The sequence below is a fragment of the Nicotiana sylvestris genome, chromosome 9 (assembly GCF_000393655.2).
Source record: "Nicotiana sylvestris chromosome 9, ASM39365v2, whole genome shotgun sequence".
In the NCBI taxonomy this organism is placed as follows: Eukaryota; Viridiplantae; Streptophyta; class Magnoliopsida; order Solanales; family Solanaceae; genus Nicotiana; species Nicotiana sylvestris.
Genome location: NC_091065.1, coordinates 172,610,869 through 172,682,957, shown reverse-complemented (window position 1 = coordinate 172,682,957; position 72,089 = coordinate 172,610,869). Strand labels below are relative to the sequence as shown.

The following is a 72,089-nucleotide window of genomic DNA, read 5'->3' as shown; positions in this document are numbered from 1 at the left end:
CGGCATACCCTCCGGTCAAGCAAAAGCTAAGGAAATTTAAAACAGAGATGAGTGTGAAGATCAAAGAAGAGGTGGTTAAGCAGCTGCAGGCGAAGGTCATTCGGGTCACTCGATATCCCGAGTGGTTGGCCAATGTGGTACCAATGCCGAAGAAGGACAGAAAAATCAGGGTATGCGTCGACTACTGCAATCTCAACAAAGCAAGTCCTAAGGATAATTTTCCATTGCCCAACATCCATATCCTGATCGATAATTGCGCTGGGCGCGAGATCGGATCCTTTGTGGACTGCTATGCAGGATATCATCAGATCTTAATGGACGAAGAAGATGCGGAAAAGACAGCTTTCATCACACCATGGGGGACTTACTGCTATCAGGTCATGCCGTTCGGACTGAAGAATGCTGGGGCAACGTACATGCAAGCAATGACTACTGTGTTTCACGACATGATACACAAAGAAATTGAAGTGTACGTAGATGATGTGATCATAAAGTCTTGGCGTCAGGAAGACCATGTAGCAGACCTAAGGAGATTTTTTCAAAGACTTCGAAGGTATGATATTAAGCTCAACCCGGCCAAATTCGCCTTTGGAGTTCCACCAGGAAAGCTGTTAGGATTCATCGTCAGTCGACGGGGTATTGAATTGGATCCATCCAAGATTAAATCCATCCAAGATTTACCACCGCCAAAGAACAAAACAGAGGTAATGAGTCTGTTGGGGAGACAAAATTACATCAATAGGTTCATCGCTCAACTCACGGCGACTTGTGAACCCATATTTCGGCTGTTGAAGAAAGACGCTGTGGTAGACTGGACGGCGGAGTGTCAAGAGGATTTCGACCAGATTAAAGGGTATCTGTCCAATCCACCTGTGTTGGTTCCACCTGAGCCAGGGAGGCCATTAATTCTTTATCTGACAGTCTTGGAGAATTCGTTTGGTTGCGTGTTGGGGCAACACGACATCACAGGAAGGAAAGAGCAAGCCATCTATTATCTCAGCAAGAAGTTTACAGTCTATAAGAATAAGTACACTCAACTTGAGAAAACATGTTGTGCTCTAACTTGGGTAGCACAGAAGTTTAAGCATTATCTGTCGTCACATACTACTTACCTTATTTCACGCCTGGATCCTTTGAAGTATATTTTCTAGAATCCTATGCCCACGGTAAGATTGGCAAAATGGAAGATATTACTCATAGAGTTCGACATTGTCTATGTGACGAGGACGGCCATGAAAGCCCAAGCATTGGCCGATCACTTGGCTGAGAATCCTATTGATGAAGCATACGAGCCTTTGATGACGTATTTTCCAGATGAAGAAGTGATGCATATAGAGGAGTTAGAACTGAAAGAGGAACCAGGGTGGAAGCTTTTCTTCGATGGGGCTGCAAATGCAAAAGGAGTTGGAATAAGAGCAGTACTTATTTTGGAAACAGGACATCACTATCCTGTTACAGCTCAGCTACATTTCTATTGTACCAACAACATGGCTGGATATGAGGCATGCATTTTGGGACTATGATTGGCTGCAGACATGGATGTTCAGGACGTCTTGATCTTGGGAGACTCGGACCTCCTAGTACATCAGATCCAGGGTGAATGGGAAACACGAGATTTAAAGCTTATACCATATTGACAATGTTTGCATGATCTGAGCAAGCGATTTCGATCAGTGGAGTTCAGACACATCCCGAGAGTTCACAATGAGGTTGCCGATGCCTTGGCCACTTTAGCATCGATGTTGCACCATCCAGACAAAATTCATGTCGACCCATTGCACATTCAGGTTTGTGATCAACATGCTTATTGCAACGCGGTAGAGGAGGAAGTAGATGGCGAGCCATGGTTTTACGACATAAAGGAGTACCTCAGGATGGGGATATATCCGTAGCAGGCAACCGGAGATCAAAAGAGAGCCATTCGACGACTGACAAATGGATTTTTCCTTAGTGGAGGAATGTTGTACAAAAGAACCCCAGATCTGGGATTGCTGAGATGTATTGATGTGGGTCAAACCACGATAGTGATGACAGAAGTACATGCTAGAGTCTGTGGGCCCCATATGAACGGATATGTATTGCCAAAGAAGATTCTACGAACGGGATATTACTGGCTCACTATGGAGCATGATTGTATCAGTTCCGTACGAAAATGCCATCAGTGTCAGATACACGGAGATCTAATTCATTCTCCACCAACGGAATTACACACAATGTCAGCACCATGGCCATTTGTGGCATGGGGCATGGATGTCATTAGGCCTATTGAGCTGGCAGCTTCGAACGGTCACAGGTTCATTCTAGTAGCCATCAATTATTTCACTAAGTGGGTTGAAGCCAAAACGTTCAAGTCAGTAACCAAGAAGGCAGTGGTGGATTTTGTCCATTCCCATATCATCTGTAGATTTGGGATCCCGAAAGTGATAATCATGGACAATAAAGCTAATCTTAACAGCAACTTGATGAGAGAAGTATGTGAACAGTTTAAGATTACACACCGTAATTCCACTCCATATCGTCCCAAGGCGAATGGAGCAGTTGAAGCAGCTAATAAGAACATCAAGAAGATACTGCAGAAGATGGTGGAAGGATCTAGACAATGGCACGAGAAATTACCCTTTGCTTTGTTGGGTTATCGCACTACAGTCCGGACTTCCATAGGTGCAACTCCTTATTTGTTGGTATACGGAACTGAGGCAGTAATACCAGCGGAGGTCGAAATTCCGTCCCTCAGGATTGTCGCTGAAGCCGAGATTGATGATGATGAATGGGTCAAAGCTCGACTGGAGCAGTTGAGCTTGATAGACGAAAAACGATTGGCAGCAGTGTGTCATGGTCAGTTGTATCAGAAAAGAATGGCAAGAGCATACAATAAGAAGGTGCACCCCAGAAAATTTGAAGTAGGGCAGCAAGTATTGAAATGGATCCTCCCGCATCAGGTCGAAGCAAAAGGCAAGTTCGCCCCAAATTGGCAAGGGCCTTATATCATGACCAGAGTGTTGTCCAACGGTGCTTTGTGTCTAACAGATATCGAGGGAAGATGTGTCGACATGGCTATCAATTCTGATGCAGTCAAAAGATATTATGCGTAATTTCTTTGATTATGGTAGTTATTGGTTCGTTTGTTTGTATTTGGTACTTATTGGATAATGAAATGACGGAGGCAAATCTTTCTTCTATCCAAACACTTTTAACCCTTGCTTCCCCCTTTTGAGCCTTAAGTTATTCTTTCATACCCTTCTTTTGGAATCACTAATGGGAAAAAGATATGAAAAAGAAAAAAAGAAGAAGAGAAATTAAAAAAAAAAAAAGATAAAGATCACAAGAAAAACAAAACCGTGGGAACTACGTTTGACCTGATTCCTCAAAGAGGATACGTAGGCGCCTCACGGCTCGGTCGCAGTGTGCATAGTTCAACATAGTGTAACAAAAAAATAAAATCCCCCAAGCAAAGAAAGCTGGGGCAGAAGTTAGGTTTTAAAGTTTCAAAAAAGGTTTGATTCCAAGAGTTGTAGTAGTTCACCCATCAAACTTATTTTGAATTTTTGATAGCCTTTCTTTTAGCCCCACGCCGAAACCAACATCGATGTCCAAAAAAGACCTCCCGATCAATATCCGAGAGGTGGCCAGTCAGGCAAATGAAAGCCGAGGATAATGCGCTGATCCCCAGCAAGAAGAGGATCATAAACTGGAAATGAATTGATAGCCGAAAAGAATCTCCAGAAGAGAGAGTCATATCGGCAACACTCCAATTCCCCGCTGAAAAATAAAATGAGAGAGTCTTATCGGTGAAAACCTTCACAGGCACCATAAGGCGACAAAGGATGAGAGAAATGAAACGAGAGAGTCTTATCGGTGAAAACCTTCATAGGCACAATAAGGTGACGGGAGCTGAGGGAAAGGAGAGAGTCTTATTAGTGAAAATCCCTCGAAGGGCAATATAAGGCAACAAGATGGATTGGCAAAAAGAATCTGGATTTGCGAAGAGGTGAGCACCTATTTATCCCCAGCAAGTGAGGCCATCAGGAAGATTGATTGATGCAAATAGACTGGGTTGATTAATCCGTAATGCATGACATGATCGTTGAGACCAGTCATACCATCCAGATAAGTTCTTTCCGTTTCTTCTCCCCCAGCGTTTGCTCAGAAAGATTTTTCTCTTTTTCTATCTTTTCATTTTCTTTGTCTAAAAAGATTTTTTTCCAGAAATTTGTTTCGAGAAGGATTTTTCAGAGTTTACTACCAGGGGCCGAAAGGGTGCAAAGCAAAAATACGAAGGGGACAGGCCAAAGTCAAGACAATAAGACAAAAGGCATTTGTTGTAAAACCAAATGACAAACTGGCCTGGAAAGTTAAGGGGAACATGAAGAAAAACGGGAATCAGAGGTTTAAAGACCTGTGAACCAAGTTCCAAAAAGATCCCCGACAGAATTTCGATAGATCACTGACCAAGGTCCAAGGGGGTCAGACAAAATAGAAAGGGGGAAAGAGGGAGAGAGAATTAATCCGCAGCAAGATAACCCTAACAGTCTTATCCTCAATAACGTTATCCCCAGATGATAACATTCTATGCCCTGCAGTGCTGGGAGAAAATAAACTTTTAAGGGAGTAGTTTTGGAGTTGAAGAGAACTCCCCCAGCATGTTTTGAAACAAAAAAGCGGGAAAGAGATAAATGGAAAATCATCCCCAGCAAGCAACTTTATCCCCAACCAGTTTTGGGAGCACAGAGCAAGGGAAAGGAAAAATCATCCCTCAGCAGGAGTGACACCATCACTCACCATGTTAAAACTAACAAAGTTTTCTTTGATTTTTACAGGAAAATAAAGGTTGATGATGGCAGAAAAACACGCCACAAAGAAGGTCACCAAAACCGGGGCAGAAAATTTTCTGCCATTGTTAAAAAATTTCTCGGAGGAACGAGGAAACAAATCCAAGTACATTTTTTTTTATTTCTATGTTATAGGTCGCCCACCAGTATAATGAGGGTATACAATTCTGTCTTTACATTTCATGTCCTAGGTCGCCCACCAATATAATGAGGGTATGCATTTTTTCATTTCCTGTCCTAGGTCGCCCACCAGTATAATGAGAGTATGCATTTTTTCATTTCCTGTCCTAGGTCGCCCACCAGTATAATGAGGGTATGCATTTTTCATTTCCATGTCCTAGGTTGCCCACCAGTATAATGAGGGTATGCATTTTTTCATTTCCTGTCCTAGGTCCCCCACCAGTATAATGAGGGTATGCATTTTTCATTTCCTGTCCTAGGTCGTCCACCAGTATAATGAGGGTATGCATTTTTTCATTTCATGTCATAGGTCGCCCACCAGTATAATGAGGGTATGCATTTTTCATTTCCTGTCCTAGGTCGCCCACCAGTATAATGAGGGTATGCATTTTTCATTTCCTATCCTAGGTCGCCCACCAGTATAATGAGGGTATACAATTCTGTCTTTACATTCCATGTCCTAGGTCGCCCACCAGTATAATGAGGGTATACATTTCAGTCTTTACATTTCGTGTTCTAGGTCGCCCACCAGTATAATGAGGGTATACTTTTCTATTTCATTTCACGTATCAAGCGCCCACCTGTATAACGAGAGAAATACTTTTCAGTCTTTACATTTTATGTATCAGGCGCCCACCTGTATAACGAGAGGAATACTTTTCAGTCTTTACATTTCATGTATCAGGCACCCACCTGTATAACGAGAGGAATTCTTTTCAGTCTTTACATTTCATGTATCAGGCGCCCACCTGTATAACAAGAGGAATACTTTTCAGTCTTTACATTTCATGTTTCAGGCGCCCACCTGTATAACGAGAGGAATACTTTTCAGTCTTATACTTCATGTCTTGAAATCAGTAACCCCTCCGAAAGGCAGAAGATTACAACAGGAACCCCCAGCAGGAAAACAATAAAAATCCCCAGCACCGGGAAGCAGAAGGTTGCAACAAGAGGTCCCAGCATAAGTCCAAATTCAAAAATCAGAAAGAAGGCAGAATGTTACAACGAGGAGTCCAACACAAATTCAAGCGCGTGAGTCAAAGGGAAAATAAGACAAATCTCAAAAGAAGCGGCCTCTGAACCTCAATTGGTCCCAGCATAACAAATCTGATGAAGAAAAGTCGTATCCCCAGAGAAACCTTTGAATGTTTAGGGGAGGAAGCCATATCCCAGCGGACCGAACAAGATAGTGAGAACTGGGATTCAGAAAAGCAAAAGGCCAGTTCCATCCCCAAGTTTTCAGAAGAAAGAAGCGGCGGAAGAAACACAAGCCAACAAGAAAGCAAGGCAGCAAAAGCAAGTTGAAGATAGATAAGATCCTGTGATCCGTAGGCTAGCCTGGCTTCTTATTTTCTTGCTTTTTTTATACGGTGTAATAAGGAGATCAGTAAGGCAGTGGTAACAGTATACAACAGCAGTAACAGCAGAACCACAGTTCCCCGGTAGTCCCAGCTACTAAGACTTTCCGAACTACACGTGGCCTGATTCCTTTATAACCAAGGATATGTAGGCAGCACAGATACCAGGGCTCGGTCACATTCCCTTCCTTTCCTTAGTGTACTCCCTCCAAATAATGGTCGGGTCAAAAAACATGTCTAGTCGTTCTTTGTCGGAAAACTCTTCGTGTTTCCAGTCAAAGAGGGGCAGCTGTAGACGTGTGATTTTTGACCCTCCCAAAGAATTTTCACATTTTTTGCGCGAATTTTTCATTTAGGTCTAATATAGCTATTTTAGCTAATTTTGACTATTTTACTTTATTTCGTCGCAAAAGGAAAAATTACAAAAAATATATAATATAAACATTTTAGTTTATGTATTTCTCATAAACTTGAAAAATATAAAAAATAGTACCTTATTTTTATACTTTATATAATTTCGAAAAATTACAAAAAATATAGTTTTATTAATGTTTTGTAGTCATTTTAATCTTTTAAAAATACAAAAAAGTACTTTTATCTTCATATAATTTCAAAAATTACAAAAACAATAGTTTCGTTAACGTTTTATAGTCATTTAATCTTTAGAAAACACAAAAAAAACAATACTTTATATTTTATCTTTATATAAAAACGAAAATTACAAAAATAGTTTTATTAATGTTTTGGAGCTATTTTAATCTTGGAAAAAAATATTAAAAAATAGTTTTGTTTTAAATGACAGTCTTATTTTGGTAGTTATTTTGCTTACATAGGATTAGTTGAACAACGTCGTGTTCTTATTCTCGGGTCCGGGCAAAAGAATAATATTTGGGTTCAAACTACCCGTTTTTAGGCCTAATTTTCGGACCTAGCCCATAATAATCTGAGCCCACCACACATGGGGGACACGCGTGGGGAACACGGACGGAACACCACACACGGGGAACCCCACCACGCATGGGGGACACAAGTCTTGGACCCCTACACACGTGAGGTCCATTTCTTGGAATAGTGTAACAAAGAACAGACAGAAGGGGATGGGGGATTTTTTAAAAAAAGAAAAAGACGGACAAAAAAAAAAGCTAACGTGAGAAGGCAAAAGGGATTTGAAATTTTGAAATCAAGATTTGGGAAAAAGAAAACGGACAGAACGTGAAAAGGGAGGAGGAGCGAACGTAAGAACTGGAAAATTTTTTGAGCTGGTTGTTCATCTCCTTCATTGAAGACGAAGAAGCTAAAATGAAGAAACCCTACGACCCCTAGCCCGAGGTTCCTCTATCCTCACCCAACGACCACTGCTTCGTCCTCCATAGCCATAACCAGTCCAAACAACCAGTTTCATCCACGCCCAAACAACCAACGTCACCACCCCTCGTCGTCGAAACCCTAACCCTTAGGTTGCTGTTTTCCTCCTCACGTCGTAAGCCACGCACGAGCACCCTACCAGTCGACTACCCCACTGCCCGCGACGCCATCTGCAGCGGCCATGTCCAGCTGCTGCCGCTGCTGCTCCTCACCACCACCTCCAGCTGCTCGAACAAACCCCACTGCCCCCCCGTCGACCAACCCGCTGCTGCTCCTCACGTCGACCATGGCAGCAGCGAACCCAGTTGCTGCCGCTGCTGCTCCTCGATGCCTCACGACCACCCTCGTCCCTCCATGCTAATCCACCACAGTCCAAACGACCAGCTTCTGCTTCGTCCTTTTTCAACGCTCACAAACAGTCCGTTCGACCTCCAATAGTTCAAATCTGAGTTTCGACTTGGGTTCGTTCAAGTTTCAGATTTTTCTTTCAAGATTATTTAGTTCATTTTGATCTATTTTTCTGTTTTGGGTTTTAGTTTTAAGTGTTGTTTGTAATCTTGTTTTGTTCATTCTCTTTTTCGGATTATTGATTCTTTGTTTAAAGTGTTATTTTGTAATTTTGTCTTGTTCATTAGCTCTCCTTCTTCTTCAAGACCTTTTTATTTGGTCAAGGTTTTTCTTTTGTTTGTTTGAGTGTGCGTTATAAGCTACATTCGATTTGAACAACTTCGTCGAATAGTTAGTTTATGACTGCTTTGTTTGGACGAGTACAACCCGAATCTTTTCGTTGGTCTGTTTTGATGCTTGAATCATTTGTGTGAATTTGATTTAAGGATTGGTTGTAGCTGTGTAGTGATTTGGTGTAGTTGTAAATCAGAGAGGTTTAAATACAGATTGTTAAGATTGAGGGCAAGGCAATAATAATAGGGGGTTTTCAGGGGTATTTTTGGGTGTTAAAAGATTTAAAATGGTTAGTGTTAGTAGTCTGCCAGTTGAATATTCAGTGTACAATTAAATTAATGAATTATTTAATGAAAGGGAATTAGTAGTGCAGAATACACCCTGTCTGGTATCTTTAAGGGTGGGAAATCAGAAAATAAGCATGAGATTAATGATAAAAGTGTATAGATGCAGATGGGAGGTAATATACAGGCTGAAAGTGAAAAACTTTGAATAAATAATGTTTAGTTCTAGCCTATAAATAGGAGGAGTTGATATAGAGATTGGGATGGAAAAAAATTAGAGAAGAAAAATTTTCAGAACTTAAAAGGGAGAAATAGGCTAATTTTTCAGAACTGAAAATCAGTCCTTGAGAGCTAAAAACTGAAAGTGAGGTCCTTTTCTTTACCACTGAAATCAGAACTTTGTTACTGCTTCTGTGGATTGCGTTTAGTGCTACTGATTTTCAGTCAGGCTTTCCGGGGTTTTCAGTTTGGTTCTGACCATTGTTACACTGGTTATTGCTAGTTTTTGTATCTGTTATCTGCTGTGGGATTCTGTTGTTGTGCTACTGCTGTACATTGTTGCTCCTGACCTCTTTTCTCTCTATTTGTAATTCGAATTCCATGTACACATTCGAATTTTGTAGTGATAAAGCTTTGAAGTTGAAATGCAACAATAAAATTCAACCGTTTCAATAAAGTAGATAGTAGACAATTTGGCCTATTTAGTTTTTCTCTGTGAACTGTTTTAATTTTTTTTGTATAATTGGACTGAAAAGAGAAGGAATTGTATAAATGGTCATGCGCTGATATAACATGAACCTTTCAATTTTGTTAGATTAATGGGGTAAATCATGATAAGTAGTATATCTCTAGTTAGTTGTTTGTTTTCATGCATATATTCAAGTAGTCCACAAACGAGATAGAGTAATTAGTCAAAACCCGATTAGTATTTCGTTTAGATGGTTAAAACTAATTTCCATTAATCCTCTTAAGTGATTATACTCTCATACGTATTGGCATTAATTCATGTTACAAATAATCTCACATAAATAGATTGTGGACTTGATAAAAAAATGTAAATGTAAGGTGGTTAGGTAGTGTCAACATTATAGTTCCAATAATAATAATAAAATAAATAAATAAATAAATTAAAGGCCGTAGTCGATAATTTTATGTATTAATAATTAAGTATACTTACACTAATGTAGAGTAGTTTCAATAAGCATTTAGTATAGTTGAATTGCGAATCCATTAGGGTTAATGAATTAGTCTATAGCTTTGATCATTTAGTTAACCTCACCACAGTTAAAAATGGCTAATTGTAGTAACGTTAGTCAATCTTGTACGTTTTTATATACATAATTCAATTTTTAGCAATATTAGCTTATGGAATAAGGCGCGAAACAATTTTCCATTTTTACAAGTTCAAGTACAATTTTCGTTAGCATCTGTTGTAATCTATTAATTAAATAAGTTACGATTTTTTAGCATGTAATTAACCAGGATTTTTCTTTATTTAGAGACAAATAAAAATAGAAATGTAGTTACTTTCTTCTTTTTTTTTTTCAAATAAATAAATAAATAAATGAGACAAGCTTCGTCAAATAAAAAAAATAATAATAATAAAATAAATTGCAGGACCCTCAGTAAAGGTTTAAGAAATTTTTTAGAAGTCGGGAAGGGCCGTTTAGCAAATTTCACGGCCCTCCCAAAAGATAATAACGCGCTAGAATCTTTAGGCGCGGCTTTAGTAAATTACATTCCTAAATATGGGTGGGCATTTTATGCGGCCTGAATCCAAATCCTAAAACGTTGAATAGAGTGTGCCTAAGATTGCGGGTTCATCTGATGCGGCGCAATCCGAAAACATACTTTAAACGGCGTTCACTCTCTCGAATAAATATGTATATGTAAAAGCAGTAAAATTTAGAATCAGCACATAGGTTATTCATGTAAAAATAAGATAATAGCTAAATGCAACAGCTGAGCGACCGTGCTAGAACCACGGAATTCGGGAATACCTAACACCTTCTCCCGGGTTAACAGAATTCCTTATCCGGATTTCTTGTTCGCGGACTGTTAAACAGAGTCATTCTTTTCCTCGATTTGGGATTAAATTGGTTACTTGGGACACCCTAAATCTCCCAAGTGGCGACTCTGAAATAAATAAACAAATCCCGTTTCGATTGTCCTTTAATTGGAAAAACTCCTTCACCCCTCGCGGGGGCGGAAAAAGGAGGTGTGACAGGCACCACTTCCTTTCCCCACCAAATTAACACCCCTTGACCACCACAACCCCCTATTCCCTAATCCATGGCCAGTTTCCTTCGAATGTGGCCCAATCTTCTCGAATATCAGATCAAAGGGGAGCCCTAAAATTCAAGTTGGCCGAATTCGAGATTTCTTTGAAATTTTAGGTTCACTCTGATGTTAGTCGGGTGTTTTTGACAAAAAAAAAAACACACACATGCGATTAGTCTTAGATTTGAGCCGAAAATATGAGGACTTGAAAGATTCATCACTTGCTTTTATGGTCTGAGGCTTATTAGGTACATTCTTTTTCTCTTAATTCAGTTTTTTTACTCATTTATCGACATATCATCTGTTTCTTTTTCTTATTTCTTGTTAGTTTCTTAAGGGTCATTTTGTTAAGCATGTTAATTTGAATCTCTTAGTCCATTCATGCTTTAATTAGGTTGGTTTCAATTTGCTAAATTCGTTAATTCTAGTTCATTAATGGGATTTGTGAAATGGGTCAGAAAATTGGTTCTGGTGGTATTTGGGCTTGGGATTCATGCCTTAGGATCAGGCTCATGATTTGGGTTGGTTTTTGAGTTAATTAAACCCAGGGTCAACTTGACCCATACCTGTTTGGGCTATCTGGTTAATTAACAGGGGTTCAGGGGTAGTTTGGGTAATCTAGGATAGGGAATATTGTTGTAACAGAAAATAGAAGCTTCTCAGAAATTGGCTGAGGGACTGAAGTGAAATTAGGTCTTTTGAATTGGGCATTTTTGAGAAAAACACAAAATTGGCTAAGGTTTTTTAAGCTAAAATGAGAAATAGAAAAGGGGCAAGGTATAAAATCTGAACCTTGAGTACTGCCCTACTTTCCTTTCCTATAAAGGCATTCTTACTTGGGAAGGAAGGGAAAAATTAATAGAAAAACAATCAGAAAATCAGACGGCGGAAAAACTGGAGAAAGGACTGTTTCATTGAAATTTTTGCTCAGAACTTTGAAGTTTTTTCATTGCTGAACAATAACTGATTCTATTTGAGGTTGAAAATGGTTTGAACTTGGGTAGTAAAAGATCTATTTTAAGTTGGTTGATTGGTTTCTTTCTTCTGGATTGATTTCATTGCTGGTTTTGGTTGAATCTGGGTGGATTTATGTTACTACTGACTGCTGATTTTCCATCTCTATTGTCCCTCTTTTATCTCCAGGTATCTCTTTAGTCCAGAAACACTGACTGAATGTTGATTATGTAAATCAAGTGAGAATCCGATGGAATACAAGTTGTGTTTGCCTTAGTTTTTCTCTGTTTTCTCACTGTTTAATACCATGTAGTAGATCTGTAATGGTAGGTGTCAAATGAGTTGTTACTGGTATATTATAAAACTGGATTTGTGTTTGGCGCTAAAGGTTTGGTTTCAATATTATATAGCATGTTTGGAAGGTGTATGAATAGATTTTGTAGATGTTTTTTTTATGACAGGTGACAATGGACTTTAATTACTCAGCTTCATGTTTGATTTTGTATTCTGGGTCACAATTTTTGTTAGTTTTCTGCTGAAACTCAGCGGGTTTTAGTCTTGATGTTTTGAAGTTCTAGATGTTGGCTTGTATATGTATTGATTCATGCAAATGCTATTTTGTAAGCATGATTATTACGGGTTTAAAGTTTAAGATTCATGTTTGCTCAATAGGACACTTCACAGATTTCCATCTACTATCTCGTCTAGATTAAACCAAATTTCAAGTAAAATGATTGTTTTTGTGAAGTTAATTAAAGATTGATTTCATTCATGACGAACCCATGTTTGATCTGGGAGCATTTGATCGAATTATTTATCTATCATTCCCTGTTAAGATAATTACAAATGTGAAGTCAAACGGGAGTTTATGCATAAGTGTTTGGGCTCAGATTAAAAATGGGTTTTGCTTCATGTTAGCTTACTCCAAATGTGTTAATTTCGCTGCCTCTTCTTCTTGCTTTCACATTAAATTGATTTGGGATGATAGAGCATGTTTGGCGTAATGCAGAGTTCCGTATTTGGGCCCGATTCTCGTTAGCCCAACTTAGTCCTTGAGGCTTTCCTGTGGGGATCTGACTTTGGGTTGTCCCTCTAGTCCAATCTTTTTTTAAAGAGATCTTGGTTTCAAAGTCAAGGTCAAGGCTGAAACCATTTCCCCAAGCCCATTAGTAAATAAGGCATCACGTATATATGGATTAGAACAATGCAAATGGAATGTCACTTGGGGGGAAAGTTCATTTTGCATTTAAATGGATCATGACCGTAGTTTAATTGAGGCGAGCCATGATAGGTGAACGATTAGTTTATGGCCCTCACGAGTTAGCATCAAAACCCTTTAATTAGAATAATTCGAGGTGTGCCATGCCAAACAAAAATGATAATTGCATGGCCCTCGCTTAATTAATTTTGACTTAATCCTTAGAATACGAGGTGTGCCATCTAGTGAAATTTCCATGGCCCTCGCAAATTTGAAAATGCGTAGTTTCTTTAGGCGCGCTATTTAATAATTTACCTTCCTAAACTCGGGTGCGCATTTATGTGACCTAAAATCCAAATCTCAACAATGTTAGATAAAATATGTTGAAGACTACGAGTGCATTTATGTGACGTGGTTCAAGATGTATTTTAAATGACGTTGCAATCTTCCTTAATTAAATAAAAGCGGCTATAAAGTTAAAATTGAACCATAGGCTAAAACATATATTCAAATCAGATAACAGGCCAATTATAACAGTTGAGCGACCGTGCTTGAACCACGGAACTCGGGAATGGTTAACACCTTCTCCCGGGTTAGCAAAATTCCTTACCCGGATATCTGGTTAGCGGACTGTAATACAGAGTTAATCTTTTTCTCGATTCGAGATTTGAACCGGTGACTTGGGACACCATAATTATCCTAAGTGGCGACTCTGAATTTTTAAATAAATAATCCCGTTTCGATTATCACTTTAAGTTGGAAAAAACTCCCTTATACTCCTTTCCAGGGTAGTAAAAAAGGAGGTGTGACAGCTCTGGCGACTCTGCAAATCTCAATCCTCAACATACCGCTTATACCATACCATCCTAGGATAACCTGAGAACTTCATCTTCCTCCCAAGCCACAAACATCTACGTACTCAACTAGTCAAGAACTTCCCATTGGTCCCATCTAGAAGAAAATCACTATATATCCCATGCTCCGCATGCCCATAGAAAATATGCATCTCCAAACCGCGGTAAAAACCATCAAGAACTCTCCGAGTTCCCCTTGCACAAATCAGACCTGCCAGGACTGAATCCTTCTAATTCGACCAAGCTATGCAAGCCATCAAAACCTAAGAGCATTGCTGCGAAATACCTGTAAGAACTTATTACCTCGAACACACACAAGGAACTAATCATATCCTTACCATACTGGTCCGGTCTACTATCAAGCTATCCCATCTATCTAAGTTTCCTTCTGATTCATATTCAACATGATATTCCCTCTTGCTGTAGCACCAAAATTCCTCAATCCAGGATTACCACACGAGACCCAAGCATAAAACCACACTGTCTAAGACTCATAAGCCGCTAAATACTTTCTTAAATATTCCCAAAAGCACCACATTCGAAATACTTTACTCTAAAGAACTTCCTGCGAATCTAAATTCGTTACCTCCTGATACTGATACATATAATCCCACAATTAATATAGAAAACACCACAAGTTTTGACATCTTCCAACTCAGTATCTAACCACATATACAACTTTAACTTACCCTATTGTTACATGTAGAATCTTGAACACATTAGAATCACTCCCATGAGTTATTCACTCTACTCAAACTGCAATTAGTCTGATCAAACGAACAGATCAACCTGTGCCTCATTAGCACTCCGACACAGCAGAATGTGACATCATTCCATTACAACCAAGCAACTTCCTTCTCTATGCACCGAGCATCCTTTACTAACAACGACTCAAGACATCTCGTGATTCTCCCTCACCTGCGAAGCATCCTATGACCTTTATGAAGAATTTTCCTTTACTCGAGCCATTCTTGGTCTCAATCTCCGTAGGCCATAACTAATTCACCCGACACCTCAAACTGGAGCCAATATAGCACATAACCGTACAATCACTAGTCAATATCAAACTCTCCCACTTGGCCCGAAGCCATAGACAAAAACACGCTCAATGGCCCATAGCACATATACTCTATTGCTGCCATAATAACATAGTGAGACTAAACTCAATCCTTTGTAAACTTGTGAAAACACAGATCATCTAGTACTTTAAACCTTCTGCAAATCTCGCATTCACTCTCACAACAGTTACACCCACTCTCAAAGCTACCCAATTTACATTACAACACATATCTTTCACTTGCAAATGAGATCTTCTAGCAGACACATAAGAATCGCACAACCTCAGAACACTTCGCAGGAGATAACCCACCTGCTTTGCCTCCAACTAACATTTCTGTATACCTTCCACCGTCATAAACTGTATGCAATTACTTAGTCTTCCTGAGTTTGAACTCATACCGCAATATGAAATTTACTTCACTCACAACTGGGAAACATGAAAAGATCCTTCACACGCTCATAACTCGGGGTTATACCTCGAATCAAGATGGAATTCAAGCACCTAATAGTTCTTCTATCCTCTAGCAGACCCTTCTCGTTGCCTCCAAATCATATGGATACATCTCGCAGTACTAACATACTCATCACATAGTTATCCAACCGTCACTCCCACTAGTAGGGACAATACCGAACATATAAGTTCAAAAACACTTGCTCACATAATCAGCACCTCGGTGCTCAAGCCATAGGCAAAGATCCAGCCTCAAGTCCTCCAGACTGGCCCAACATCAACTCACAGAGATCACATCTCGCCCCTTGATCAGGGAATCACAAGCCATCGAGACACATCTGATACTGAGTGCTCATGCGCGCATACGAACACGTGGAATGAATTCAAGAGTTACTTTTCAAGCGGACTCAAGGACGCACGATTAGAATTCAAGAATGTAAAGTTTTCCTAAAGGTTTTGCAGCCTCTCAAGATAAATACAGACATCTCCGTATTGATCCGTGAGACTCTACTAAACCTGCTCATGACTCGTGATAACTATGTAACCTAGGCTTTGATACCAACTTGTTACGACCCAAACCCCGACCTGGTCGTGATGGCACCTCTCGTGAAGACAAGGCCAGCCAACTAAACTCAATTCACCTTTTTAAAATAGTTAAACAATATAAAAGCAGACTAAACATGATTTAATGATAATAAGTAGCGGAAATACAACCCGACACAGCCCAAACCGGAGTGTCACAAGTCACGAGCATCTACTAGTAAATACAACTAAAATTCTGAGTGTACAAATACAGACTGATGAATAAAGAGAGAGAAAAGCAGTGTTGCGAACGCCGACAGCCGCTACCAGGTGTATAAATACTTGAATCTACACACAAGGTGTAGGGAGTAAAGTGAGTACTCCAAATCAGTGAGTAATAATCATAACTAAAGTCTGAATGGTAAGAAATCATGTAAAGCATATCAAGGTGTCGTATAAAAGCAGTTTAAAAACCAGTAAGAAAGCAGTAAAGCTGTAAAAATCTCTTAAAATATCTTAGCTCGGTTTAAACTTCTTTGAAAATGACTTTTTCAACAGTTACGCAAATGAATGCAAAATAGTTAGTGCAGATAAGCAGAAAAATCGCCCCTCGGGCACAAATCCCATAGTTTAACAGGTAAATGACAAGTAAATATGAAAGATAAACACATAAAGGTTCGCCCCTCGGTCATAATGTCAACAACTCCGCCCCTCGGGCAATATCTCAGAACAATAACAGCCCCTCGGGTAATCACATAGAACAGTACCAGCCCCTTGGGCAATTCACATAGAACAATACCAGCCCCTCGGGCTATCACATAGAACAATATCAGCCCCTTGGGCTATATCTCACATCAAAATGAGCACCCGCGCTCACTAGGGGTGTACAGACTTCGGGAGGGACCCCTTACGGCCCAAGCGCAATATCAGGCCATCTCGTGGCATAAAATCTAGGACCTCGACCTCATATCAATCAACAAGCCACCTCGTGGCATACATATCTCAGGCCCTCGGCCTCATAATCAAATCAATATCTCATTGCTGCGGTACGCAGCCCGATCCAAAAGTATCCTCACCATACAGGCCTCCAACTTTTGAATAATAGGAGAAAGTTGAAAAAGAAAATAGGAGTGTGAGGGCTAAGTGAGATAATCACCTGTTTTGAAAAACCAATGTCCAAATAGTACTGAAACTCTGCCGAAATTTTGAAAAAAAATTGTTGTTTTATTTTGAAAAAAAAAGTGAGAAAAAAAGGTTGGTTTTTGTTTGCCCGAACTACGCCAGTTTGATTCTCACCGGATGTGAGATACGTAGGCAACCCCCATCGGTCCAACTTCCTTTTTTGCAAAATAGCCCAAAAAGAACAAAACATTTTATGTTTATTGCAAATAAGTAAGGTGATGCCATTCTTATCAAAAATAGCCGAATGTCCCTCAAAAGGGTGCCAGAAGGCTGTTTTTGCAAGAACATCCACCTTTAATCACTTTTAAAGGTTTTGACTGGTTAGCCGACACAACCTTAAAATCTACGTTTTCGAAGTGCTGAAAGGTCGTATTGGCAAAGCCGGATATTTTTGTGAAAATATTGAAAAAAAATGGTCATTTTTCTTGAGTCAAAATGAGTCATAATTTTCTTTGAATGAAAATCACCCTAATAAATGTGCAGAATGAGCACGAGTCAAAGTTTGCCAATAACAGTCATGAACAAGATCCCTTTAGAGTTGCATATGTGGTGGGAGGATCTGGGCAAATCAGAGCAAGATAAGGTCAATATACATATGGGAGGCCTCACCGGGTTGTTGAAGATAAGGCCTAGAGGAGACATCATAAAGGCGTTAGTTACGTTTTGGGACCCAGCTCAAAACGTCATGCATTTCTCGGATTTTGAACTCACACCCACCTTGGAAGAGATAACAGGTTATATGGGAAGTACTGAAGGTCTGTGGCATAAGTATCTGATCTCTCCAAGAGCCGTTAACTCTCACAAATTCATGGATTTGCTAAAAACTAAGCAAGGGAGTCCCGTACGCCGAGTTGGAGGATAGTTTTTCCACGCTACATTTAATATACCAGAGGTACGGGCATGTAGGAGGATTCAACAACCCGGATAGCGGGGTTTGTAGCAAGGGGAACCGAGCAAAATGAGATGAGCATAGGCATTTTGCTTTCATGGTAGCTTTCTTAGGCCTCGTGGTGTTTCCGCGGAAAGATGGGAATATCGATCTGCGGGTGACTGGAGTCGTCAAAGTCTTGATTACCAACGCCAAGAGCACCCTTGCCCCTATGATAGTATCCGAGATATACCGAGCTCTCACAACTTGTAAAGCTGGGGCAGATTTCTTCGAGGGATGAAATTTTCTACTACAAATGTGGATGATCGAATACCTGTGTCACCGCCCTCAGTATATGAGTTATGGGTCCGCAGAGAAAAGTTGCATTGAAGAGTTTGACACAACGATTTCAGGGTTAAAGTTCCTAGAGGGGGGTTTGGAGATTGGGTATCCCGCCTTCGCTCCATCACTGCGAGGCAAATAGAATAGACACTGGGTTGGCTTCCTGTTGAAGAAATTGTGTATATGCCGCCACCGGTCCCTACTACCTCCTAATGGGTCTTCGAGGCATTCAGCCTTACGCTCTATACCGGGTGATGAGATAGTTGGGAAGGTGTCAGGTGATGCACCCAGATGAAGATCTTAGTGTTTATGCGGTGGAGGTTAGCTCTGATGGCCAATTTCACGAGTTCTTTCTATTTGGAACGAATGCCAGTATTTGACAGCGAACACTCAAGTGCATGACCTATCTAGAGGCGAGGTCTCACCCGCCTATCTTTCCTGGTATAAAAAGAAGAACGCCACAAGGGCTGAACCTGAAAGACCAGCCAAAAAACCTCACATTTAGGAATTCGTTGAGGCGTCGCAAGAAGTGGGTTTGGTTGGCCAAGGAGAATGAGTACAGGGCCACAATAGGAAAACTGGAAAAGCAAGTCAAGGATCTCCAATTCGAGAATGGTTTGCAAACTACGGCGAATGAAGGTGAAAAGAAAAAGCTAGCCAAAGAAAATAAGGCCTTTCGAGCCCAGATTCAAGAAATGAAAACAGCAGCAGAAAATCCCGCCAGAAGTGCAAAGGATGAAAAGCTTATAAAGAACCTTACGCAGAAGGTGGATGAGTATGGTTTTGATTTGAACAAAGCAGAGGGTGAACTAGCCAGGGCTCGAACAAAATTGGCTAAGAATGTGGAAGAACGAGCGCGCTTGGTTAAACAATTAAAAGGGAAATATGACAATGAAATTGTGGGGTTGAAGAAAAGGGTTACCATCTTTGAGAACAAAATGATCAAACAGGCAAAAGACTTTAAGGCAGAAAGGGAACACTGTTACGCATCGATGGCACAGTTAGAATGAGATTTGCAAAAACCTCAAAAACAGAATCATGTAGCCGAACAAACTTTGGAAGGCAGGGCCCAACAAATTGGGCGTTTGTTGCAAAAAAAGGGTATCATAAGAGAGAGAGTCAGAAGGATCGCCGAATACATCGCGATGAAATGTAGTAGTTGTGAGGATATGACTAGATCCATGTTCTTTGCCACTGCGATAACCTTTGTTCGCCAGGTAATGGAAGATCTCTACCACCTCCAAGGGGATTTAGCACGTAGGCCCGTGGCGAGACCTAATGATGTCCCGCGGGCCCCAGGGGCATTTGAGGCATTGGTGTATTCATGATTTTCATTAGAGTCTGTTAGTCCGTTTGCGGGTCTGTATTTTCTTTTATTGGAGTCTGTTCGTTGGTTTTCGAATATATTGTTTTCACCTTTCTGTCAGAGTCTGTTGGTCTTGTTTTGAGTCAGAGTTTGTTAATTTCCCTTTTCGAGTCTGTTAATTTTATAATTTAGTAGAATGAGTGGTTGTAATCAAAACTGTTTTATTTTATGGAAAAAATTTGAAAATCCCAAAATGTTTTGTTATTTATTTTATGCACTTATCCCAAGAACTACACTTGATCTAGTTCATGCGTGGTCATGATACGTAGGCAGTCTCCATAGGATTCGACCATAACCAAAAAAGAAAAGAAGAAAAAAAGGGAGGAAAAACAATAGGAAAACAAGAAAAGAAAAGAGAGAGAAAATAAGAAACCGTGAGAAGGAAACAAATGGCAAAACAAGAGAAGTTTCAAATGGAAATAAGGAAAAGCCGGGATGACGCAAGCAACCGGTCAAATGCATAATAGAAATGTTTAACTGCTTAGGTGCATTCACTCCTCAAATGTGCGGTTTCTTATTTGTTAAAGCCCTAATCGCCAACAAGTTTGTTATTGATGAAATTATAGTTCAGGTAGGTGGTTAGTTTGATTGACATTCTGGCAACTCACTCCTACAACACCCGGTCCAAAAACAAGCCGAACATGGCCAACCAGGAACTTGAGGCAAGTATTGTCGATCCATCAAAAGAGGTGGAAGAATCGGAGGTTAGTCTGAGAGATGAGTTGTATAAGCTGAAGCAGCAGATGGCTGAAATGTACCAAGCATGGGCAAAAGGGCACCCACAGCCAGTTTACCCCGCCAACCCTGCTTTTATCCCGCCATTGGCTCTGCCCTCGGAACCTCCCACTATGAATTCATCTCCGGCCTTTCCCCTCTACCAACAATGCCACATCACTACTTCCCATACATCACAAGCTCCACCACCCAAGCAAGTCCCGTACCCTCCTCCACCAGTCACTCCTGTTTTTGTGGCACCCCTACCTGCTGCATTATATCGATCCTCTAGTGAGCCTCTATTCCAGACTCACGACAACCAGTATTACCCCCCGGATCCCACTTTCAAGGTTCCCCAACCCTATTCGTACACTCCTCATTTTGACCTCCCTGCGGAAACCGAAAAACCATCTAAAAATCCCAAACAGGAGGAGATGTTCAGGAAAGTCAAAAGCCTGGAATAGTCATTCAGAGACATGCGGGGGTTGGGAGGTCAAGTAATTGTGGCTTACAAAGATCTATGTCTATTTCCAGATGTACAATTGCCGGCAGGGTTTAAGATGCCCAAGTTTGATTTGTATGATGGGCACGGTGATCCAGTGGCGCATTTAAGAGGTTTCTGTAGCAAAATGAGGGGATCTGGAGGGAAAGATGAGTTGCTAATGACATATTTTAGTCAAAGTCTGAGTAGTTTGGCGCTGGAATGGTACACTCGGCACGATCACAGAAGATGGTATACATAGGATGATCTAGCCCAGGCATTTGCTTGCCACTTCCAGTACAATCTCGAGATTATTACGAATCGCCTGTCTTTGACGAAACTTGAGAATATGCACTATGTGAGTTTCAGGGAATATGGTTTTAGGTGGAGAGAACAGGCAGCAAGGGTTGACCCTCCAATGAAAGAAAGTGAAATGGTGGATTATTTTCTGCATGCCTTAGCACCTACTTATTACGGTCATCTGGTATCAGCTATAGGCAAGTCCTTCAGTGAATTGGTAAAGATGGGCGGTATGGTAGAAGAAGGGCTCAAGACAAACAAAATCATGAGTTATTCAGATATTAAGGCAACCACCCAAGCCATTCAAAGCGGAATTGGGGGAGCAATTGGAAAGAAGAAAAAAGAGGATGTAGCAATGATTGATTCAGGAGTTTGGTTCGGGCCCAGGGCCTATCACATTACTATAACCAGCCTCACCCCCACTACCAAACCTACCCTCAAATCCCATATAGCCTACCACAACACTACTACCCATAACCAGACCCCCATTTTTCTGTCCACCATGCCCAAACATATAGCCAACCTCCGGCCCACGCACAATGGCGTGCACCAGTCCCACAAAATACATACCCAGCTCCACAAAATGTCTATCCACACCTAAGTGCCTACCGAAACCCTCCTGGATCAGGTTTCCAGCCCAACCAAGCATTTAAGAATGAGAGGTTGCAAAAGAAGAAAACCTTCACTCCATTGGGAGAATCCTATGCCAGTTTATTCCACAGGTTGCGACAATTGGGTATGCTGAGTCTGATCGAGCCAAAACTGCAAAATCCTCCCCCAAGCCCATTAGTAAATAAGGCATCACGTATATATGGATTAGAATAATGCAAATGGAATGTCACTTGGGGGGAAAGTTCATTTTGCATTTAAATGGATCATGACCGTAGTTTAACTGAGGCGAGTCATGATAGGTGAACGATTAGTTTATGGCCCTCACGAGTTAGCATCAAAACCCTTTAATTAGAATAATTCAAGGTGTTCCATGCCAAACAAAAATGACAATTGCATGGCCCTCACTTAATTAATTTTAACTTAATCCTTAGAATACGAGGTGTGCCATCTAGTGAAATTTCCATGGCCTCGCAAATTTGAAAATGCATAGTTGCTTTAGGCGCGCTATTTGATAATTTACCTTCCTAAACTCGGGTGCGCATTTATGTGACCCAAAATCCGAATCTCAACAATGTTAGATAAAATATGTTGAAGACTACGGGTGCATTTATGTGACGTGGTTCAAGATGTATTTTAAATGACGTTGCAATCTTCCTTAATTAAATAAAAGCGGCTATAAAGTTAAAATTGAACCATAGGCTAAAACATATATTCAAATCAGATAATAGGCCAATTGTAACAGTTGAGCGACCATGCTAGATCCACGAAACTCGGGAATGCCTAACACCTTCTTCCGGGTTAACAGAATTCATTACCCGGATTTCTGGTTCGTGGACTGTAATAATGAGTCAATCTGTACCTCGATTCGGGATTTGAACCGGTGACTTGGGATACCATAATTATCCTAAGTGGCGACTCTGAATTTTTAAATTAATAATCCCATTTCGATTGTCACTTTAAGTTGGAAAAAACTCTCTCATACTCCCTTCCGGGGTAGTAAAAAAGGAGGTGTGACATTGAATTCGAATTTAGGTTTTCAAAAAATATTGTTTGTTTGGATTGGATGTTGTTGCAAAGAATTGAGAATTCTCTCTACGTCTCTCTCTATCTCTCAATCCCAAATTTCAGTAATGTAAAGCAAAGGAAAAGAGAGCAGCAATTTGTAATGACCCGATCGGTCGTTTTGAGCTTTTGCATTTCGCTCGCCAGTTTTCGGACATGACTTGCCCCAGTTGATGTATTATGACTTATGTAAATCGTTGGTTTTGGTTTTCAGGGTAATCGGAGTGAATTTGGAAGAACAGTTCTCAGTTTGTAGCTTGAAATTTCAAAGGTTTGACCAAGATTTGACTTGTTTGTATATGATCTCGGATCGGAATTTTTATGGTTGGGTTAGCTCCTTTAGGTGATTTAGGACTTAGGAGCATGATCGGAATGCATTTTGGAGGTCCATGGAAGGCTTAAGCTTGAATTGGCGAAATTGAGATTTCGGCGTTTTCCGGTCGATAGGTGAGATTTTGATATAGAGGTCGGAATGAAATTCAGAGAATTGCAGTAGCTTCATTGTTCCATTTGGGATGTGTGTGTAAAATTTCAGGCCATTCGGACGTGGTTTGGTTGGGGTTTTGATCAAAAGCGTATTTCGGAAGATTTTAGAAACTTACGCTTGAATCCGATGTGATTTGGTAGAATTGATGTTGTTTGAGGTATTTTGATGATTGGAACAAGTTTGAATAAGGTATTGGGTCATGTTGGTGCTTTTGGTTGAGGTCCCGGGGGCCTCGGGATGATTTCGGGTGGTTGTCGGAGATGTTGAGATATTTTGCAACTGCTGTAGTTTTTGCTACTTCTGGTGCTTTTTCCCCTGCGGTTTGGGGACCGTAGGTTCGGTGTCGCACGTGCGGAAGGCGAGCCGCAGAAGCCGATTCGAGAGGAATGGTCAGTGGCCGCAGATGCGGTAGATGGTCCGCACCTGCGGAGTCACAGATGCGGCGAATGAACTGCAGATGCAGTATTTGGCATTTAAGTGATTTCCGCATAAAGGAGGATTTGACCACATATGCGGTACCACAGAAGCGGGTTTTGGATCGCAGATGCGGGTATGCCTGGGCAGAGCATATAGGTTATTTCATTTCGCGAGTTTGAGGTATTCCACCATTTTTTACTTTGGCTTGAGAGCTTTTGGACGATTTGGAAGGGAGATTTCAAGGGAACTTCGTTAAGGTAAGGATTTTGGACCTAAAACACACTTTTATGGTAATATTTCATGGATTAAGACTGAAATTGAAGGAATTAAAGGGCTAAAAATGGAGGTTTAGGGCTTGAGTTTAAGAGTGCTTTAAATGGGGATTTGAGCGGTCATTTGGATTCCGATTTTGATGTTGTTGATATGCATGAACTCGTGGGGAGAAAAGGAACCCATTGATGTAAAAAATTTTGAATTTTGAGAAGCGGTCCAGGGCTCGGGTTTTTGCTAATTTCGGGATTTGTGCCCTTTATTGATTGTTTTCACTTGGGCTTCGTTCCCTTAGCATATGTCTATGTTCTCGTTCTGTTTTTGGATAGATTCGACGCACGTGGAGGCTGATTTAAGGGGCAAAGGAGTCATGAGCTAGAGATTTAGCCGGTTCGAGGTGAGTATTGATTGTAAATGATGCTCTGAGGGTTTGAAACCCCGGATTGCATATCGCAGTGCTATATTGAGGTGAGGCACACGCTTGATGACAAGCGTGGGGTCGTGTACTATTAGAGATTGTGACTTGGTCTATCCCGATTGATGATTTTACCGTGTATTTGACTGAAAACTATTGTTATCATCATTATTTGGGCTGAATACCATATTTAGGCCTAGTGCTAGCTATTTAAACCCTTCGGGAATTTTTGTTGATATTTCCTCACTGTTTTGACTTTATATTGAACTTAGTCATGTTATTTTCTACTGTTTTCAAAACTCAGCCAAGTTTATTTTGCTTTAACACTTTAAATGATATTTCAAATAATATTTTGGGCTGAGCATTATGTTTTACTGTTGCTCTAGTGGCTTATGTGATTTTGACTGAGTAAGACCGAGGGCCTGTATAGTGAGATACTTTTGGATCAGACTGCGCACCGCAGCAATAAGATACTGATTTGATTATGAGGCCGAGGTCCTGAGATATGTACGCCACGAGGTGGCTTGTTGATTGATATGAGGCCGAGGTCCTAGATTTTATGCCACGAGATGACCTGATATTGCGCTTGGGTCGTAAGGGGCCCCTCCCGGAGTCTGTACACCCCCAGTGAGCGCGGGTACCCATTGTGATGTGAGATGTAGCCCGAGGGGCTGATATTGTTCTATGTGATAGCCCGAGGGACTATTATTGTTCTATGTGAATTGCCCGAGGGGCTGGTACTGTTCTATGTGATTGCCCGAGGGGCTTTTATTGTTCTTAGATATTGCCTGAGGGTCGGAGTTATTTACATTATGCCCGAGGGGCGAACCTTTATGTGTTTATCTTTCATATTTACTTGTCATTTACCTGTTAAACTATGGGATTTGTGCCCAAGGGGCGGATTTTTCTATTTATCTGCACTAACTATTTTGCCTTCATTTGCGTAACTATTGAAAAAGTCATTTTCAAAGAAGTTTAAATCGAGCTAATATGTTTTAAGAGATTTTTACAGCTTTAGTGCTTTCTTACTGGTTTTTGAACTGCTTCTATACGACACCTTGATATGCTTTACATGATTTCTTACCATTCAGACTTTAGTTATGATTATTACTCACTGAGTTGGAGTACTCACTTTACTCCCTGCACCTTGTGTGCAGATTCAGGTATTTATACACCCGGTAGCAGCTGTTAGCATTCGCAACACTGCTTTTCTCTCTCTTCATTCATCAGTCTGTATTTGTACACTCAGAATTTTAGTTGTATTTACTAGTAGATGCTCGTGACTTGTGACACTCCGGTTTGGTCTGTGTCGGGTTGTATTTCCGCTACTTATTATCATTAAATCATGTTTAGTCTGCTTTTATATTGTTTAACTATTTTAAAAAGGTGAATTGAGTTTAGTTGGATGGCCTTGTCTTCACGAGAGGCGCCATTACGACCAGGTCGGGGTTTGGGTCATGACAAGTTGGTATCAGAGCCTAGGTTACATAGGTATCACGAGTCATGAGCATGTTTAGTAGAGTCTCGCGGATCAATACGGAGATGTCTGTATTTATCCTCGAGAGGCTGCAGAACCTTTAGGAAAACTTCACATTCTTGAATTCTAATCGTGCGTCCCTGAATCACCTTTAAAAGTAACTCTTGAATTCTTTCCACGCGTTCGTATGCGCGCATGAGCGCTCAGTATCAGATGTGCCTCGATGGTTTGTGATTCCCTGATTGAGGGGCGAGATGTGATCTTTGTGAGTTGATGTTGGGCCAGTCTGGAGGACTTGAGGCCGGATCTTTGCCTATGTCTTGAGCACCGAGGTGTTGATTGTGTGAGCAAGTGTTTTTGAGCTTATATGTTCGGTATTGTCCCTACTAGTGGGAGTGACGGTTGGATAACTATGTGATGAGTATGTTAGTACTGCGAGATGTATCCATATGATTTGGAGGAGACGAGAAGGGTCTCCTAGAGGATAGAAGAACTATTAGGTGCTTCAATTCCATCTTGATTTGAGGTATAACCCCGAGTTATGAGCGTGTGAAGGATCTTTTCATGTTTCCCAATTGTGAGTGAAGTAAATTTCATGTTGCGGTATGAGTTCAGACTCAGGAAGACTAAGTAATTGCGTACAGTTTATGACGGTGGAAGGTATACAGAAATATTAGTTGGAGGCAAAGCAGGTGGGTTATCTCCTGCGAAGTGTTCTGAGGTTGTGCGATTCTTATGTGTCTGCTAGAAGATCTCATTTGCAAGTGAAATATATGTGTTGTAATGTAAATTGGGTCGCTTTGAGAGTGGGTGTAACTGTTGTGAGAGTGAATGCGAGATTTGTAGGAGATTTAAAGTACTAGATGATCTGTGTTTTCACAAGCTTACAAAGGATTGAGTTTAGTCTCACTATGTTATTATAGCAGCAATAGAGTATATGTGCTATGGGCCATTGAGCGTGTTTTTGTCTATGGCTTCGGGCCAAGTGGGGGAGTTTGATATTGACTAGTGATTGTACGGTTATGTGCTATATTGGCTCCAGTTTGAGGTGTCAGGTGAATTAGTTATGGCCTACGGAGATTGAGACCGAGAGTGGCTCGAGTAAAGGAAAATTCTTCATAAAGGTCATAGGATGCTCCGCAGGTGGGGGAGAATCACGAGATGTCTTGAGTCGTTATTGGTAAAGGATGCTCGGTGCATAGAGCAGGAAGTTGCTTGGTTGTAATGGAATGATGTCACATTCTGCTGTGTCGGAGTGCTAATGAGGCACAGGTTGATCTGTTCGTTTGATCAGACTAATTGCAGTTTGAGTAGAGTGAATAACTCGTGGGAGTGGTTCTAATGTGTTCAAGATTCTACATGTAACAATAGGGTAAGTTAAAGTTGTATATGTGGTTAGATACTGAGTTGGAAGATGTCAAAACTTGTGGTGTTTTCTATATTAATTGTGGGATTATATGTATCAGTATCAGGAGGTAACAGATTTAGATTCGCAGGAAGTTCTTCAGAGTAAAGTATTTCGAATGTGGTGCTTTTGGGAATATTTAAGAGAGTATTTAGTGGCTTATGAGTCTTAGACAGTGTGGTTTTATGCTTGGGTCTCGTGTGGTAATCCTGGGTTGAGGAATTTTGGTGCTACAGCAAGAGGGAATATCAAGTTGAGGATGAATCAGAAGGAAACTTAGATAGATGGGATAGCTTGATAGTAGACCGAACCGGTATGGTAAGGATATGATTAGTTCCTTGTGTGTGTTCGAGGTAATAAGTTCTTACAAGTATTTCGCGGCAATGCTCTTAGGTTTTGATGGCTTGCATAGCTTGGTCGAGTTAGAAGGATTCAGTCCTGGCAGGTCTGATTTGTGCAAGGGGAACTCGGAGAGTTCTTGATGGTTTTTACCATGGTTTGGAGATGCATATTTTCTATGGGCATGCGGAGCATGGGATGTATAGTGATTTTTTTCTAGATATGACCAATGGGAAGTTCTTGACTAGTTGAGTATGTAGATGTTTGTGGCTCGGGAGAAAGATGAAGTTCTCAGGTTATCCTAGGATGGTATGGTACATGCGGTATGTTGAGGATTGAGATTTGCGTGTGGAAGGTTACGGTTCAGTTCTGAATGGAAAGTCATAAAAAAATTCTTAGGCAGCACGGGCAGTTTCGGACAATTAGAGGAATGAGCTTTAGGTAATTAGAGAAAGGGTCTTCGGATGATTTAGGAAATGGTGTTGCTAATTTGGGGTGATTTGACGAGGGCATATGTTTCAGAAAAGGCAATGTGATTAAGTTGATGATACTTCGGTAGTATAGTGGCACTTTCCTATTAGATCGACTGCCGGTATTCGAGTTTGCTTGGTGGCATAGAAGAATTTTAGAGTATCTCTCGTTGTATGATTGGGTATTTGAAGTGTGGTATGCATTCGGACGGTGTAATTGGGACCAAGTATGTTGATTCATGGGCCATATGGAGTTGGAGACGGGAGGTTCTCATATTCAGGCTATGTGGTGGTTATGAGTCGTGTGTATCGGTACTATTTAGTAACTATCGGGGTTTGGAGACGCGAGTGGATCTTTTGTTGCTTGGTATGTTCGATTTTGGATGTGTTATTGGGTATAGACTGGTTGTCTCAGCGTTGCATCATTCTAAGCTATTGCGCTAAGGCGCCGATGTTGGCCATGCCGGGAATGCCACGGGTTGAGTGGCGAGGTTTGACGGATTTTATATTCGTAATAGGGTGGTTTTATATTTCGAAGACCAGCGGATGGCTGGGAAGGATTGTCTTTAATTATTTAGGCTTTTGTGAGGGATGTCAGTGTAGAGACTCCTACCATTGATTCAGTTCTGGTGGTGAATGACTTTTTGGGTGTGTTTTCTGTGGTCGGGCATGTCGCCGGGCAAGGTTGTTGATTTCGGTATTGATTTGAGGCCGGGAACCGTATCGTATAGCATCGGCAGAGCTAAAGGGAATTGAAGGAGGAGCTTTAGGGTTTCCTTGATAAGGGGTTCGTTGGCAGGCCAACGTGGATGTGTGTTCTAACTTGAGTCGGCCTGGTTGGCTCCGAGTTGTATTATTGAGGGATGTGTTGATTCAATTATTATTGAGCTTATTAGTAATCTGGGGAGGTCTATGAGTTACCCTTCCGTGTTGCGAGGCATTAGGATTTGTTGGTTATAGGCACATGTGGTGCGGTGTTATTGGGGTCTTTCAATGGAACTCGAACGGGAGGAGTATTAGATATTGCTTAGTAGATGGCGCATCGGTTATGTCCTTTTGGGTTGTGCGGTGTTATGTATTTGCTTTACCATGGTTATGATGAGTTGATTTGGTTCTAGACATCAAATTGCATATGGTTGTCGATTTCGAGTAGAGTGACTCGAGGTGTTTCATGTGGAGAAGTGTTTGGATAGGATCGCGCGTTGTAGCGAAGTTATGTGGAGGTATGACCTTGCGGGTTAGATTCGTGTGTTTTTGTTCCTATGATGTGAGATGAGTTCTCAGCCTCGTGTTGTGGTGGTACTAGTGAGCTTGAGGTACAACTCTTTCATTTGAGTCATTTTCTCGATTTTAGTATGTTCGGACTGTTGCTTATTGGTGCACGTATTGTGCAAGTTGTGTATTAGGCTTGTATTCATGTGTCATGTCACCAAAGTAGTGTGTTGGATTAGATGAGATCATTGGGATCATTAATGAATACGAACGGGTTCGATTTCAGCATGTTAGAAGGATAATATCGAACTTCGGCTCAGAAATTTGTTGTGGCATTTGCCAAAGGAGAAATGGCTTCAAGAATGGTTGATCTGGGAAATGGTTATGGCTTATTGCGTGTTTCATTTATCATTGGTAGTATATGAAAGTGCTGGAATGAGATTTTAGTTGATAAGAGATTTTCTACCGGTATTCGGTGTTGTGGGCAACTGCTGTGAATAGAAGTTATAGATACAAGCGTTTGAGTTATGTGGTTTATCATGAAATTGTATCCGAGGTTGTAGGTATGATTGGTTACCGCTGGTTCGGGCTTATTCAGAGTATAGATGTGAGATTCTGACCTTATGGATGATTTCGAAAATGGAAATGTGGTTCTAAGGTTTATGTGCTAGGTTGGATTGTGAAATTTTAGTTGCATTATGTTATCGGACCTATATAAGATAGGGTGACATGGTATCACCCCGGGGTATGTAGATGGTGAGGTTATTCAGCAATTCGAGGATGAATGTATGTTTAAGTAGGGGAGGATGTAACTACCCAACCGGTCGTTTTGAGCTTTTATATTTTGTTCGCCAGTTCTCGGGCATGACTTGCCCCGGGTGATGTATTATGACTTATGTAAATCGTTGGTTTTGGTTTTCAGGGTAATCGGAATGAAATTAGAACAACAGTTCAATTTGTAGCTTGAAATTTGAAAGGTTTGACCAAGATTTGACTTATTTGTATATGATCTCGGATCGGAATTTTTATGGTTGGGTTAGCTCCGTTAGTTGATTTGGGACTTAGGAGCATGATTGAAATGCATTTTGGAGGTCCGTGGAAGGCTTAGGCTTGAATTGGCGAAATTGAGATTTTGGCGTTATCCGTCGATAGGTGAGATTTTGATATAGAGGTCGGAATGAAATTCTGAGAGTTTCAATAGCTTCATTGTGCCATTTGGGATGTGTGTGTAAAATTTTAGGTCATTCGGACGTGGTTTGTTTGGGGTTTTGATCAAAAGCGTATTTCGGAAGATTTTAGAAACTTAGGATTGAATCCGATGTAATTTGGTAGAATTGATGTTGTTTGAGGTGTTTCCATGATTGGAACAAGTTTGAATAAGGTATTGGGTCATGCTGGTGCTTTTGGTTAAGGTCCCGGGGGCCTCGGGATGATTTCGGGTGGTTGTCGGAGAGGTTAAGATGATTTGCAACTGCTATAGATTTTGCTGCTTCTAGTGTTTTCGCACCTACGGTTTGGGGACCGCAGGTGCTGTGCCGCACGTGCAGAAGGCGAGTCGCAAAAGTGGATTCGAGAGGAATGGTCAGTGACCGCAGATGCGATAGATGGGCTGCACCTGCGGAGTCGCAGATGCGGCAAGTGGACTGCAGATGCGGTATTTGGTATTTAAGTGATTTCCGCAGAAGCGGAGGATTTGACCGCATATGCGGTACCGCAGAAGTGGGTTTTGGACCGCATATGCGGGTCTTCCTGGGCAGAGCATATAAGTTATTTCATTTCGCGAGTTTGAGTTATTCCACCATTTTTTACTTTGGCTTGAGAGCTTTTGGACGATTTGGAAGGGAGATTTCAAGGGAACTTCGTTAAGGTAAGGATTTTGGAACTAAAACACACTTCTATGATAATATTTCATGCATTAAAACTAAAATTGAAGGAATTAAAGGGCTAAAAATGGAGGTTTAGGGCTTGAGTTTAAGAGTGCTTTAAATGGGGATTTGAGGGGTCATTTGGACCGATTTTGATGTTGTTAATATGCATGAACTCGCGGGGAGATAAGGAACCCTTCGTTGATGTAAAAATTTCTAAATTTTGAGAAGCGGGCCCAGGGCTCGGGTTTTTGGTAATTTCGGGATTTGTGCCCTTTATTGATTGTTTTCGCTTGGGCTTCGTTCCCTTAGCATATTTTGATTTTCTCGTTCTGATTTTGGATAGATTCGACGCGCGTGGGGGACGATTTGAGGGGCAAAGGCGTCGCGAGCTAGAGATTTAGCCGGTTCGAGGTGAGTAATGATTGTAAATGATGCTCTGAGGGTTTGAAACCCCGGATTGCACATCGTAGTGCTACATTGAGGTGAGGCACACGCTTGATGAAAAGCTTGGGATCGTGTACTATTGGGGATTGTGACTTGGTATGTCCCAATTGATGATTTTATCGCGTATTTGACTGAAAACTATTTGCTATCATCATTATTTGGGCTGAATGCCATATTTGGGCCTAGTGCCAGCTATTTGAACCCTTCGGGGATTTTTGTTGATATTTCCTCACTGTTTTCACTTTATACTTGAACTCAGTAATGTTATTTTCCACTGTTTTCAAAACTCAGCCAAGTTTATTTTGCTTTTCAAGATACTTTAAATAATATTTTGGGTTGAACATCATGTTTTACTATTGCCCGAGTGGCTTATGTGATTTTGACTAAGTAAGGTCGAGGGCCTGTATGGTGAGGATACTTTTGGATCGGGCTGTGCGCCGCAGCAGTGAGATACTGATTTGATTATGATGTTGAGGTCCTGAGATATGTACGCCACGAGGTGGCTTGTTGATTGATATGAGGTGGAGGGCCTAGATTTGATGCCATGAGATGGCCTGATATTACGCTTGGGCCGTAAGGAGCCCCTCCCGGAGTCTGTACACCCCCAGTAAGCGCAGGTACCCATTGTGATGTGATATATAGCCCGAGGGGCTGATATTGTTCTATGTGATAGCCCGAGGGGCTGGTATTGTTCTATCTGATTTGCCCGAGGGGCTGGTACCGTTCTATGTGATTGCCCGAGGGGCTGTTATTATTCTGAGATATTGCCCGAGGGGCGGAGTTGTTGACATTGTTCCCGAGGGGCGAACCTTTATGTGTTTATCTTTCATATTTACTTGTCATTTACTTGTTAAACTATGGGATTTGTGCCTGATGGGCGGATTTTTGTGCTTATCTGCACTATCTGTTTTGCATTCATTTGTGTAACTGTTGAAAAAGTCATTTTCAAAGAAGTTTAAACCGAGTTAAGATGTTTTAAGATATTTTTACAGCTTCAGTGCTTTCTTACTGGTTTTTGAACTGCTTCTATACGACACCTTGATATGCTTTACGTGATTTCTTACCATTAAAACTTTATTTATGATTATTACCCGCTGAGTTGGAGTAATCACTTTACTCCCTGCACCTTGTGTGCAGATTTAGGTATTTATACACCCGGTAGCGGGTTTGGTTGATCGGAGACAGAGTCATCGGAGTTTAGCAAGTAGTTGCCGGCGTTCGCAACACTTCTTCTCTCTCTCTCTCTTCATTCATTAGTCTGTATTTGTACACTCAGACTTTCAGTTGTATTTATACCCTAGTAGATGCTCGTGACTTGTGACACTCCGGTTTGGGCTGTGTCGGGTTATATTTCCGCTACTTATTATCATTAAATCATGTTTAGACTGCTTTTATATTGTTTAACTGTTTTAAAAAGGTGAATTGGTTTTAGTTTGCTGGCCTTGACTTCACGAGAGGCGCCATCACGACCGGATCGGCGTTTGGGTCGTGACAGAATTCCACCATTGACAGCCATTAAAAAGCTTTGAAGCTTTAAATTCGAATTTGAGTTTTCAAAAATCATGATTTTTTTTGGATTGGGTGTTGTTGCAAATAATTGAGAATATGGTTTGGAGTTTATATCTCCATTTTGAGGGGTTTTGGTGAAGATTAGACTTGGTTTTGGCTGAATTTCATATTGAAACTCGTCGACGAAGAAGAAGAAGAAGAAGAAGAAGAAGAAGAAGAAGAAGAAGACATGACATACATTATACTGCAGAAATTGTAGAAAAATTGTAGAAAAATTATATTCTGTTGTTTATATATTTTTCTTTTATTTATTTAACTATTGTATGAAAGTTGAACAACATTGTATAAAAATTATATTTAAGTTGTATGATATTGTAGTTGTATATAACTGAGTAGAAATAATGTATGAAAATTGTAGATAAGTTGTATAATAAATAATTAGTTGTATGAATTTATTTTTACTATATATAAATCAGATACAAAATACATAAAAGACATATATAAAATTTGTATTTAAGTTGTATGTTATTGTAGTTGTATTTAACTGGATAGAAATAATGTGTGAAAGTTGTAGATATATTGTATAATATATAATTAGTTGTATGAAATTTATTTTTACTATGTATAAATTAGATACAAAATATACAAAAGACATATTGTTTAAATTAGTATAAAAATTGTATTTAAGTGGTATTATATTGTAGTTGTATATAACTAAGAGGTGAGAGAGGCTTTGGCAAAGGTGTCTTCATCGCATGTTATCAGGAATGAAGAATAATACCACTGGTTCCTATAGAGTTGGCAAACGTTATAATTCCAGATTTAGGGATTCCTGCGACTTTCTCACGCCTTTGAACGCAACAGGTGAACCAATTGCCCATACCCACAAAATTTTAATCAAAATATAGACAAAATTGGCTCTTTGTCCTCCATATCTACTCCAGATCTAAGTAAAAAATATATATTAAAGTTTTGTTTTATTAAGTAACGTTTTGATTGTACCAATCTCAAACCAAGTTAAGAAGCTTAGTTTGTCGTAGAAGCTTAATATAAATTAAATTTTGGACTAACTAATTAAGGATTTAATTTTTTTTATGCTACTGCATCATTGTTTTATTGTGAATAACCCACTCTAACCTGAAAGTGCCGCCTATTATCATTAACTGTTTGTTTGAAAAAGAGTTAGTGTGCCAAGATAGAGTTTTAAATAATTGTTGATGGGTATTTTATCCATTTCTTAGTGGATTGCTACTAAAAAGAGTGGCAATTATTTGCATTCTATTTGGTATTGTAAGGAAGTATCTGACTTTTAATTTGTGTTGTAGGAATTCGAGAAAATGAAGGAGAAAGACAGAATCTAGAGAGAAGAGAGGAGAGAGGAGAAAAAAAGGAAAATGGTGTACCTAAATCCCTTAATTGAAGGCACTAATAATGGATTGGGAGCCTTTTAAGGTGGAATGTATATATTTTGTAAACAAAACTTGTGTAGGTAGGGTAATTTACTAAACATGAACATTTAGGGTAATAAAGTTTCCAATAGTGTATAGGAATGAAAAAAAAAATATTTAAATGAGGCCGACCAATTAGGGCGCCACATGCAATTTTTACTATTTAAATCATGACTTGAGTTCATAAAACTTCTGTAATTATAGTTGCTTCGAAACAGCTTGACACATAAGTGATTGAAACTTCAAAAATCCACATACGATGTCACAAAATTTTGTCTGAAGTTAGGCATTATTGATTGTGTGTACGGGTAAAATCAGGGACAACATTTACCCCGATTCCCCGATGAGTGAACAAAGGGGTGCACGTATCCGGGAGATTGTAGTCGAGGTCAAAGACCCTTCGTATCGAGACCCCGGAAGAGTGAACGGTATATCTAACATCGGATATGGTAAAGCGATGCGCCCAAGTCGAGTGTAAGTTCTAGACCTCGGGTTATACGGTGAACTGTTATGCATGAGGGATAGAGGAACGTGATACCTGCCCTCAACCGGATATCAAGCGTGAATCTCGCTCGATGTCGATTATGGATCAACAATTATCGGGAGAAGATCTTTATATTTTTTAGACTTACATTAGGACTGAAACTCTCCTACTATACAAAGGGAAAGTTTTTCTTTAATCTGACTCATTGTAACACGCATTCCAAGGCAATAAAAGATTATTTTTATTCTCTAAGTTACTGTTGACAGTTTTATTCACTAGTTCTATTTTTTATTCACGGCTGGACTTGAATCGAGGGCATAATCGAGGACGAGCTCATTGTTCAATCTAAGATTAGTCCTTGCCTTAACATTGCGAGTGGTTTGATTGTTTGTTTCATCTTTAATTCCTTTTTTTATGTTTATTAATTATTCGTGTTGAATTAAACCACGTATCCTTTAAACCACGTATAATTTCAATTGTTACCCAATATTGGGGTAAACAGTTTGGCGCCCATTGAATCCATAGTTTGTCGTGTTTGTGAGCAAGGTCCCAACATATTTTTGCCACATCAGCTTTGTTCCACAATTTGATGTTGATTAGGATTTAATCCTCCCATGTACTTTGGAGAGCGTATTCTTTCCCATGCTACCAGTGTTTTCCTTGTGATTGTGTTAGTTCCAAACCAGACAAAGCTCCTACAATAAGCCTCTATAAGTGCCAGAATTTTTGAAGGTATTATGAATAATTGAGCTCAATATGATTGTACCCCAAAAATAACTGATTGTACCAAATGAACCCTGCCTGCATAAAAGAGTTTTTTGGCAGTCCGAGAAGTGATTCTAGCTGTAGTCTTGTCAACAAGTGACTTCCACTGGTTAAGGTTCAGTTTCTTTGTTGATAATGGTACACCAAGGTAAAGGTCTCCTTGGTTGAATCCTGGCTTAGCTAAAATTATTTCTTTCTCCGGATGTTGAACCCCTCCAAAATACACACAGCTCGTCCCCATAATAGCCTGAAGATCAGAAACTATGGAGAAGTGAAGAAAGCATTGTTGCATTGCTGCTACTGATGGCATAACATGCTTTAAAGTTATTCACAAGAAACATTAGTTGTAGCTCTTACCATCTTATCAATACAAAATTTTCTTATAACAACATCGGAACCAACAACAATAATCACGTAACCAAGAAAGATAGCCCATACACATAAAATGGTGGTATAATAGTTAGGTAAACATATTTGATACTTAAAACATTTTACTACGAAGATTCAGGTTCAATTTCCACCGAAGACAAAAAATGTTAATTAATTTCTTTCTATGTTCCAAAAATTGATAGCTAGAGTTATTTGGTACCTCTTACTGATTGGAGATAACAAATATCCTGTAAAACTAGTCGACGTGCGCGCAAACTGACCTGGACACCACCATTATCAAAAATATAATCTTACTATGAAGCCACAAATTACACAAGCAATTTTACTAAGACCGCCTACCAGTACGTTTATTACATCCAACTTATCAATTTTGACAGATCTTTTGTTACCAAAAAAAAAATTAAAAAAAATAAATAAATAAAAATTGACAGCAAAAATAGAGGCCAGATTTACAGTACCAACAAGGGCTTGTTTCTTCCATTGTAAGAATTGCCTTGCATTCATTATTGTCTAAAGTATTTTCAGAAGTTCCTACTTAAAAACTTATTTTTTTTAATTTCTTTAATTAGAAAATTATTCGTGTAAATAAGGTAAAATTTTATATACTGATATACAAAGTTTTGCTTTAGTGAAAAGAATTCAAGTATAAAAATTCAATGCAAAACATAAATATGCAAAGATTCCTCCACTCCTAATTATATAAAATTTTAACAAACTTAATTGATGAAAAAACATACTTAACAAGAGAACGAAGCCAAGGCCACAAAGAATACTCAAAGCAACGCTTTTAAACTATCGAGTAACTCTCTTCATTGTACTGGGATTTATCCATCTCATCCACACACACAAAATTTTTATCAATACATCCTTCTATTTTAGCCATGTCTTCTAGGGGGCTTTTTAAACCCTAATCTCAAAACTAAAAGTTACCATTGGAAAAGTGGAAATAAGATGGAGAATTCCAAGTAAAGATTAAGTGGAAAAAAAATTGGCCATCTAGTTGATCATTGAAGGGGGAGAGAGAAGAGCGAGCGAAAAAAGACACGTGTATTCTTTGATTTTTAATGTCCGGACGAAACTATGACTTGATTACAGGTGTGATCGATTCAGATCCAATCAGACATATTCATATAATTTTAAAGTTAAAAAATAAATGTGCTTAATGGATTGAGATTTGAATAATTCTGATTCACACCCCCCCCCCCCATTAAGTACAAACAATTGAGACATTAGTATGCCGCGGTGATCTTTTGACAAGCTAATATGAAAACACTAATTTGGAACCATTGTTTTATTTTTTGACATGATGCAGAGTATATTATAAACTTTTAGAAATAATTAAATTGACCAAATAATTACTAAATAAAGCAGTAATAAGCATTAATAATCACTAGTCTTAGGGTATGCGCTTTGTGCGTTTACCCTATATAAGTGAATATATAATCTTAAAAAATTAAGTAATTACTATTAAATAATGTGTTTTAGCTATTGAACAAAAATTTAAAAAAAAAATATAAGTTCTTAAAATTGATAAATGTTTATTCAATTTAGCTAGTTCAATAAATAAAGAATATTGCCATGTAAAAATTCTTATATACTTTATTGTGATTTTTGATGACTTATGTAGGAATATATGATAAAAAGTATTATTTTTTGTTACCTACTCCCCAAAACATAAGTAACAAATAACACTATGATATAGCTAATTTTGTTTTATTTTTTAATTCCTTTCACCGCTAGTGCTTTTCTTGTGGAAATAAATTTACGTAACTTAGGAGTTTTATCAACCTAAAAAATAATTTTACTTACATGAAGATTTTGAAAAAGAATTGAATTAGATTCTTTTTCTATTTAGTTAATTCAAAGTTTTTTTTTATTGCATTGGGACTTTGTGTTGTTAAAATAACTTAGAAAATATAAAGAATTTTTAACTACATTCCTATTCAAACAATAATTTTTCTCTTAATTAATTTTTGAATAATATTTTAAAATTACATTCAATAATTAAAAAATATTTAATTAAGTAAATACCTCTTACTTTTAATAGTTACAATCTATAGACGTTTTGTTTTATAAGAATAAGTTCCCTATGAGAAGAATAAATGTCTAAACATTTTTTATATGAAAATTGCTGTGAGAAACTATAAGGAAACGAAAAAGTCTTACATAATATGTAATTCATACACAAAAGGATAGTGGTTCATATATAATTAAGACAATAATTTTAATTCAAAATAAGTAAAGATTTAATAACAGAAAATTTTAGGTGATTTCAAAGTCCTAAATATTAGGAAGAATAATTAAATTGACATTTTGTCTATTGTAAAAACTGTAACGACCCGACCGGTCGTTTTGAGCTCTAGCGCATCGTTCAGCGGTTTGAAGCCCTGAGTAGCTTCACTTCAGGTATTATGACTTGCATACGTGGTCGGAATTAAATTTCGGGAAGTTCGGAGTTGATTCGGAAAGAAAATTCTCATTTCGGAAACTTTAAGTTGGAAGAATTGGCTAAAATATGATTTTTGAGTAAACGACCTCGGAATCGGGATTTGAAGGTTCCAACATGTTCGTATGATGATTTTGGACTTGGGAGTACGTACGGATCGGGTTTAGGATGACTCTGGAGCATTTCGACGCCTATTGTGGAAGTTGGCATTTTGGAAGAATTTCATAAATTTGGGTTGAGGTGTATTTCAATGTTATCGATGTCCGTTTGAGATTCTGAGTCTGGGAGTAGCTCCATATGATAATTCTGGTATTGTGAGCGCATCCGGAAATGGATTTAGAGGTCTGTAGGTCATTTCGGGGTCATTTGGCGAAAGTTATAAATTTGAAGATTTTTTAGAAGTTTGACAGGGAGTGGACTTTTCGATATCGGGGTCGGATTCTGATTCTAGAAGTTGGAGTAGGTCTGTAATATCCAATGTGCCTTATGTACAAAATCTGATGTCAATCGGACGTGATTTGATAGGTTTCGACATCAAATGTAGAAATTAGAATTTTTTTTAGCTTCATTATACTCGAATTGGGGTGTGATTCGTATTTTTAGCGTTGTTTGATGTGATTTGAGGCCTCGATTAAGTCCGTGATACGTTTTGAGACTTGTTGGTATGTTCGGACGGGGTCCCGAGGGGCTCGGATGAGTTTCGGGGTGGTTTCAGATCATTTCTAGGTCATTTTTAGCTGCTGGTTTTTGGCTACAATAGGGTACTACACGATCGCGGGGAATTGGTCGCGATCACGATGAGTAAAGTGGGAGAAATTGGCCAGTGATTCGCGATCGCGGAAGGCCTTTCGCGATCGCGTAGAGGAAAGTTTCTGCTGAACTAACCCAAATTTGGAAGGTTGTATCTTATAATCTATAAGGAATTTAGAGATGATCCAAAAATAAAATTTGCATCCCTTTGTGTCTAGTTTTTGGAAAATCATACTGTTTGGCATTTGGAATTGTGTACAAAACGTTATGAATGGTACACTACAGCCTATCCGGGAAGAGTTTGGAAATCGCAAAGAAGAAATTTGTGTTGCACAGGGCAGAGTTTGGAAGCTTATATCTCGTAATCTATAAGGAAGTAGGAGATGAGAAAAGCATGAAAGTTGTAATAATTGGAATCTAGTTTTCAAAAAGTTAAACTATTTGCAATTTGGAGTTTTGTACAAAAAGTTATGTTCATTATACTAGAAACTTTCTGGAAGAGCTGTGCATTTGTTCTTGGTGATCGCGAAGCATTTTCAGTGATCGCGAAGGGAAAAGTTTAGGCTGAGAAATGTTGTGCTTCGCGATCGCAAAGAGTAAATTCCTGGGCAGAAGCTATACTTCAAGGTTTCGGCCATTTTTATTATATCTGGAGCTATGGAGCTCAGATTAAAGTGATTTTTGAGGCGATTTTCACTATATGGATTGGGGTAAGTGTTCTATATCCGAAAGTAATTATACTTCATGATTCTATGGTTATATTCATCATTTATTTCGTATTTAAATGGAAGAAATCAAGATTTTTACAAAACTTTCAAGAACGAAAATTCAAGATTTGGAGGTCCAGTTGTTATCGGAATTTGATAAAATTGGTATGGTTGAACTCGTATCGGAATGAGTTGTCAGATTTTGTGAGTTTTTTTGGATTCCGAGACATGGGCCCACTGTCACTTTTCGAGCGGAGTTGAGATTTTTTATAATTTTTAAATTTCAAGCATTGGATTATATTTTTAATTAATTTGCACGTTGTTTGGCTAGTTTCGGATTGAATTGCACCAAGTTGGGGCTTTAGAGAGAAATTGTGACCAGAAAGTGGGCTTTAAGACGAGGTAAGTCTCCTTTCTAACCTTGTAAGAGGGAATTATCTCTATAGGTAAAATAATTAAATATGTGCTTCTAATTGTGGGAGGCTACATACGCACGAGGTAACGAGGGTCAGTGCGTAGCTACTATTATGCTTAAGTCCGGGTAGTCTAGGACCCGAAAGCATGCTATACTTGAAATATTTGTAACATTATTGACAATTTAAGTTGCTTAAATCATATCGAATTGGTAAATGAATTTCTAAAGAAGTTAAACATCATTTTCTTGATCGTTAAAGAGAAGTTGCCATTTCTTTGGGTAATTGATCCCCTGATGAATACTTGATTGACTTTTTGATGTGTTTATTTATATTTGACCGCGTCGCATCTATGATTCGCGAGCAGGGTAATAGATGCATCTATGGTTCGCGCCATTCGACTCTTTGGTAGTGCTCAGTTTAAATATTTGTTGGATCGGATCGTACGTCCTCAGCATGATTTGCACATGCTTGCATTGCTTGCCTTGAAATTTATAAATATTAATATTACCTTCCTGGCCTGAAATAAATTTATAATTGAGGAAATATGAAATTGGAAATCTCATGCTATCAGAAGGATTGTTTACTTGCTTCATGAATCCCTTGAGTTTACTGCTGTTTTAATAAATCCACAACTGATTATATTATTGGACCATTAGTAAGTGTCGAAGTCGACCTCTCGTTACTACTTCTTCGAGGTTAGACTAGATACTTACTGGGTACGTGTTATTTTCGTACTCATACTACACTTGTTGTGCATTTTTGTTGCACAGACACATGTATATCTACTTGCCTCGTTGGGCGCAGCGGCATGGTTGATACGGAGACTTAGGTGAGCTGCATATCTCGAGATGACACGCAGCTAGCAGAGTCTCCTTCAGAGTATTGTACTTTCTTTTTTGTCCAATTTGTATTTCAGACAGTTATTGTATTATATTTTATTTCCTAGAAATTGCTCATGCACTTGTGACACCGGGTTCTGGGATGACTATGAGGTTATTCAGTATTTAAATTCGTTAAAGACATCATTATTTTCTCGGTTAAGTTCATTATTTATTGTTTAATGTAAGGAAAAAAAATAATTTTAAAAATACTAAAATGAGGAATTAATTAACTTCTTGGTATTGGCTTGCCTGACAGTGGTGTCCAGCGTTATCACGACCTTTAACGGATTTTGGATTGTGACAAAAACGACTTAAAAGGGTAAAAAAAATGAACGATATTTCGCTAAGGATGTTCGTGATTTTAATATAGTATAGATATAGATATAAATTTATTCATGCACAAGAACTTCATATGTTAATTACCCTTATAAACGAAGGATGTATGATAGTCTCATTATGCTAATTGTGTTGAATAGACAACGATACTAATGAAGAAAACATATGGAGTATGGAGACTGTATTTCATTAAGCTATTATATGCATATTTTATTTTACAGTCCTTATGTTATTTTTTTAAATAAGAAAGGTTCATAATTACACAAAATTTAGTTGATTTTGAATTTCTAAATATTAGGAAAAATAATTAATGTCTATTACTACATATTAAAAAAATTAATAAAATAACTATTTTGTTTAGTGCGAAACTTATTTTTAAAGGGTAAAAAAGACCAATGACATTTCGTTAAGGGCCTTCGTGCTTTTAATATAGTACCTGATCACGCCCAACTATGCCTTATAAAAGGACAATGCGGACGTTGCAAATATAACCTGAGTATTTATGCCCAGAGTCGAATCCACAGAGAATTAACCTATCAATTGCTTTCGTTGGATTTACTAAATTCTTTAGAATCAACTTTCCCAAACGTTGTGAATAACAATTGATGGTATATTTAATAACTAAGATTGAAAGTCAATAAACAGTTGTAAACTAAATATGCTTAAGTTGTGAACAATAATGAGAAGGTTCTAAGGTAGTGATTTCCCCTATTGATGGAATCCCTTCTGTTTATGTTTCATATAGATTTACCAACACATCTCTATCAATCATGAACACTCTTTTTACCGTGAATCTCTCCCGAGTAATCACGATAATTTACTAGACGCACTCTCCCGAGATACGCTAGTTGGCTTTGTTTATTACAGTTCACTTTAGATTGCACCCAAGACTTCGTTATCCCTAATCCCTCCTTTAAACCCACAGTTATAGATCCCTCTTATAATTTGGGAGTGATGTTGTTCAACAATTACCTAAATATGCACTCTCTCCCGAGTTATGCATACTAATTAGGCACAGCTAATTGAGGATCCTGTTAATTAACTACAACAAACACGTAGTTGAACAAATAGAGATTAAACTGGCAAACTATATTAATATAATCAAGAAGTTCATCCTTCAATAGGTTCCATCAAAACCCTAGACAAAGGATTTAGCTACTCATGACAATGGGTAAATAAACTATGAAAATATTCATGATCAAAATTCCCAAAAAAATAAAGAGAAAAAGAAAATATGATGTTTTGGGTGATCTCTCATACTTGTTTTTCTTGCCAAAGTACTCTCTAAAACATTACATGCCTCCCTTGGGCGAGTTCTATTGTTTAATATAGGGTTTTGGGCTAAAAATCCCGTGTTTTGCACTTCAGTCCCTCAATTTTCTGCTTCCTATCACGGTCCTACCGCAGTTACGCCAGGACCGCGGCCAACTAGCATCTCAGAATCCGCAACAGCCTTCTTCCGCGGTCCGACCGCGGTTACGCCAGGACCGCGGCAGTCCATCTCCAGTTCTGGTTTTGCTGCCTTCGCGTGGTGCACTTAGCGGATATTGTAAGATTGACCTCCTTTTCTCCGTAATTGATCCCAAAAGTACTCCATAGACTGCTTTTATTGTATATAGCCTGCAAAGCATGAAAAGCACTAATCAGAGCATTTTTTATCACTTTTTACCATAAAAACTATACAAGAAGGTGGTTCTTTAGGGCCTAATTATAGTCCAATTCACCTATTATCAACACCCCATACTTAAATCTTTGCTCGTCCTTGAGCAAGTTGAACCACACTTCTAGGCCTAATCGTTCGATGCATTACCCAGTTTATGTCACACCCGCCATTATGAAAGAACAATCTAAGCAGTGCAACAGCCACACCTCAGATGAAGACTCTAATGCCATGCCACACTCATGTTTACTCTAGTTACTCTAAACAGAGGTGAAAACTTGCTTTTTCTTCCTGAGTCACATGCCCTCACATCATATTTCTGAGAGAAGTTCCACACACATAAAATCAAGCAACAAGGAACTATAGATAGAACGAGTCCACTCACTCTCAGCAAAGAACATTCACATGTCATACAGATAAACCATAAGCTTGCCCTTAGTGTAATACTCTACTAATCGAGTTGTTTAGTCCAAAATCAAGAGGTCTTTATTTGGATATAATGTAGGCTAAGGGACGGGTATGATATATTTGGATATAGTGACTAACCTCCCTAAGCACTTTTAATACAATCGTTCCCTTTATTCCAATTTCCATGTTCAACCCAATCATTCTTCCACATTTGTTTCATAGGCTACCCCCACTTTTCTTTAGGTGCAACTGACCTCTTTTTTATTATTATTATTATTATTATATTTTTTAACAGTCATTGCACCATTCAAGTATTTTCCTGATTTTCTTTTCCCACTCCATTACTACCCCACACTTTGACTTTTATATGCTCTTTAACGATTCAAGTGCTTCTAGGAGGTACAGGTTCAAACAGTCAAACTATTCAAACACAGGGATGTAGGTTATTGTAAGGTTATCAAAGAACAGGCTTCAGGCTCGAAGGGGTTAACTATGGCAATATGTACAGGTGGATTCATAATTATACAGGCTACACAAGGAAATTCCTCAATCATCTCTAAGGCCAAACAGCTTCTATTTCGCTTTGCAAACACACAGGGCAAGTTCTAGGTATCGCATGCAAGCACAGAATACAAGTATTATCTCTCACACACTTGGCATGTAACTCATTACGAATTAGTTTGTCAATACACTCACATGAGCGTTCAAGAAAGACAAGGTGTGCAGAAATAAGGCATAAAACTACGAGTTTACAAACGAGCCTAGACGTCGCACCCTTAAGTTCGTTTTAGTTATTTGCAGGTGTGTACATTACGGGTTGCATTCTTGCCCTCACCCATCTTAGTCCAATAGAGTCCTAAGGGTCCTAAAAATATTAAAGAAAAATCTACCTAACCCGGTTCAAGAAAAGCCCTTGGAAAAGAATCGTGGTCAAAAGAAAAACCAAGGAGGAATTACTACACTACCTAAAAAGAAAAATAAAAAAAAAAAATCTAAATGGACTACTTCCCTCAAGAGTACTGTCCAAGTGGTCCGTCCTCAAGAAGAGTCTCCTACATTTATTTATTTTTTATTTTTATTTTTTTTAGACCCGACTTTGACCCTCAACAACCAATTATACACAACAACAAAGATACAGAACTACAACATACTCAATGTATATGTACACTAACAATACACCACTAAAGCAAGTCTCCCACTCCACACAAAAAGAATATGGCATGTCCCCATGTCATAACACATATAAAGTGCAGAAGGGTAAGAAGACTACCTTGAGCATCACTCAGAGTCGGAGACGGTGCTGGGATCCACATGACAAGCCCTCCCCAAATCACGGAACCAAGCTATCATCTGGCTCTCAGACCTGGCCTGCCGCTGAGACATGGCATCCATACGCACATGCAGGCCATCCACCGAGGAGCGAAGATCTGCCACCTCTTCCTCCAAAGAATGCAACATGGGTCGGCTGGACTGTGATCTAGAGAACCCTGCCCCAGTATGGGGTCGCCGAGAGGATCCGGCTCCATCATAGGATCTCCTAGATGGTGCCATAGGTGCTGGGGCATCATCCTCATCATCAAGCTCAATGGTTGTGGGTGCATCTCTGCCCACTATGATCTTTGAAGCTCTGAATACTGCTTTTGCGGGCAAAGCTCCATCTGTAGGATTGGTGGAGACACTATCCAGCAGACACAACCTCGTCACAAGTGAGGGGAAGTAAAACCCCTTAGATAGCAGAGGTGACCAAAGGATCATTTCATCTCCAATAATTCTCGCCACATCAAAGTCTTTCTTGGTGACGAAGCACCACACCAATAGAGCCCGTAGGTGGTTCACATCTGTCGTGTTGCCCGTGGGTAATAACCGGCTGCAAATAATGGTGAACCAGCACTTAGCCCCATGTGTGAATGACTTGGAGTGAAGGGTAATGTTTTCCTGTAGCCAGATTGGTTGACCCCCTACGCAGATTGTCTCAATCATAGTGTCCCAAGTGACCCATTGGGCGTCGTGGTAATGATCAATGTCACCAGTGAACTGGGGCAGCTGCAAGACCTGGCAAATCTTCAGAATTGAGGCATCTACCACCCTGCCCCGCACAATCACAGACCGGCACAAATTTTCCAGGCAGTTCGCGTAGAACTCCCGGACTATTATTGGGTTTTCCGTCTCAGGTTCATCAAACAAGAACTCCATCTCCCTCCGTCTGATTTCCTCATACATGTCTGCTTTTTCCATGCGGAGGGTAGCCCTATCAACAGGAATCTCAGGGACAAAGCTTTTGGTGGCTTTAGCATGAAACGCGTCCTCTGCCTCCTGTGACTGGAACCTGGTGGCATCATATATTGACATTTGGGAAGTGCTTGCCGAGATCTTTCGCTTTTTTCGGGCCATATTACCTGCAGACAATTCAGGGTAACAATCAGATGCATCCTAACATGTGCCAGTCGGATGGGTACTCAGACTTCGCCACCTGATGGCCCCAAATAGTTTCCTTTTGTCAATCAATGCCAGTATACCCAATCAGTAAGGCGCCCAAAGTTGACAACCTCCACTCTTTCCCTCACACCATTATTAATTCTACAATTCCGCCATATAATACCCCACACAATCTCCCACAAGTGAATCATGTCAAATGCTACCACCACCATAAACTAAGAAAGGCACAAAGTGCTCCAAAATTTTACAACATACCCCAATTTTCGGCCATTTAGGCCCCTCCACCAAGCTTCACCCTAAAAAATTTGTTTAGGCCTCCAAACATTCTAAAAAATTGCCCCCAAGTTAAGCACAATGAAAACCCAACCATTTAAGCATCAATCATGGCCAAAAGAAGCAAATAATGGAGAAAATGAAAGAAAAGAAAGAAAAAAAATAAAAAAATTACACTAAAACACTACCTAGGGTTTAATTGAAACCAATTTAGACTAATCATTACACTAAGTTATGGAAAAGAAAGAGAAAAGAATAGAGAAGCTGGCCTTGAGGATGAATGGAAGGGATAGGTTGTGGAGAGAGAGAGATGGAGAAGAAATGAGGGGCAACAATGGGGGTTTGAGGTATAGGAGATGGTGTGAAAGAGAGAAGAGAAGAGAGAAGGGGATGGGGGTTGCGGGTGGTTTGAAGAAAAGAAGGGTTTGGGGGAATAGTGGGGGGTTAGGTTTATTAAAAGGGAGGGGGGGAAGGAAAAAAAAACTCTCCACTTTCCTGGCCCGCACTGGTCACCGCGGTAGACCTCTTTCAGAGGGGGTATTTAACCGTGGTCCTACCGCGGTAGACCTCTTTCAAAGGGGGTATTTGATCGCGGTCCGACCGCGGTTACGCTGGGACCGCGGTCTGGGCGTGTTCCTGCTACTTTTTTTTCATGAAGTTATGCATTACACTTACAATACATTCGTAGGTTTCCTCCCACGCAGCGCCTGATTTAACATCGCGGCACGATGCAGATGAGCGCATTTAAGGCTCGCTCGACCTCTGTGGTTCAGTCAGGTATAGCTCAGACACTTCCTTTGGTTCGTTCATGCCCACATATAGTTTCAATCTCTGTCCATTGACTCTAAATATACGAGAGTCTTTCTCTGTGGCAATCTCGACAGCACCTGAAGGGAAAACTTCGACCACTCTAAATGGTCCAGACCATCGTGACCTGAGTTTACCCGGAAATAGCCTTAATCGTGAGTTATAAAGCAACACCATATCTCCAGGATTGAAATTTCGCTCCACAATGTTCTTGTCGTGCAACCTCTTCATTCTTTCCTTTTACAACCTTGTGCTCTCAAAAGCAAAATGTCTGAACTCGTCGAGCTCATGCAATTCTGTGATTCTCGTTGTGCCCGCAGCCTCGATGTCTAGATTCAGCTGTTTCAGTGCCCACCACGCTCTATGTTCAAGTTCCACTGGCAAATGGCAGGCCTTCCCGAACACCAACTTATATGGTGACATACCAATCGGTGTTTTAAAAGCAGTTCTATAGGCCCAGAGTGCATCATCTAACTTTTTCGCCCAATCAGTTCTTGTGGCGTTCACAGTCTTGGTTAGCACACTCTTTATCTCTCTATTGGATACTTCAACCTGCCCACTAGTTTGCGGGTGATAAGGGGTAGCCACCTTGTGCCGTATATCATACTTTGCAAGCAACTTCTCGAAGGCTCTATTACAGAAGTGAGTGCCTCCGTCACTGATAATCGCTCTTGGTGTCCCAAATCTGGTGAATATGTTCTTCTTCAAAAACCCCACCACCACTCTTGCATAATTAGTGGTCAACGCTGCATCTTCTACCCATTTGGACACGTAATCCACAGCAACAAGTATGTACTTATTGCCATAGGAGCTGACGAAGGGACCCATGAAGTTAATCCCTCAGACATCAAACACTTCCACCTCTTGAATTGGGTTCATGGGCATATCATGGCGACGGGAAATGTTCCCGGTCTGCTGACATTCATTGCAGCCATTCACCCATTGGTGCGCATCTTTAAACACTGTTGGCCAAAAGAATCCGGCCTCAAGCACTTTCGCAGCTGTCCTGACTCCTCCAAAATGTCCTCCATAAGCCGATGCATGACAAGCCTGCAAAACAGAAGATTGTTCTATTTCGGGGACACACCTCTGGATCATATTGTCAACACAAATTCTAAACAGGTAAGGCTCATCCCAATAATACATGCGGCAGTCATGATAAAACTTTTTCTTTTGTACAGATGAAAGGTCATAGGGAACTATATCGCAGGCTAGGTAATTTGCAAAGTCTACATACCATGGCGCTTCCTCAAGATTAGTAGCGAGCAACTGCTCGTCTGGAAAGGTTTCCAGAATATCTTCAACCTCAACTGCATTTTCAGCTCCCTCAAGTCGTGATAGATGATCAGCGACTTAGTTCTCTATGCCCTTACGGTCATGAATTTCAAGGTCGAATTCTTGCAGCAGCAACACCCAACGAATCAGGCGCGGCTTAGACTCCTTCTTCTCAATCAAGTACCTGAGAGCTGCATGATCAGTGTATACAATTGCCTTAGAACCAATCAGATATGATCTAAACTTGTCGAAAGCAAACACCACAGCCAACATCTCCTTCTCAGTCACATTATAGTTCAGCTGGGCTCCACTCAGCGTTCTACTAGCATAGTAGATTGGTTGCATCAGCTTGTCCTTCCGTTGTCTCAGCATTGCCCCCACTGCGTAGTCACTAACATCACACATGAGTTCGAATGGTTGCTCCCAGTTGGGGGCAACAATGATAGGTGTTGTGACCAATCTCTTTTTCAACTCCTCGAATGCTACCCTACAATCATCAAAAAACAAGAAAGGGTGATCTTTTTCTAACAACTTACAGAAAGGGTTGGTAATTTTTGAGAAGTCTTTTATGAATCTCCGGTAGAAACCGGCATGCCCAAGGAAGCTTCTGATTGCTTTGACTGAAGTTGGAGGAGGTAGCTTTGCTATTATATCCACTTTAGCATGATCCACCTCAATTCCTTTGCTTGACACCCGGTGCCCCAAGACTATGCCTTCTTGTACCATGAAGTGGCACTTCTCCCAGTTCAGAACCAAGTTAGTCTCGATACACCGTTTCAGCACACGCGTCAGATATATCAGGTACTCATCAAATGAATTCCCCACCACTGAGAAGTCATCCATGAACACCTCCATTATGTCCTCTACCATGTCAGTGAATATGGCCATCACGCACCGTTGGAATGTGGCGGGTGTGTTGCATAGGCCAAAGGGTATCCTCCGAAAGGCATAAATGCCATAAGGGCAAGTGAAAGAGGTCTTCTCTCTGTCCTCCGGTGCAATGGAGATTTGGTTGTATCCTGAGTACTCGTCCAGAAAACAAAAGTGTGACCTCCCTGCCAGTCTGTCTAACATCTGATCAATGAAGGGAAGTGGGAAGTGGTCTTTCCGGATGGCTAGATTTAGCTTTCTATAGTCCATGCAAATTCTCCAGCCCATGACTGTTCTTGTAGAGATCAATTTATTGTTATCATTCTTAACTACCGTCATGCCACCCTTTTTAGGTACACATTGAACTGGGCTAACCCAGTTGCTGTCATAGATTGGGAAGATAATTCCCGCGTCTAACCACTTTATTACTTCCTTCTTTACCACTTCCTTCATGTTAGGGTTCAGCCTTCATTGGTGTTCCCTGAAAGGTTTGTGTCCCTCTTCCAGTAGAATTTTGTGCATACAGTAGGCGGGGTTGATCCCCTTTATGTCTGTTATGGTCCACCCAATGGCAGTCTTGCACTCCTTAAGTACCTGCAAGAGTTGTTGCGCCTGCACATCTAACAAACTAGATGAGATAATAACAGGTAATGTGGAGTTAGGTCCAAGGAATTCATACTTGAGATGGTTGGGCAATGGCTTTAACTCCAGCTTTGGTGGTTCTTCGATAGATGGCTTGGCTGGAGGAGTCTCTCGATTTTCCAAGTGCAAGGGCTCAAATTCTAGAGTTCTATCCCAGAACCCTCTACCCTCTAATGCCAACACTCATTCCGCCAGTTCCTCTCCATTCACCTCATTCAAATTCATTAAACATGCAGCAAGGGGGTCCTCAATGGTTAGCACCTCATCATCAGTCTCTACGATTACATCCACGGCATCAATAAGAGAACAATTGGCGAATTCACTTGGTCGCCTCATAGATTTCTGCACATTGAATGTTATCTCCTCATTGTTCAATCTCATCTTGAGCTCCCCGGTTTTACAATCAATGAGAGCTCTCCCTGTGGCCAAGAATGGTCTTCCCAAAATTATGGGAATCTCTTCATCTACTCTGCAGTCTAAGATCACAAAATCTGTAGGGAACACAAATTTCCCTACCTGAATTAGCACATCATCTAAGATACCAGAGGGTCGTTTCACTGTCCTGTCAGCCAGCTGCAACAACATAGAGGTGGGTCTAGCTCTTCCAATGCCCAGCCTCTTGTAAATTGCCAGGGGCATAAGATTGATGTTGGCCCCTAGATCACATAGTGCTTTAGCAAAAGCAAAATTACCAATAGTGCATGGAATTGTAAAGCTCCCTGGGTTAGACAGCTTTTCTGCAATTAGTTTAGTCACCACTGCACTACTTGTCTGAGCAAGAGTAACTGTGTCCAAGTCTTGGAAATCAAACTTTCGGGACATCAAGTCCTTCATCATTTTTGCATACCCAGGCATCTCCTTCAAAGCTTCAATCAATAGTATGTTTACCTGGATTTGTTTCAGCATTTCGAAGAACTTCTTGTATTGCTCCTCCTTTTGGTACTTAGCCAACCTCTGAGGGAAAGGTGCAGGAGGTCTCTTCTTCCCAATCAACTGGGATTGATCCTTATCAGCTGCTATATCAACTACAGGTTCCTGGACTGTCTCAGCTTCTTTCTCGGTCGCATTCTGAATGCTATTTTCTTCCTGGGCAGGCTGGACTGGCACCTCCGTCAGTTTCGTTGACTCGTCCAACTCAATAGGCACTGGTATAAGTGTCTCAGTTTGTCTAGTTTCTCGAGCCCTCTCTTTCTCTACATCCAAATTTCTGTCATTACGTAGACTTACCGCCATCAGCTGCTTTGGGCCTTGATCTTTTGGATTTATCTGGATGTCTGCAGGTAGTGTCCCATGAGGACGATTGTTCAGAGACATAGAAATTTGGCCCACTTGCACTTCAATATTCTTGATTGCTGCATCATGTGCATTCACTCTCTCATTAATCTTTGCATTAGACCCAATAACATGCTGCATCATTGCCTCAAGTCTAGCAAACCCATCTTCCTCCCTTCCACCATGCTGCTGTTGAGAAGGGTTATACCATTGCTGCTGATTCTGATTATTATATCCCTGTGGCCTTGGGTATGGTGCCATATTGTTAGGGGGGGGTCTCATACCTCCCATGTTTCCATTGTTGAACTGTGGATGGACTGGCCTGTATTGCTAATTTTGTTGGCCCCAATTCTGACCACCCTGTCTCTGGCCTCCATAATTAGACACATAATTCATGTCTTCAGGGTAGTGGTGATGATCATGTTCTGCATTCCATTGGTTACCGATTGGCTGACTAATGTAAGATGCACACAAACCCCCATTGGTAGTATCTACGATGTGTACCTGCTGCTTCTGCCTTGACTCTTCCACCTTTTTGGTGAGTATACTCATCTGTGTCAATAAGGTGGCCATATTTTCAGCCATAGAGTTGGATGGATCTAAGGGCATTGAGTGAACCACTGGAGTGATAGGTGCATTCCTGGTTGTTCATCCCCAATTTTGTGCCATCTTGTCAAGCAGACTCTGGCCTTCTCTCCATATTTTGCTCAAAAATGCTCCACCAGCTGAAGCATCAACAATGTTCTTCACGCTATCTGACAATCCCATATAAAACCGCTGCCCCAACATTAGATCTGGAATACCATGGTGCGGGCATATAACCAGCATCCCTTTAAAGCGCTCCCATGTTTCATGCAGTGTCTCCATTGGTCTCTGTTTAAAACTCAAAATTTCATCAATTTGTTGAGCAGTCTTATTGGGTGGGTGGAACTTGTTATGGAATTGCCTGACTAACTCATCCCAAGTTGTTATAGAATTTATGGGAAGTAAGTTTAGAAAAGTCTGGGCAGCTCCTATCACTGAGAATGGAAACAATAACAGCTTGATTGCTTCAGGAGTTACGTTGGGCTGCCTTTGGGTTTTGTAGATAGAGAGGAAGTTCTTCAAGTGCTGCTGAGGATCTTCGACTTGCGACCCCGAAAATAGTCCCTTTTTCTGCAACAAGTGCAGCATGTTATTCGTATTTGGAATGACTCAGCCTGTATCTACGGAACTACAATGGTTGTGGACAGATTTTCAGCTGTGGGTTGTGCCCAGTCATAGAGAGCAGCCTCTGGCACTATTGGTAGCGCTGGGTTTTCCTCGTGATCCCCCATGACTGTTTCGAATTGTTCAGTTGTTGGTTGTTGTTTGTTTTTTCGATTAGCCCAATTCAAGGCCTTGAAAACTTTCTCGGGATCTGATAATGCTTCAAATACTTCACCAGATCTCGATGAGTTTCTAGGCATGCACCTGTGCAACCAAGTCAACAAACGTTAAAATTTCAATGTAAAAATTGGGTATAGAGAAAAAATGACTACAATAAGAATTTTTGTACTTCTTTCAGTTGTAATAGATAACACCGTTAATTCCCCGGCAACAACACCAAAAATTTGGTCACGCCCAACTATGCCTTATAAAAGGACAATGCGGACGTTGCAAAAATAACCTGAGTATTTATGCCTAGAGTCGAATTCACAGAGAATTAACCTATCAATTATTTTCGTTGGACTTACTAAATTCTTTAGAATCAACTTCCCCAAACGTTGTGAATAACAGTTGATGGTATATTTAATAACTAAGATTGAAAGTCAATAAACAGTTGTAAACTAAATATGCTTAAGTTGTGAACAATAATGAGAAGGTTCTAAGGTAGTGATTTCCCCTATTGATGGAATCCCTTCTGTTTATGTTTCATATAGATTTACCAACACATCTCTATCAATCATGAACACTCTTTTTACCGTGAATCTCTCCCGAGTAATCACGATAATTTACTAGACGCACTCTTCCGAGATACGCTAGTTGGCTTTGTTTATTACAGTTCCCTTTAGATTGCACCCAAGACTTCGTTATCCCTAATCCCACCTTTAAACCCGCAGTTATAGATCCCTCTTATACTTTGGGAGTGATGCTGTTCAACAATTACCTAAATATGCACTCTCTCTCGAGTTATGCATACTAATTAGGCACAGCTAATTGAGGATCCTGTCAATTAACTACAACAAATACGTAGTTGAACAAATAGAGATTAAACTGGCAAACTATATTAACATAATCAAGAAGTTCATCCTTCAATAGGTTCCATCAAAACCCTAGACAAAGGATTTAGCTACTCATGACAATGGGTAAATAAACTATGAAAATATTCATGATCAAAATTCCCAGAAAAATAAAGAGAAGAAGAAAATATGATGTTTTGGGTGATCTCTCACACTTGTTTTTCTTGCCAAAGTACTCTCTAAAACATTACATGCCTCCCTTGGGCGAGTTCTATTATTTAATATAGGGTTTTGGGCTAAAAATCCTGTATTTTGCACTTCAGTCCCTCAATTTTCCGCTTCCTATCGCGGTCCTACCGCGGTTATGCCAGGACCGCGGCCAACTAGCCTCTTAGAATCCGCAACAGCCTTCTACCGTGGTCCGACCGCGGTTACGCCAGGACCGCGGCAGTCCATCTCCAGTTCTGGTTTTGCTGCCTTCGCGTGGTGCACTTAGCGGATATTGTAAGATTGGCCTCTTTTTCTCCGTAATTGATCCCAAAAGTACTCCAAAGACTGCTTTTATTGTATATAGCCTGCAAAGCATGAAAATCACTAATTAGAGCATTCTGTTATCACTTTTTACCATAAACACTATATAAGAAGGTGGTTCTTTAGGGTCTAATTATAGTCCAATTCACCTATTATCAGTACCAGTCTTTGGTACGCGCATTGCGATTGTGTAAGTAAGATAATTTTCTAAAAGAAATCTCATAAATATTATACCACAAATTGTATAATAAAAATATTGTTATTATAGAAATTGAGAAGATGATATTTATAAAAAGGAATTAAAATTAGAGATATGAGATGCTTTCAATCTCAATTATAGTTTATTCAAAACTTTAATTACACATCATACACAAGAATACAATCACACTCCTTTCTACCCCCGAAAGATATGTGTGTTATGAATCGTGGGTTAAAGAGTTTTTCCAATTGAAGTGAGAAATTTGAGTACGGATGTTACAACCCATATCCACATGTGTTAGTTCATGCCATATATTAGTTAACATAAATCCAAGAAGGAATTATCTTTGAGATGATAAGAAGTCAATCCTATTGGTCTTAAGTGATACAAGAGTGTATAAGGGTGATTAACCAGTATTAGAAGTTAAACGAATCAAGGATGTTGTAACTCGTATTTTTAGGTAATCTAGCGGTGCTTAATACACTCAAGAGGTCATTTATTAAGGTATTTTAATCATATAATATCCGTATCATAAGTCTTGAAGTCAAACGAGTTATGAAACAAAAGTCGACAAAAGTTGTCGCAACTTAGGTTCATAATTTTACTTAAACATTAGGTCAAATGTTTCTAATCTTTTCTCATAATTTACAAGGAATTACGGGGTGATCTACCCACCAAATTAAAGATCTATGAGTCTAGTTTCCAACGCATTAAACCGTTCATCGATACGATCTCGGAGTAGAGAGATATTCGCGTTTTCGCGAGACTGCGCCAAGCACCTCTCTATGGGGCCCACTAAGTCGGTTTAAGATATTTGGACCTATATAGGATGACTACAACCCGTTTTAAGTCATTTCTTTTCACTATTTTCAGACCTTAGAACCCTAGGAACATCCTCTCAAGGTTCTCTCAAGATTCAAGACCCAAAAAAAGGGCAAACAACACAAATCAAGTGTCGGGAATTCCGTGGCGCTAGTAAGTCTCTTGTTCTTCTTGTTGTTGCTCATTTTTGTGTCGTTCCAGCTCGTGTGGGAGGTTGTTTTAAAGGGTTTATGTTCTGTAAATACTCCCTCATGTTCTTAATATCAATCCTAGGTGATTTCAAGCCTTCTAAAGTGATTCTAGTGCCGAAAAACACTAATTGATCGCTAGTTTCGCTTTTTTGTTGTTGTGGCAGCATTGGAGGGATATTTCATGGAAATTTAAGGTCAAATTGGAGTTTTTCTTTCTGTATAAAGGTAAGGAACCTCTTACTCTATATGTATTTAAGATTATCCAAGTTGCGGCTAAGCCATTGAAGCTAGAACTTGTGAAATATATATCGAAAGGCTTGGTAGTAATGTTATTATTTTGTGGACTGTTTTGCGTTGCTGTTGGGCTGCGTATTTTACTACTGTTTTGTGGAGATTTGGAGGAGAAAGAGTGTGGAGAAACACCATATATATGTAGGGTTGTGGGATGATAGTTATTCGTAACATTTCTGGGTCGTTTGACATGACTACGGTGGTCGTCGTATGTATGATGTAATAAGGTTGTGCGTGGACTGTTTTGGGAGGCTCAATATGTTTATTATTGATGTTGTTTGGGCTATTTGGTGATTGTTTGGAATGGTTTGAAGTCATATATATAGGGGAGGTGTTGTCCGTTTCATCGTAAAATAGGTTGTGGTCGATATATAATAGTTATGACGCTTAAATGATAACGATAGTATCGTTTCTCTTATTGTAGACTAAGGAGTTTTGACAATTGCATAGCTTGAGATTGGGGCAGTATATACAAGGTATGTGAGGCTATCCCTTTCCTTCTTTTTCACGACTCCGATTGTACATAATGTAATGAACGAGCTTCCAAGATACTCTACTCTTAGAAGCTAGCAGTACTTACATTGTTTTCCCTCTTATGGAACGATTGATGTTAATGTTGCTTCTCTTATTCTTATGTTATCAATGTTATTGGTACTTCCTGATTCTTATAAGGTTCATAGTGAAGAGTTAGTCCTAATAACGTGTACAGAGGATACCGACCTTACGTCACTCCGAAAGGTTTAGAATGTGATTCCATGAGTCGAGCATGCATTATATATATGTATCTATTTTACTCTACCGAGCCACGCTATAGTTGGCCGGGTACGGCACCTATTGTGCAACCACTGATCAGTTGGGTTTTACCGAGCTCCACGTGGCCGGGTACGATTCTACCGAGCCTATTATGGCCGGGTACGATATGATGATGATGATGCCCACAGAGGCGAATGCTTTAAAGGTTTATGTATTTATACATATGTATCATGCATTTCATGTAAGTAGCCCTCAGAGGTACTAAGATGTTACAGGTTGTATATTCTCTATCCTTGCTTACATTACTGATCGTATTTATGGTTCCTTGCCTTACATACTCAGTACTTTATTCGTACTGACGTCCTTTTATTTGTGGACGCTGCATGTCGTGCTGCAGGTCCTGATAGACAGGCAGGTGCAGCTCCCCCACCACAGTAGACTGTCCAGTTCAGCGGTGATTGGCGAGATCCCTTCTCCGGACTTGCCTTGGTCTTGGTATGCAATTTTTGTTATAGACATTATGGGTATGTCGGGGCCCTATTCCGGCTATGTTGCAACACTTATGTTCTTTTAGAGGCTCATAGACAGGTGTCGGCTCATGTATAGTTTGGTATGCCTTGTCGGCTAGTTTTTGTTGTATAGTCTTTCATAGTAGCGTGGTAGCTCATACCTTATATGTAGTTTCTTGATTGTCTGGTCATCCCCTGCTATGTATATTCATGCCGTCATATTTTATTGCTGGTTGACCATGATCTAGGTCTACCATTTATATTGATCTCGTCAGCCCTAAAAGATAATAATGAAGGTTAGATGAAATGTACGTTGGTGCTCGGCAAGTGTGGTCGGGTGCTAGTCATGGCCCTTCAGTTTGGGTCGTGACAAACTTGGTATCAGAGCAAGTCTGTCCTAGGGGTTGTCTATGAGCCGTGTCTAGTAGAGTCTTGATTATGGATGTGTAGCGCGCCACATTTATAATCAGGAGGCTACATGAGATCTAGGGTTGTTACTTCCTTCCTGAATCTAGATCGTGCGTAGAGTTGAGTCGTAAGTGTTTGTCTCTAATATTCACCCTATTTTCTTTCAGCGATGCCTTTGACTAGGAAGTAAACAATTAGTAGACGGCTTGATACAGCTGCGGGAGAGGGTACCAGTCAGGTGCCCCAAGCCAGAGCAGGCCAAAGTGAGGCTCAGAGTGAGATGTCGTCTCATACCTCATCTTCCCCGTCTCCTCCAGAGGATATTAGGAGGCACCCAGCACCTCCAATTCCTCCGTCTGGCACTATAGACCAGGATATGCAGAATGCTTTGCATATATTGACTAGCTTGGTAGCTGCTCAGGCTCAGAGGCAGAATACAGGTGCTGCTGAGAAACCAGTTAGTAAGAGAGTTTGTGATTTTATTAATTTAGACCCTCTAGTGTTTACCAGATCAGACCCCAAGGAGGACCTTCAGACTTTTATTGACCAGGTTCATCGTACACTTCGGGTTATGCATGTTAGTGATACAGAGGCAGTAGATTTAGCTTCTTATCGGCTACGAGATTTAGCGGTTCTCTGGTATGATAGTTGGGAGAGATCCAGGGGTTTGAACGCTCCTCCTGCTGTGTGGAAGGAATTTTCTGAGGCCTTTCTTCGTCACTACTTGCCAGTTGAGATACGACGAGCTAGAGCAAATAAGTTCTTGAACCTTAGACAAGGTAATATGAGTGTGCGAGAGTACAGTATGTAGTTCGATTCTTTATCAAGGTATGCTCCCCATATAGTGGCCGAGATGAGTGATAGGGTGCATTTGTTCATGAACGGATTGGGACCACATCTGATAAATGAGTGCACGACAGCCTCCTTGGTGGAGGGCATGGATATTTCCCGTATTCAGGCTTATGCCCAAACCTTAGAGGATCGTAAGCGCCAGCAAAGGGCACATAGGGAGCAGGATAGGGGCCAGCATAAGAGGGCGAGATTTGCAAGGTATTCTAATGACTTCAGAGGCAGCGTCAAGCCCCAGTCTTCGAGGAGTTCGGCGCCACCTGTAGCTAGTGCTCCCCCATAGTTTCAGAGGCCTCAATATGATCGATTTACCCATTCTGGTCCAGGTCAGAGTTTGCAGGCATCAGGCTTGCAACACCACAGGGATACTAGTCAGACAAGACCCACAACACCACGTTGTGATCATTGCGGCAAGGCCCACTTTGGACTGTGCCGTCGAGGTACTGATGCGTGCTATTCGTGCGGACAGTCTGGCCATATGATGCGGGATTGTCCTAATAGAGGAGGTGATGGTATGGCTCAGCCGACTGGATCTGTGTCTGGTTCTTCCTCATCAGTTCGACCTCCAGCACAGGGTTTTCAGCAGTCGACAGGTCGTGGTAGGGGTAGAGGTGCAGTGCCGAGTTCGAGTGGTGCTCAAAATCGAACCTATGCTCTAGTAGGTCGACAGGATCTCGAGTTGTCTCCAGATGTTGTTATAGGTATATTGACTGTGTTTTCTTATGATGTATATGCGCTGATTGATCCGGGATCTACATTATCACATGTTACACCCTTTGTGGCTAATAAGTTTGGCATTGAACCTGAATTGATAAGTAAACCCCTTGCGGTATCTAATCTGATAGGAGATTCTATGATTGCTAGAAGGGTATATAGAGGTTGCACTGTGATGATTTGTAGTCGTCAAACCTCGGCAAATTTATTTGAGTTAGAAATGGTTGATTTTGATGTGATAATGGGAATGGACTGGTTGGCCTCATGCTATGCAAATGTTGATTGTCGTACGAAGATGGTTAGGTTCCAATTTCTGGGTGAACCCGTCATTGAATGGAAAGGGAACATTGCTACATCGAAAGGTAGGTTTATTTCCTATCTTAAGGCAAGGAAAATGATCTCAAAAGGTTACATTTATCATCTCGTTCACGTTAAGGATGCGGAGGGGAAGCCGCCTACTCTACAATCAATCCCCGTGGTCAATAAATTTCCAGATGTTTTCCCAGATGAACTCCCAAGCCTTCCTCCTAAAAGCGAGATTGAGTTTAGCATTGATGTGTTGCCTGACACTCAACCGATCTCTATCCCTCCATACAGAATGGCCCCAGCAGAGTTGCGAGAGTTGAAGGTGCAATTGAAGGACTTGCTGGATAAGGGCTTCATTAGGCCTAGCACTTCACCTTGGGGTGCGCCAGTCCTATTCGTGCAGAAGAAAGACGGGTCGTTACGGATGTGTATCAACTATCGACAATTGAATAAGTTTACTATAAAGAACAGGTATCCACTTCCAAGAATTGATGACCTGTTTGACCAACTCTAGGGTGCCAAGTATTTCTCCAAGATTGATTTACGTTCAGGGTATCATCAAGTGAGAGTTAAGGAGAAGGATATTCCAAAGACGGCCTTCCGGACAAGATATGGGCACTTTGAGTTCTTGGTGATGTCGTTCGGGCTAACAAATGCCCAAGAAGCTTTTATGGATCTCATGAATACTATATTCAGGCCCTATCTTGATGTGTTCGTGATTGTATTCATTGATGACATTCTAGTGTATTCTCGTTCGGAGGCGGAACATGCGGGCCACTTGCGGATAGTATTACAGACGCTTCAGGATCGTAAGTTATATGCTAAGCTCTCCAAATGTGAATTCTGGCTGAACTCAGTAGCATTCCTTGGCCATGTGATATCTGATGAGGGTATTAGTGTCGACACTCAGAAGATCGATGCAGTAAAGAATTGGCCGAGACCTACAACACCATCAGAAGTCCGCAGCTTCCTAGGGCTAGCAGGATATTATAGGCGGTTTGTAGAAGGATTTTCCTCTATATCATCACCATTGACTAAGTTAACACAAAAAGCTACCAAATTCCAGTGGTCTGACACTTGTGAACGTAGTTTTCAGGAGTTGAAGAATCGATTGACATCTGCACCAGTGCTCACTCTTCCTGAAGGAACAGAAGGTTATGTGGTATATTGTGATGCCTCAGGTATAGGTTTGGGGTGCGTATTGATGCAGCGTGGGAATGTGATTGCTTATGCATCAAGACAATTGAAGAAGCATGAAAAGAATTATCCAACCCATGATTTGGAATTGGCTGCAGTAATATATGCTTTGAAGATATGGCGGCACTACTTATACGGCGTCCATGTTGACATCTACACAGATCACAAGAGTTTACAATACATCTTCAAGCAGAAAGAGTTGAATTTGAGGCAGCGTAGGTGGCTTGAATTATTGAAAGACTACGACGTCGAGATATTGTATCATCCCGGTAAAGCCAATGTTGTGGCAGACGCTCTCAGCCGTAAATCAATGGGAAGCTTAGTACATATTGAGGCAGGTAGATGGGGGTTGACTAAAGAGCTTCATCAGCTAGCCAATATGAGAATCAGATTGTTAGACTCTGATGACGGAGGTGTTACTGTACAGAATACATCAGAATCATCTTTGGTAGTCGAGGTAAAAGCACGGCAATATGAAGATCCTATCTTAGTACGATTAAGAGAAAGCATTCAACAGTGTAAAAGTATGGCTTTTGGGATCGGAAAAGATGGGGCACTGAGATACCAGAGCCGATTGTGTGTGCCTAATGTGGCAGGGTTGCGAGAGAAGATTATGAATGAGATTCATCAATCCCGATATTCCATCCATCCCGGCTCGACAAAGATGTATCATGATGTCAAGGAGCAGTATTGGTGGGATAATATGAAGAAGTCTATTGCAGAATTTGTAGCCCAGTGTCCCAATTGTCAACAAGTAAAGATAGAACATCAGAAACCCGGTGGATTGCTTCAGAATATAGAGATTCCGACCTGGAAATGGGAGGTGATTAATATGGACTTCATTATTGGATTACCTCGCTCTTATCATAAGTTTGACTCCATCTGGGTGATAATTGATCGACTTACAAAATGTGCCCATTTTCTGCCAGTGAAGACAACTTACACGGCTGAAGATTATGCAAAGTTGTATATCAAGGAGATTGTTAGGCTTCATGGTGTGCCCATATCTATTATATCAGACCGAGGAGCTCAATTTACGGCTAACTTTTGGAGGTCTTTCCAGAAGGGTTTAGGCACACAGGTAAATCTCAGCACTGCATTTCATCCGCAGACTGACGGACAGGCTGAACGTACCATTCAGACACTGGAAGATATGCTACGAGCATGTGTTCTAGATTTTAAGGGGAATTGGGATGATCATCTTCCACTCATAGAATTCGCCTATAATAATAGCTACCATTCCAGTATTAAAATGGCCCCATACGAGGCACTATACGGGAGGAGATGTAGATCACCAGTTGGATGGTTCGAAGTCGGTGAAACAGAATTATATGGGCCAGATTTGATTCACCAAGCTATTGAGAAGGTGAAAGTGATACAGGAGCGATTGAGGACGGCACAAAGCAGGCAAAAATCTTATTCTGATGTCCGACGTCGTGATCTAGAGTTTGAGGTTGGTGATTGGGTTTTCCTGAGGATCTCACCAATGAAGGGTATTATGCGTTTTGGGAAGAAAGGTAAGCTGAGTCCAAGGTATATCGGGCCGTATAAAATTCTTCGACGGATTGGACAGGTTGCTTATGAGTTAGAATTGCCATCCGAATTGGAATTTGTCCACCCGGTATTCCATGTATCTATGTTGAGAAAATGTATTGGAGACCCTTCTCGAGTCGTCCCTATCAAAGATGTACAAGTTACAGAGGACCTATCATATGAAGAAGTGCCAGTGGCGATATTAGATCGGCAAGTCCGCAAGCTGAGAACAAAAGATGTAGCTTCCGTCAAAGTATTGTGGAGGAACAAAAATATGGAAGAAATGACATGGGAAGCAGAAGAGGAGATGAAGTCTAAATACCCTTACTTATTCCAGAATGAAGATAACAAGGATGCTGGTGGAAGACAGGATACATTGGAAGGTGAAACGGCTCTATGAGGTAAGCAATAATTTGAGAATACTCCTCCTTAATACAAAATGGTGATATGTAGATAATGTAAATACGCATAATGCTTTGTGTAGCCTTGTGAAGCCATATGTTGGGCTTAATTACTTGCAAGTTTTGCTAGTGACCATTTTATAGGGGAAAATTGATCGGAAATTTCCATTGGAATCCATGATGATTTAAACTCCCCATAAACCCTTACATTCGAGGACGAATGTTCCTAAGGGGGAGGGTGTTACAACCCATATCCACATGTGTTAGTTCATGCCATATATTAGTTAACATAAATCCAAGAAGGAATTATCTTTGAGATGATAAGAAGTCAATCCTATTGGTCTTAAGTGATACAAGAGTGTATAAGGGTGATTAACCAGTATTAGAAGTTAAACGAATCAAGGATGTTGTAACTCGTATTTTCAGGTAATCTAGCGGTGCTTAATACACTCAAGAGGTCATTTATTAAGGTATTTTAATCATATAATATTCGTATCATAAGTCTTGAAGTCAAACGAGTTATGAAACAAAAGTCGACAAAAGTTGTCGCAACTTAGGTTCATAATTTTACTTAAACATTAGGTCAAATGTTTCTAATCTTTTCTCATAATTTACAAGGAATTACGGGGTGATCTACCAACCAAATTAAAGATATATGAGTCTAGTTTCCAACTCATAAAATCGTTCATTGATATGATCTCAGAGTAGAGAGATATTCACATTTTCGCGAGACTGCGCCAAGCACCTCTCTATGGGGCCCACTAAGGCGGTTTAAGATATTTGGACCTATATAGGATGCCTCCAACCCGTTTTAAGTCATTTCTTATCACTATTTTCAGACCTTAGAACCCTAGGAACATCCTCTCAAGCTTCTCTCAAGATTCAAGACCCAAAAAAAGGGCAAACAACACAAATCAAGTGTCGGGAATTCCGTGGCGCTAGTAAGTCTCTTGTTCTTCTTGTTGTTGCTCATTTCTTGTGTCGTTCCAGCTCGTGTGGGAGGTTGTTTTAAAGGGTTTATGTTCTGTAAATACTACCTCCTATTCTTAATATAAAAAGCCTTCTAAAGTGATTCTAGTGCCGAAAAACACTAATTGATCGCTAGTTTCGCTTTTTTGTTGGTGTGGCAGCATTGGAGGGATATTTCATGGAAATTTAAGGTCAAATTGGAGTTTTTCTTTCTGTATAAAGGTAAGGAACCTCTTACTCTATATGTATTTAAGATTATCCAAGTTGCGGCTAAGCCATTGAAGCTAGAACTTGTGAGATATATATCGAAAGGCTTGGTAGTAATGTTATTGTTTTGTGGACTGTTTTGCGTTGTTGTTGGGCTGCATATTTTACTACTATCTTGTGGAGTTTTGGAGGAGGAAGGGTGTGGAGAAACACCATATATATGTAGGGTTATGGGCTGATAGTTATTCGTAACATTTCCAGGTTGTTTGACACGACTACGGTGGTCGTCGTATGTATGGAGTGATTAGGCTATGTGTGGACTATTTTGGGAGGCTCAATATGTTTATTATTGATGTTGTTTGGGCTGTTTGGTGACTGTTTTGAATGGTGTGAGGTCATATATATAGGGGAGGTGTTGTCCGTTTCATCGTAAAATAGGTTGTGGTCGATACATAATAGTTATGACGCTTAAATGATAACGATAGTATCGTTTCTCTTATTGTAGACTAAGGAGTTTTGACAATTGCATAGCTTGAGATTGGGGCAGTATATACAAGGTATGTGAGGCTATCCCTTTCCTTCTTTTGCACGACTCCGATTGTACATAATGTAATGAATGAGCTTCCAAGATACTCTACTCTTAGAAGCTAGCAGTACTTACATTGTTTTCCCTCTTATGGAACGATTGATGTTAATGTTGCTTCTCTTATTCTTATGTTATCAATGTTGTTGGTACTTCCTGATTCTTATAAGGTTCATAGTGAAGAGTTAGTCCTAATAACGTGTACAGAGGATACCGACCTTACGTCACTCCGAAAGGTTTAGAATGTGATTCCATGAGTCGAGCATGCATTATATATATGTATCTATTTTACTCTACCGAGCCACGCTATAGTTGGCCGGGTACGGCACCTATTGTGCAACCACTGATCAGTTGGGTTTTACCGAGCTCCACGTGGCCGGGTACGATTCTACCGAGCCTTATGATGGCCGGGTACGTTTTTTTTACCGAGCCTATTATGGCCGGGTACGATATGATGATGATGATGCCCACAGAGGCGAATGCTTTAAAGGTTTATGTATTTATACATATGTATCATGCATTTCATGTAAGTAGCCCTCAGAGGTACTAAGATGTTACATGTTGTATATTCTCTATCCTTGCTTACATTACTGATCGTATTTATGGTTCCTTGCCTTACATACTCAGTACTTTATTCGTACTGACGTCCTTTTATTTGTGGACGCTGCATGTCGTGCTGCAGGTCCTGATAGACAGGCAGGTGCAGCTCCCCCACCACAGTAGACTGTCCAGTTCAGCGGTGATTGGCGAGATCCCTTCTCCGGACTTGCCTTGGTCTTGGTATGCAATTTTTGTTATAGACATTATGGGTATGTCGGGGCCCTGTTCCGGCTATGTTGCAACACTTATGTTCTTTTAGAGGCTCATAGACAGGTGTCGGCTCATGTATAGTTTGGTATGCCTTGTCGGCTAGTTTTTGTTGTATAGTCTTTCATAGTAGCGTGGTAGCTCATACCTTATATGTAGTTTCTTGATTGTCTGGTCATCCCCTGCTATGTATGTTCATGCCGTCATATTTTATTGCTGGTTGTCCATGATCTAGGTCTACCATTTATATTGATCTCGTCAGCCCTAAAAGATAATAATGAAGGTTAGATGAAATGTACGTTGGTGCTCGCCACGATGATTTAAACTCCCCATAAACCCTTACATTCGAGGACGAATGTTCCTAAGGGGGGGAGGGTGTTACAACCCATATCCACATGTGTTAGTTCATGCCATATATTAGTTAACATAAATCCAAGAAGGAATTATCTTTGAGATGATAAGAAGTCAATCCTATTGGTCTTAAGTGATACAAGAGTGTATAAGGGTGATTAACCAGTATTAGAAGTTAAACGAATCAAGGATGTTGTAACTCGTATTTTCAGGTAATCTAGCGGTGCTTAATACACTCAAGAGGTCATTTATTAAGGTATTTTAATCATATAATATCCGTATCATAAGTCTTGAAGTCAAACGAGTTATGAAACAAAAGTCGACAAAAGTTGTCGCAACTTAGGTTCATAATTTTACTTAAACATTAGGTCAAATGTTTCTAATCTTTTCTCATAATTTACAAGGAATTACGGGGTGATCTACCAACCAAATTAAAGATCTATGAGTCTAGTTTCCAACGCATTAAACCGTTCATCGATACGATCTCGGAGTAGAGAGATATTCACATTTTCACGAGACTGCGCCAAGCACCTCTCTATGGGGCCCACTAAGGCGGTTTAAGATATTTGGACCTATATAGGATGCCTCCAACCCGTTTTAAGTCATTTCTTCTCACTATTTTCAGACCTTAGAACCCTAGGAACATCCTCTCAAGGTTCTCTCAAGATTCAAGACCCAAAAAAGGGCAAACAACACAAATCAAGTGTCGGGAATTCCGTGGCGCTAGTAAGTCTCTTGTTCTTCTTGTTGTTGCTCATTTTTGTGTCGTTCCAGCTCGTGTGGGAGGTTGTTTTAAAGGGTTTATGTTCTGTAAATACTCCCTCATGTTCTTAATATCAATCCTAGGTGATTTCAAGCCTTCTAAAGTGATTCTAGTGCCGAAAAACACTAATTGATCGCTAGTTTCGCTTTTTTGTTGTTGTGGCAGCATTGGAGGGATATTTCATGGAAATTTAAGGTCAAATTGGAGTTTTTCTTTCTGTATAAAGGTAAGGAACCTCTTACTCTATATGTATTTAAGATTATCCAAGTTGCGGCTAAGCCATTGAAGCTAGAACTTGTGAAATATATATCGAAAGGCTTGGTAGTAATGTTATTGTTTTGTGGACTGTTTTGCGTTGCTGTTGGGCTGCGTATTTTACTACTGTTTTGTGGAGTTTTGGAGGAGGAAGGGTGTGGAGAAACACCATATATATGTAGGGTTATGGGATGATAGTTATTCGTAATATTTCTGAGTCGTTTGACATGACTACGGTGGTCGTCGTATGTATGATGTAATAAGGTTGTGCGTGGACTGTTTTGGGAGGCTCAATATGTTTATTATTGATGTTGTTTGGGCTATTTGGTGATTGTTTTGAATGGTGTGAGGTCATATATATAGGGGAGGTGTTGTCCGTTTCATCGTAAAATAGGTTGTGGTCGATACATAATAGTTATGACGCTTAAATGATAACGATAGTATCGTTTCTCTTATTGTAGACTAAGGAGTTTTGACAATTGCATAGCTTGAGATTGGGGCAGTATATACAAGGTATGTGAGGCTATCCCTTTCCTTCTTTTGCACGACTCCGATTGTACATAATGTAATGAACGAGCTTCCAAGATACTCTACTCTTAGAAGCTAGCAGTACTTACATTGTTTTCCCTCTTATGGAACGATTGATGTTAATGTTGCTTCTCTTATTCTTATGTTATCAATGTTATTGGTACTTCCTGATTCTTATAAGGTTCATAGTGAAGAGTTAGTCCTAATAACGTGTACAGAGGATACCGACCTTACGTCACTCCGAAAGGTTTAGAATGTGATTCCATGAGTCGAGCATGCATTATATATATGTATCTATTTTACTCTACCGAGCCACGCTATAGTTGGCCGGGTACGGCACCTATTGTGCAACCACTGATCAGTTGGGTTTTACCGAGCTCCACGTGGCCGGGTACGATTCTACCGAGCCTATTATGGCCGGGTACGATATGATGATGATGATGCCCACAGAGGCGAATGCTTTAAAGGTTTATGTATTTATACATATGTATCATGCATTTCATGTAAGTAGCCCTCAGAGGTACTAAGATGTTACAGGTTGTATATTCTCTATCCTTGCTTACATTACTGATCGTATTTATGGTTCCTTGCCTTACATACTCAGTACTTTATTCGTACTGACGTCCTTTTATTTGTGGACGCTGCATGTCGTGCTGCAGGTCCTGATAGACAGGCAGGTGCAGCTCCCCCACCACAGTAGACTGTCCAGTTCAGCGGTGATTGGCGAGATCCCTTCTCCGGACTTGCCTTGGTCTTGGTATGCAATTTTTGTTATAGACATTATGGGTATGTCGGGGCCCTGTTCCGGCTATGTTGCAACACTTATGTTCTTTTAGAGGCTCATAGACAGGTGTCGGCTCATGTATAGTTTGGTATGCCTTGTCGGCTAGTTTTTGTTGTATAGTCTTTCATAGTAGCGTGGTAGCTCATACCTTATATGTAGTTTCTTGATTGTCTGGTCATCCCCTGCTATGTATGTTCATGCCGTCATATTTTATTGCTGGTTGTCCATGATCTAGGTCTACCATTTATATTGATCTCGTCAGCCCTAAAAGATAATAATGAAGGTTAGATGAAATGTACGTTGGTGCTCGGCAAGTGTGGTCGGGTGCTAGTCATGGCCCTTCAGTTTGGGTCGTGACAAACTTGGTATCAGAGCAAGTCTGTCCTAGGGGTTGTCTATGAGCCGTGTGTTAGTTCATGCCATATATTAGTTAACATAAATCCAAGAAGGAATTATCTTTGAGATGATAAGAAGTCAATCCTATTGGTCTTAAGTGATACAAGAGTGTATAAGGGTGATTAACCAGTATTAGAAGTTAAACGAATCAAGGATGTTGTAACTCGTATTTTCAGGTAATCTAGCGGTGCTTAATACACTCAAGAGGTCATTTATTAAGGTATTTTAATCATATAATATCCGTATCATAAGTCTTGAAGTCAAACGAGTTATGAAACAAAAGTCGACAAAAATTGTCGCAACTTAGGTTCATAATTTTACTTAAACATTAGGTCAAATGTTTCTAATCTTTTCTCATAATTTACAAGGAATTACGGGGTGATCTACCAACCAAATTAAAGATATATGAGTCTAATTTCCAACTCATAAAATCGTTCATCGATACGATCTTGGAGTAGAGAGATATTCACATTTTCGCGAGACTGCGCCAAGCACCTCTCTATGGTGCCCACTAAGGCGGTTTAAGATATTTGGACCTATATAGGATGCCTCCAACCCATTTTAGGTCATTTCTTCTCACTTTTTTCAGACCTTAGAACCCTAGAAACATCCTCTCAAGGTTCTCTCAAGATTCAAGACCCAAAAAAGGGCAAACAACACAAATCAAGTGTCGGGAATTCCGTGGCGCTAGTAAGTCTCTTGTTCTTCTTGTTGTTGCTCATTTTTGTGTCGTTCCAGCTCGTGTGGGAGGTTGTTTTAAAGGGTTTATGTTCTGTAAATACTCCCTCATGTTCTTAATATCAATCCTAGGTGATTTCAAGCCTTCTAAAGTGATTCTAGTGCCGAAAAACACTAATTGATCGCTAGTTTCGCTTTTTTGTTGTTGTGGCAGCATTGGAGGGATATTTCATGGAAATTTAAGGTCAAATTGGAGTTGTTCTTTCTGTATAAAGGTAAGGAACCTCTTACTCTATATGTATTTAAGATTATCCAAGTTGCGGCTAAGCCATTGAAGCTAGAACTTGTGAAATATATATCGAAAGGCTTGGTAGTAATGTTATTGTTTTGTGGACTGTTTTGCGTTGCTGTTGGGCTGCGTATTTTACTACTGTTTTGTGGAGATTTGGAGGAGAAAGTGTGTGGATAAACACCATATATATGTAGGGTTGTGGGATGATAGTTATTCGTAACATTTCTGGGTCGTTTGACATGACTACGGTGGTCGTCGTATGTATGAAGTGATTAGGCTGTGTGTGGACTATTTTGGGAGGCTCAATATGTTTATTATTGATGTTGTTTGGGCTGTTTGGTGACTGTTTTGAATGGTGTGAGGTCATATATATAGGGGAGGTGTTGTCCGTTTCATCGTAAAATAGGTTGTGGTCGATACATAATAGTTATGACGCTTAAATGATAACGATAGTATCGTTTCTCTTATTGTAGACTAAGGAGTTTTGACAATTGCATAGCTTGAGATTGGGGCAGTATATACAAGGTATGTGAGGCTATCCCTTTCCTTCTTTTGCACGACTCCGATTGTACATAATGTAATGAACGAGCTTCCAAGATACTCTACTCTTAGAAGCTAGCAGTACTTACATTGTTTTCCCTCTTATGGAACGATTGATGTTAATGTTGCTTCTCTTATTCTTATGTTATCAATGTTATTGGTACTTCCTGATTCTTATAAGGTTCATAGTAAAGAGTTAGTCCTAATAACGTGTACAGAGGATACCGACCTTACGTCACTCCAAAAGGTTTAGAATGTGATTCCATGAGTCGAGCATGCATTATATATATGTATCTATTTTACTCTACCGAGCCATGCTATAGTTGGCCGGGTACGGCACCTATTGTGCAACCACTGATCAGTTGGGTTTTACCGAGCTCCACGTGGTCGGGTACGATTCTACCGAGCCTCACGTGGCCGGGTACGATTCTACCGAGCCTATTATGGCCGGGTACGATATGATGATGATGATGCCCATAGAGGCGAATGCTTTAAAGGTTTATGTATTTATACATATGTATCATGCATTTCATGTAAGTAGCCCTCAGAGGTACTAAGATGTTACAGGTTGTATATTCTCTATCCTTGCTTACATTACTGATCGTATTTATGGTTCCTTGCCTTACATACTCAGTACTTTATTCGTACTGACGTCCTTTTATTTGTGGACGCTGCATGTCGTGCTGCAGGTCCTGATAGACAGGCAGGTGCAGCTCCCCCACCACAGTAGACTGTCCAGTTCAGCGGTGATTGGCGAGATCCCTTCTCCGGACTTGCCTTGGTCTTGGTATGCAATTTTTGTTATAGACATTATGGGTATGTCGGGGCCCTGTTCCGGCTATGTTGCAACACTTATGTTCTTTTAGAGGCTCATAGACAGGTGTCGGCTCATGTATAGTTTGGTATGCCTTGTCGGCTAGTTTTTGTTGTATAGTCTTTCATAGTAGCGTGGTAGCTCATACCTTATATGTAGTTTCTTGATTGTCTGGTCATCCCCTGCTATGTATGTTCATGCCGTCATATTTTATTGCTGGTTGTCCATGATCTAGGTCTACCATTTATATTGATCTCGTCAGCCCTAAAAGATAATAATGAAGGTTAGATGAAATGTACGTTGGTGCTCGGCAAGTGTGGTCGGGTGCTAGTCATGGCCCTTCAGTTTGGGTCGTGACAAACTTGGTATCAGAGCAAGTCTGTCCTAGGGGTTGTCTATGAGCCGTGTCTAGTAGAGTCTTGATTATGGATGTGTAGCGCGCCACATTTATAATCAGGAGGCTACATGACATCTAGGGTTGTTACCTTCTTCCTGAATCTAGATCGTGCGTAGAGTTGAGTCGTAAGTGTTCGTCTCTAATATTCACCTTGTTTTTTTTCACTCGTATTTTCAGGTAATCTAGCGGTGCTTAATACACTCAAGAGGTCATTTATTAAGGTATTTTAATCATATAATATTCGTATAATAAGTCTTGAAGTCAAACGAGTTATGAATCAAAAGTCGACAAAAGTTGTCGCAACTTAGGTTCATAATTTTACTTAAACATTAGGTCAAATATTTCTAATCTTTTCTCATAATTTACAAGGAATTACGGGGTGATCTACCAACCAAATTAAAGATATATGAGTCTAGTTTCCAACTCATAAAATCGTTCATCGATACGATCTCGGAGTAGGGAGATATTCATATTTTCGCGAGACTGCGCCAAGCACCTCTCTATGGGGCCCACTAAGGCGGTTTAAGATATTTGGACCTATATAGGATGCCTCCAACCCGTTTTAGGTCATTTCTTCTCACTATTTTCAGACCTTAGAACCCTAGGAATATCCTCTCAAGGTTCTTTCAAGATTCAAGACCCAAAAAAAGGGCAAACAACACAAATCAAGTATCGGGAATTCCGTGGCGCTAGTAAGTCTCTTGTTCTTCTTGTTGTTGCTCATTTTTTGTGTCGTTCCAGCTCGTGTGGGAGGTTGTTTTAAAGGTTTTATGTTCTGTAAATACTACCTCATGTTCTTAATATAAAAAGCCTTCTAAAGTGATTCTAGTGCCGAAAAACACTAATTGATCGCTAGTTTCGCTTTTTTGTTGTCGTGGCAGCATTGGAGGGATATTTCATGGAAATTTAAGGTCAAATTGGAGTTTTTCTTTCTGTATAAAGGTAAGTAACCTATTACTCTATATTTATTTAAGATTATCCAAGTTGCGGCTAAGCCATTGAAGCTAGAACTTGTGAAATATATATCGAAAGGCTTGGTAGTAATGTTATTGTTTTATGGACTGTTTTGCGTTGCTGTTGGGCTGCATATTTTACTACTGTTTTGTGGAGATTTGGAGGAGAAAGAGTGTGGAGAAACACCATATATATGTAGGGTTGTGGGATGATAGTTATTCGTAACATTTCTGGGTCGTTTGACATGACTACGGTGGTCGTCGTATGTATGATGTAATAAGGTTGTGCGTGGACTGTTTTGGGAGGCTCAATATGTTTATTATTGATGTTGTTTGGGCTATTTGG

At 40.2% G+C, this 72,089-nt stretch overlaps 1 protein-coding gene and 1 non-coding gene across 2 annotated transcripts; one reads left to right on the top strand and one right to left on the bottom strand.

Annotated features, from left to right (window-relative positions):
* Positions 1-50,432: 50,432 nt before the first annotated feature.
* On the bottom strand, positions 50,433-51,782 carry LOC138878610 (uncharacterized). Its single transcript, XM_070158303.1, has 2 exons — positions 50,792-51,782; positions 50,433-50,524 (listed from the first exon to the last, which is right to left on the bottom strand). Exons 1-2 carry the CDS (start codon positions 51,780-51,782, stop codon positions 50,433-50,435), a joined length of 1,083 nt encoding a protein of 360 aa, XP_070014404.1.
* A 538-nt stretch (positions 51,783-52,320) lies between these two features.
* Positions 52,321-52,427, top strand: LOC138878859 (small nucleolar RNA R71). Its single transcript, XR_011402631.1, has one exon. It is a non-coding gene; the product is annotated as a small nucleolar RNA R71 (small nucleolar RNA).
* Positions 52,428-72,089: the final 19,662 nt, after the last annotated feature.

Excerpts from the sequence above, each read along its gene's own strand:
- LOC138878610 (XM_070158303.1), bottom strand. The coding sequence starts at position 51,782 with ATGGCACCATACCCAAGGCCACAGGGATATAATAATCAGAATCAGCAG. Across the intron at positions 50,525-50,791 it reads GACAGTGAAACGACCCTCTG|AGACTGATGATGAGGTGCTA; the intron begins GTATCTTAGATG and ends ATGTAATCGTAG.